This window comes from Ranitomeya variabilis, chromosome 5 (genome assembly GCF_051348905.1).
Source record: "Ranitomeya variabilis isolate aRanVar5 chromosome 5, aRanVar5.hap1, whole genome shotgun sequence".
NCBI classification, from domain to species: Eukaryota; Metazoa; Chordata; class Amphibia; order Anura; family Dendrobatidae; genus Ranitomeya; species Ranitomeya variabilis.
In genome coordinates this window covers 521134375-521206463 of record NC_135236.1, presented here as the reverse complement: position 1 = coordinate 521206463, position 72089 = coordinate 521134375, and positions in this window count along the sequence as shown.

The following is a 72089-nucleotide window of genomic DNA, read 5'->3' as shown; positions in this document are numbered from 1 at the left end:
AGATTATGTGGTGCATGTGCCCTTCTTATTTCTTTAATGTCCTTAGTGACCAAGTTAATAAGGGAATAAACAATATAAAAAGGGAATAAGAGATGTTGCGTGGGAGCACTATTAACTATTGTATATATGATCTATCAAAAGGGAGCATATGTAGGCTATTTTCTGACCTATAGAGAAAAGGGAAGTGATGACAGACGCCAAACCTTAGTACCACCCAATACTCTATATAATAGCGGCAAGTACTGAACAGGAGAGAGACTTTTTTACCCTCACATTGAGGAATCTTTCACATAGGGAGGTTGTATCTGCCACTGCAGAAGACCTCCATTAGCCTGGACAACTTCCCCTGATGAACCCCCTGAAGAGGGGAGGAAACGCATTGGGAAGGGAAGACATACCATCCAGGGAGGCTCATCTATCATGGGCACCACAAAGTAGGCTCATACTTGGGTACTGCCCTTGTGAGGGCGGGAGTTTTTTGCAGAGGGCACGACAGGGAAAGTAGGCCCCAAATTCTCCCCCCCCCCTGTCCTCCTTCTCTCTGTATTTTGGTCTCACATATCCTGACGCTATATGAACCCATGGAGAACCAGGAGACAACAATTGGGTGAGATTGTGCCATTTTATTAAGCGCACTGGTAATCACGAGCACTTTATTTTTTGACTGCTAATGGTTTTATGTATACATATTAAATGTTAAGTTTTAACTAGTTTAGGAGCTGGCTATGCTGTATTGCGTACTTATATTGGTCAGATTAATCCAGAGCAGATTGTTCGGGTTTTTGATTTGCTGAGTATATGTTAATATCTTCAGCAACAGCAGCTAGAGCAGGCACATAAGCTCCACTAAAGATATCAGAGACTGCAATTACTCGAGAACAATGAAGCACACTAAAAACTACAACATCCAGAAACAGAAGTTGTCAGCTGTCTTTGGATAGTACATCATGTTCTTTGTTCACTAGTTATTTCAGAAACATTAACACCTACCCCACATACACCTTGAACACCAAGGCTAATCCCCATTCCACCACAACCTTGCTTTGTCCAGTCATGTTGCTGAGATAGTGTGCGAAAAAAACGCAAAAAATACTGAACGTGTGCACATGGCCTTAGGTGTCAAGATTATCCTGCTGTACGAGATAGATCCCAAGCCTTATCTGCCTTTGCTGTCTCCCATCCAGGTCCAGCTGCTCAGAATAGACTTCATTCCCAGCGTCTTGCTCCTGGTATGTGCTTGGTTACTGCTGACTCTCCAGCCAAACCTTTAATAACCAGTGTTGCGCAGGTGCAGTCTTGTACTCTGGAGCCTAAGTTCAGAAATCACCTTACAGAGCATGTCCGTGATGTGGAAGCTCCTGATTGGCCTGTGGGCGATGTCATGGTCAGCTAGGCATTAGTGTTTGTGGGTGGAGCCTAATGTTTAAAAGGCTCTCAGAGGCACATGCCGGTGCGCTAGTATCATTTTATGTACAGCTATGTGAGTGGAGTCTCTACCATTCTGTCTGCATGTGTTGAGTGTCTATCTAGCTTGGGGCTGAACACACAGGCAGGCAGCTAGCATCAGTGGGGGAAATTAGCCATTGGCTTAGCATCTGGTGCCTACATGTATGCGGTTAGCACACTAGAGTTCCAGAGCAAGCATAACCCTAATCAGGGTATTAAGCTCAGAGCATCTGTTCCGTTTCTATGTGTAAGTGACACAACTCAGTTGCAGAGCATCTCTTTCGTTTCTGTGTGCGAGTGACACAGCTCAATTGCAGAGCATCTGTTTTGTTTCTGTGCGAATGACACAGCTCAGTTGCAGAGCATCTCTTTGGTTTCTGTGTGTGATTGACTCAGCTCAGTTGCAGAGGATCTGTTTAGTTTCTGTGTGTGAATGACACAGTGCAGTTGCAGAGCATCTGTTTCATTTCTGTGTGCAAATGACACAGCTCAGTTGCTGAGCATTTGTTTCATTACTGTGTGCGAGTTCTGTCCATGTGCTTGTCCTGTGACATTTAACAGGGCATAGCACTTAGTACTCTTTAGTACAGTTCCTCTCTGTGGAGTAACATAGCTTGGAACTCAGCTTCCTGTTCACACTGAGTGGCGTTTAACTCAGTGTGTACAAGCAATCGCACGCTGTGTGTTCCGTCATTGTTCACACTATCAGCAGTTTAACATCTCTGCACGGTGGACCCCGGGTTGCGATTGCACCTTATTATTATATTTATTTAGTACAGTCTTCCAACCCTAACAGTACACTAGCACCAGGGTCTGGCTAGCAATTGCGGGTGAGCAGCATTTCCAGCGGTATATCCAGCAGCTGGAGAGCAGGTGCTTCTCTCTTGAGGGGGCGGCTTCAGCTGTTGATTTTGCTGCCGAGGCAGAGCAGTCAGCTAGCAAAGGAGCCTCATTGCTATGTGCTACAGCATCTGTTTCACCTGTACCATGTTTTTCGCTGCCTGATAAATTTTCCGGGGACAGTAAGGTCTGCGAGGTTTTGTAAATCAGTGCTCAATTCATCTGGAGTTACTGATTGCACAATTCCCAATGAGCGAACCAAGTTGGGATTTGTAATTTCCCTTTTGTCAGGCAGAGTGCTGGGGTGGGCTATCCCATTATGAGAACGCAATGACTATCTGATTTTAAGTGCCTTTCATTTTTGGGGGGCCCTGAAAGAGGTCTTTTTGGGATCACAAGTAAGCCAGGATACCGCACTCCAACTGCTGGCTTTAAATCGGGGTTCGTCCCTGGTTAGTCAATTTGCCATCAGTTTTCATACTTTAGCTGACGAGTTGGAGTGGCCTGATAAGGTCCTCCTGATACCTATCTTTTGGAGGGGTTTAGCTGATCATGTCAGGGATGCTTTGGCCACTAGGGAGATTCCCACTACTCTGGAAGAATTAATATCCATCTCCACCCGCATAGATCTTCGGCATGCAGAGCGGGGTTTGGAGCGATCTCAGAGTAGATCTGGGAATCGGTTGGCTCCAAACTTCGCCAGTTCCAAGAATTCCTCAACTCATGTTGTTGACCCCAAGGAGCCTATGGATGTTTCACGAGCGGAATCTATTGATCGTTCAGAACATCTACAACCGACTTGTTTTGCCTGCAGGCAAGCTGGTCATTTTGCCAATAAATGTCCCAAGCGTCAGATGGAGCCACAGCATCTAGTGGCTTTTTGGAGAGTCTCGCTAGTTTATGTGGATGTGTCTCCTTAATTAGCCTTTGGGATTTCTTTGTCGTTTGGGTTGACTACTCTCAATGCTGTGGCATATGTGGACTACGGGGCTGAGGGAAATTTCATGTCAGCTATCTTCACCCAACGGCATGCAATACCATTAGTGAGACTCCCTAAGCCGATGTCCATTCGAGTAGCTAATGGGTCTGTTTTACCAACCCCGATTTCCCATCAGACAACCTCTTACTATTACTCTCACTATGTCTACAAAACATCTGGAGATAGACTCTTTTCTGGTTCTCTCTGAGGGTATGGATGAGGTACTTCTGGGTATGCCTTGGCTGCGCCTCCATTCTCCCCAGATTGATTGGGCAAAAGGGAGCATACAGAAATGGGGCAATTTCTGTGAGAGTCTGTGTCTTAAGGTCCAGGTGCCCCTGGGTGAGATCTATGTACCATCTAATCTTCAGTCAGAGGGTCTTTCTGGGGCACACATTTTTTAACAGGGTGGTCCATCTAATACTAAAAGGACCACAGAGTGGTCGGAGCGTAGGAGAGCTTTGGCCAATGAGCAAGAGCACATCCATGCCTTCCAGCTTGTGGCGACTTCCAAGCGTGGCAAACATCACTGGGGGAGATGTTAATGGGGGTAATGTTAGGCGTCGGTATTCTCCCGCTGCACTGGATAGATCCCAAGCCTTATCTGCCTCTGTGGTCTCCCAATCAGATCCAGCAGCTCAGATTGCTGCTCAGCATAGACGTCACTCCCAGCGTCTTGCTCAGGCTCCTGGTGTGTGCTTGGTTACTGCTGGCTCTCCAGCCAAACCTTTGGTAACCAGTGTTGTGCAGGTGCAGTCTTATGCTCTGGAGCCTAAGTCCAGAAATCACCTTTCTGAGCCTGTCCGTGATGTGGCAGCTCCTAATTGGCCTGCAGGCGATTTCACGGCAGGCTGGGCGAATGTTTGGGGTGGAGCCTAATGTTTAAAAGGCTCTCAGAGGCGCACGCTAGTGCTCTAGTATCACTTTATGTACGGCTATGTGAGTGGAGTCTCTACCACTCTGTGTGCAAGTGTTGAGTGTCTGTCTAGCTTGAGAATGTACATGTAGGCAGGCAGCTAGCATCAGTTGGGGCAATTAGCCATTGGCTTAGCATCTGGTTCCTACATGTGTGCGGTTAGCACACTAGAGTTCCAGAGCAAGTATAACCCTAGTCAGGGTATTAATCTCAGGGAATCTATTCCATTTCTGTGTGCGAATGACAAAGCTCAGTTGCAGAGCATCTCTTTAGATTCTGAGTACGAGTGACACAGCTCAGTTGCAGAGCATCTGTTTCATTTCTGTGTGTGAATGACGCAGCTCAGCTGCTGAGCATCTGTTTCGTTTCTGTGTGCAAGTCCAGTACATGTGCTTGTCCTGTGACGTTTAACAGGGCATAGCACTCAGTACTCTTTAGTACTGTTCTTCTCTGTGGAGCAACAGAGCTTGGAATTCAGCTTAATGTTCACATTGAGTGGCGTTTAACTCAGTGTGTACAAGCAATCGCTCACTGTGTGTTCCGTCATTGTTCACACAAGCAGCAGTTTAACATCTCTGCATGGTGGACCCCAGGTTGTGATTGCACTTTATTATTATATTTATTTAGTGCAATCCGTCAACCCTAACAATGTGGATGAGGCCAATATAATCTAGAAGATTGTCCATGACTAGTGTTGAGCATTCCGATACTGCAAGTATCGGGTATCGGCCGATACTTGCTGTATCGGAATTTCCGATACCGAGATCCGATACTTTTGTGGTATCGGGTATCGGGTATCGCAACAACATTAATGTAATAATGTGTAAAAAAGAGAATTAAAATAAAAAATATCGCTATACTCACTGTCCGACGCAGCCGGGACCTCAGCGAGGGAACCGGCAGCGTTGTTTGTTTAAATTTCGCGCTTTTACTTGGTTACGTGAAGTCCCGGCTTGTGATTGGTCAGGGCGGCCATGTTGCCGGGACGCGGACCAATCACAGCAAGCCGTGACGAAATTACGTCACGGCTTGCTGTGATTGGTCCGCGTCCCGGCAACATGGCCGCCATTAACCAATCACAAGCCGTGACGTCACGGGAGGCTGGACATGCGCGTATTTTGAAAAGCGCGCGTGTCCAGCCTCCAGTGACGTCCCGGCAACATGGCCGCCATTAACCAATCACAAGCCGGGACGTCACGGGAGGCTGGACATGCGCGTATTTTGAAAAGCGCGCGTGTCCAGCCTCCAGTGACGTCCCGGCAACATGGCCGCCATTAACCAATCACAAGCCGGGACGTCACGGGAGGCTGGACATGCGCGTATTTTGAAAAGCACGCGTGTCCAGCCTCCAGTGACGTCCCGGCAACATGGCCGCCATTAACCAATCACAAGCCGGGACGTCACTGGAGGCTGGACACGCGCGCTTTTTAAAATACGCGCGTGTCCAGCCTCCCGTGACGTCACGGCTTGTGATTGGTTAATGGCGGCCATGCTGCCGGGACGCGGACCAATCACAGCAAGCCGTGACGGCTTGCTGTGATTGGTCCGCGTCCCGGCAACATGGCCGCCCTGACCAATAACAAGCCGGGACCTCACGTAACCAAGTAAAAGCGCGAATTTTAAACAAACAACGCTGCCGGTTCCCTCGCTGAGGTCCCGGCTGCGTCGGACAGGTGAGTATAGCAATATTTTTTATTTTAATTCTTTCTTTTACACATTAATATGGTTCCCAGGGCCTGAAGGAGAGTTTCCTCTCCTTCAGACCCTGGGAACCATCAGGAATACCGTCCGATACCTGAGTCCCATTGACTTGTATTGGTATCGGGTATCGGTATCGGATTGGATCCGATACTTTGCCGGTATCGGCCGATACTTTCCGATACCGATACTTTCAAGTATCGGACGGTATCGCTCAACACTATCCATGACCTTAGAACACCCTCTTTCCTACAGTTTCTGCTAGTGAGGTGCAGATTTGCTGGAGAAATATGGCAGACACGTTGTTAGATGAACTGATCAGGAAAAGGGGCATGACTAAGGTGGGAAAGTGATCATACAACAGGATCAATAACAGGGCGGCTAAGGGAGGTATGAGATCCAGGATCCAGCCTACAAAGATTATTCATTTACCCAACACCAATTACCAGAGATCGTTTGACGCTCGTCACAAAATAGGTGTAAGAGATGCGCGTCTCAAGCCAAAGATGCACATAATCTAGATAGGCTCAAAATAATTTCAAATTCAGATCTCGGCTGCTATATCACGTTTGTAAAAAAAATAAATAAATAAATACATGTTAATGTGCAAAAGCTCTGCACACAGAAGAATTTCAACGCCACTAAAAGAAAAGGTTGGATATAGCAGGCTGTATCACGTTTAGCAACAGAAAAAAAAATATTGTGTGTGTGGTCTGCAGACAGCTTCATATCACTGCCATAAAATGACAACATGGGATACAGTGGGCTGTATCACGTTTTGCAACAGAGTAAATTATACATTTTTTTTAATGTGTGTTAGGTCTGTAGACAGCTACATATCACCGCCATAAAATAACAACGTGGGATATGGCGGTCTGTATCATGTTTTGCAACAGGAAAAATTATATTTTTTTTAACCCCTTACCAACATTGGGCGTACATTTTTGCCGATGTCGGTATCCCTCCCCCTGTTGTGGTCTCCGGCGGTGAGCCCACATCTTTCCTGGGACATGTCAGCTGTTTTGAACAGCTGACATGTGCCCACAATAGCCGCAGATGGAATCGTGATCCACCCGCAGCTATTAACTAGATAAATGTCAGCATTTGACAGCAGCATTTAAATGACGCTTCCGGCAATCGCGCTGGAAATACGCACACTGGTGACCTGCGTCACTTGATCACGGGTCACCGATGTGTCAGCATTATAACCCGAGGTCTCCTGGAGACCTCTATGGTTGTCAGTGCCAATTGCTGTGAGCGCCACCCAGTGGTCGGTGCTCACAGCAAGTCAGCAATTCTACTACATAGAGGTAATCTGACCATTGCCTCTATGTAGCAGAGCCGATCAGGCTATGGCAGCTTCTAGTCACCTATGGAGACTATTTAAGCATGTCAAAAGTAAGAAGAAATGTTTTTAAAAATAATTTAACAAATTTAAAAATATAAAAGTTCAAATCACCCCCCTTTCACCCCATTTAAAATAAAACCATAAAAATAAAATTAAACCTACACATATTTGATATCGCCGAGTTCAGAATCGACCTGATCTATCAATAAAAAAAGGATTAACCTGATAGTTAAACGGCATAGTGAGAAAAAAAGTAAAAATGCAAAAATTAAGTTATTTTGGTTGCCACGACATTGCATTAAAATGCAATAACGAGTGATTAAAAGGACGCATCTGCACCAAAATGGTATAATTAAAAACATCAGCTCAATTTTTTTTTAGAAAAGTTTGGAATTTTTGTTCACCACTTAGATAAAAAATCATTTAGGCATGTTTGGTGTCTTTGAACTCAGAATGACATGGAGAATCATAAAGGCAGGTCAGTTTTAGCATTTAGTGAACCTAGTAAAAAAGCCAAACAAAAAACAACTGTAGGATTGCACTTTTTTTGCAACTTCACCGTACTTGGAATTTTTTTCCCCTTTTCTAGTACATGAATGGTAAAACCAATGGTGTCATTCAAAAGTACAACTCGTCCTGCAAAAACAAAACCTTCACATAGCCATATTGACAGATAAATAGAAAAGTTATGGCTCTGGGAAGAAGGGGAGAGGAAAATGAAAGCGCAAAACTGAAAAAGCTCCAGGGGTTAAAGGGTTAATGTGCATTAGGTCTGCAGATAGCTTCATATCACCACCACAAAATTACAACGTGGGCTACAGTGGGCTGTATCACATTTAGCAACAGAAAAATGTATATATTTTTTATTCGTGAGGTCTGTAGACAGCTTAGGCTACGTTCACATTTGCATTGTTGGGCGCAGCGTTGTCGACGGATACTGACGCATGAGTCATGTGCCCCTATCTTTAACATGGGGGGCACATGGACATGCGCCAGTATGCGTTGTCAAGCATTGTCTGACGCATGCGTCATTTGGGCGCAACAGTCTGGGCGCAGCCGATGCTACATGATGCAGTTTTTTCGGAGTCAAATTTCAGGTAAACATTGAACGCATGCGTCACAAAACGCTGCGTTGTGTATGTGCTTTGCGTTGCGTCGACGATGCTGCATCCAACAACGCAAATGTGAACGTAGCCTTAATATCACCACCAGAAAATGACAATGTGGGATAGGTCAGGCTGTATAACATTTAGCAACAGAAAAAATAATAATCATTTTTTGTTTTTTGTTGTGCGTTGCGTCTGTAGACAGCTTCATATCACTCCATAAAATTACAAAGTGGGCTACAGCAGGCTGCATGACATTTAGCAGCAGAAAAATATATATATATTTTTTTTTAATGTGCATGAGCTATGCACAATGTTGAATTTCAAGACCACTAAATAACAAGGTAAAATATGGCATTGTGAATCACGCTAGCAACTGGCCACAAAAAATATTTCTTCATGCACAACAGCTCAAATCACAGAACAATGTTACCACAGCAGTAAATGACAAGGTGGGATACAGCAGGCTGTTTCACATTTAGCTAGTGAAAAAATAAGATTTATAATGCTATACTCATGCATGGAGCACAATAGAAGCAGTGCACAACACACTTGCACGACATGTTCCCTGCTGGCTTTGTCTGTGGACCTCAGTAATGGCAAAAAAACCAAATGCTGGAAGGTCAATTTCACAGCCACACTGGACACTAGCTAGCTAAACTATCAACCACCACAACAGTGCCAGCATCAGGAGCAGCCTCTCTGCACTGTTACAGTGTCAAAATGGTGCTAAAACAACATGTCCGCTATTTATATGGAGAGGGAAATGTAATTTCAACAGCCAATGAAACAAGCAGCTGTGTCTGGACATTGTGGGTGTTTCCTGTGCCCTGATTGGCTAGCCACAATGTGCACACATAAAGTTAAAACAAAACAATGACTGTTTGCAAGAACACCGCATCTCTGAGCTTTGCAAACCCCCTCCCCTCATCAAACACGTGCCAAACACTCATGATACACCACCATTATCATTAGAAAGTGCTGAAAATACTTTTGTGCAATGCAAATATTTGCCCTGATTTTTACTGAACGTTATCGATTTTTTCCGATTTTATAAAATTTTGCTTGTGTTTCTGATCACGGAACCGAATGTGCCATATTCATGCAGAATTTATGTTTGGCGATCGATTTCCGAAAAGATTCGCTCATTACTAGTCATAACTTAAGTAGTGTTGAGCGATACCGTCCGATACTTGAAAGTATCGGTATCGGAAAGTATCGGCCGATACCGGCAAAGTATCGGATCCAATCCGATACCGATACCCGATTCCAATACAAGTCAATGGGACTCATGTATCGGACGGTATTCCTGATGGTTCCCAGGGTCTGAAGGAGAGGAAACTCTCCTTCAGGCCCTGGGAACCATATTAATGTGTAAAAGAAAGAATTAAAATAAAAAATATTGCTATACTCACCTCTCCGACGCAGCCTGCACCTTACCGAGGGAAGCGGCAGCGTTCTTTATTTAAAATTCGCGCTTTTCTTTCCTTTACAAGAAGTCCAGGCTTGTGATTGGTTGCGTGCCGCCCATGTGGCCGGGACGCAACCAATCACAGCAAGCCGTGACGTAATTTCAGGTCCTTCAGGATTTTAAAATTACGTTCCGGCGTTGTGATTGGTTGCGTCGCAGTCACATGGGCGACGCAACCAATCACAGCAAGCCGTGACGTAATTTCAGGTCCTTAAGGATTTTAAAATTACGTCCCGGCTTTGTGATTGGTTGCGTCGCAGTCACATGGGAGACGCAACCAATCACAAGCCGTGACGTCACGGGAGGCTGGACACGCGCGCATTTTAAAATGGGCGCGTGTCCAGCCTCCCGTGACGTCACGGCTTGTGATTGGTTGCGCCGCGGTCAACCAATCACAAGCCGGGAGGCTGGACACACGCGCATTTTAAAATTTTAAAATGCACGCGTGTCCAGCCTCCCGGCTTGTGATTGGTTGACCGCGGCGCAACCAATCACAAGCCGGGACGTCACGGGAGGCTGGACACGCGCCCATTTTAAAATGCGCGCGTGTCCAGCCTCCCGTGACGTCATGGCTTGTGATTGGTTGCGTCTCCCATGTGACTGCGACGCAACGATTCACAAAGCCGGGACGTAATTTTAAAATCCTTAAGGACCTGAAATTACGTCACGGCTTGCTGTGATTGGTTGCGTCGCCCATGTGACTGCGACGCATCCAATCACAACGCCGGAACGTAATTTTAAAATCCTGAAGGACCTGAAATTACGTCACGGCTTGCTGTGATTGGTTGCGTCCCGGCCACATGGGCGGCATGCAACCAATAACAAGCCTGGACTTCTTGTAAAGGAAAGAAAAGCGCGAATTTTAAATAAAGAACGCTGCCGCTTCCCTCGGTAAGGTGCAGGCTGCGTCGGAGAGGTGAGTATAGCAATATTTTTTATTTTAATTCTTTCTTTTACACATTTTTACATTAATGTTGTTTCGATACCGATACCCGATACTACAAAAATATCGGATCTCGGTATCGGAATTCCGATACAGCAAGTATCGGCCGATACCCGATACTTGCAGTATCGGAATGCTCAACACTAGTCATAAGCAGTAGTGTTTCTATGATGGTAAGAATAAGCTCATAGAAATGTATTGAATTTATATATGTGAGTTGGCATGACTTAGCAAGTTTTCATTGAAGTTCATTGATCTAACTTTATATCGGTAAAGCTGTCTGACACTAGTCTGGCAGGAATCTAAGGATGAACCAGACCACCTGTTTGCGTCTTCTTTTGTTTCTCCATTGCAACAATATCTTCCTACACCATGTGGCCCGATCCTTCTCATAGCAGACAATCGGTTTGCCATGACATTGGCTTGGTTAGCAGAGTGTATTACTTTTGAGTTGATATGACAGCTGCCTTTAAAAAAATCTTATTTTAATTGACATTAACAAAACATTCAATAGAAACTTGATACTGGCAGCCATTTTCTTCAGAATGATATAGTGTAAGATTAGTGGGTGTCAGTATCTCTAAAAGTACTATTGCAATACCGTTTTAGCTAACACTCCATCATTTTAAAAGGGTTATATAGCATCTGTCTTAAAGTTACTGTTTTCTGATTTCACATAAATAGCACATATCTTTAAATGAAAGAGGAGAACATCAAAGATTTTGAAAGGTTTACAATTCAGTTATGTGACTAAATGGCATCACTAGTGTTGAGCGATACCTTCCGATATCCAAAAGTATCGGTATCGGATTGGATCGGACGATATTCGAAAAATATCGGATATCGCCGAAACCGATACCCGATACCAATGCAAGTCAATGTGACCAAAATATCGGAATTAAAATAAACCCTTTCTTTCCTTGTAGGTTCATTCTACATGAAGGAAAACAACTAAGAATAATGTAGGATGTATTGGGGGAGGTGGAGGAGACATTAAAGGCATAAAGGTTTAGCCCAATCAAATGGAATAGCAGGAATTAATTTTTTTTTTTAAAGACGTTCGGAGTTACAAAGATATTGACTATGTTAAGATTTTTTATATTTTGTCAGATATTGATGTTTCACTAATTCCATGCTCTTCACCTTCTTTTTTACTTCTCCAATACTTTCTTCTTCATCATCCTCAGCATCAGCATCTTTTACATCAACTTCTTCTTCACCTTATTCATATTCTTCTTCATCTTCTACCTATTATTCTTTTTTGTTACATTCTTCATATTCTTTTTATTAAACTATTAATCTTCTTCATATTCTACTTCTTCATCATATTCTTATTTGTGACAGGCATTCCTGTAGTTGTTATCTATAAAAGTTTGAAGATTACACCTTCCGTTCTGCCTGTCACAAAAGAGTTACAACAGGATATGTCCGCGTTCAGTTTGGCCTGCAGCAGCAGGCTTTTTCCAGGGGCACCACGAGGAGGAACGGACTCACCCCCATACACTGCTTAGTCTTCTTCTGCTTATAATTTAGATAATATCTTTTGCTCTGATGTTTAGTCTTATGCTTAATGTTCTTCTGCTCTTTGTTCTGCAGCTTCTTGTTCTTCTGCTTCTCGGTCTTCAGGGTCGTCGTCTCCAGGGTCGTCATCTCCAGGGTCGTCGTCATCTTCGGGGTGGTCTTCAGGGTCGTCGTCTCCAGGGTCGTCGTCTCAGGAGCCGTCGTCTCTGGGATCGTAGTCATCTTAGGGGTGGTCTTCAGGGTCATCGTCTTTAGCGTCTTGAACTTGGAAATATAGCAGAAGGTACAAGAAGGCTGAGGAAATGCCAAGAACCAGCTGATGGTACTGGAACTCGGATGGCTACCCGAAAGTCCAAGAGCCAATGGAACTACCGAGGACCAGCTGACGATACTGGAACCCGGTTACAAAGCAGGAGTTTCCCGTTCCAGAAAGCACTACCAAGAACCACCTGACGTTGGTGGAACTAGGATACCCAGTCCATTTCCAATGATATGACCACTACAGATGGCATTGGTCTGGGTAGAGCTCAGTGGAAGGGAAAGAGTTGTATATGAGATTTTCTACCAGCATCCCCATGGTGTAGTCAGAGACAGCTAGACTGTTTAGGAAATAGTGATTGGAGCTCCAAATGGAGGTACTATGGCTGAATATGGCATGAGGAAGATAGCAGGGGTGTTGTATGTTGGCTATATATCTTATGTGTAGTTAAATTTTCAGTTTCAACTGGAGGGTTGCTTTAACTCATGCATCTGGGTACTACTAATCTTCTTGTATTAGGTGTAATAAAACTAAAATAATCATTTGTAAAGAAATATCTGGGTATATTTGTAAAGTCTAGACTAAATAACAGTATGCAATTCCAATCAGTTGCTTTTAAGGTTAACAGAATATTGTCTTGGATAAAAAGTTTCATGGACTCGTGAGACAATAATAGATTACCATTTTTACAAAGCAATTACTAACTCCATTACTAACCTATGGGCTTGATGTCAGCTGACATTACAAAGCTGACGTCATCCCAAAAACAATTACCCCATATGCCAGCACACAAGGGCAAGCGGAAAAAGTGAGGCTATGCTCCAGAATTGGCATATTTTATGGATGCGCCATTTCTGGCGTGGCTGAGGACTAATGCTATTAGTCTGAGAGGGTGTAGTGAGCTGGCCGGCTGTGACTGTTCTGTTATCATTGACATAGAATCTGTGACAGACACTGCCCCCGTGTGGCCAGAAGTGATACCTATGCCGAATGTGATTACAGAGAAACAAACTGTATTGGCTAAACTTCCCCCTGTTGTGTCATGTGAACAGGAAGGGGAGGAAAAGAGAGAGCCCGGGAAACTTTTGGGTGCATAGAGAAGTCTGTGTGTGCTGGCGTCCTCCTGTAGATGCGATATAAAAGATTGCCTGGATGACCTCTCCCTCTTGGAAGCTGACATCCAGATTGTTCCCAGCTCCCACACTGCGGAGCACTCAGCGGTGACATATTCACAGATTCTGGAGCCTATGAACTGTAAGCGGGTCCTCTGTTGAGAGGCCGAACATTCCACCCTTACCTGCTGAACCCCAAGGACTACAGTCTGGACCTGAGAGACAGAGTTTGTTTAATCCCTGTTTTTCTCTTCGGCCGGAGCGTCTCCCTGCAGTGACAGACAGGCCTGCGACGTGGGAAGATAACCTCTTGGAGCATAGGAACTGGTAACGTGTGGATAGGGACAGTGAGGGATAGTTTGTTATTACACGTTATTTCTGTGAATAAGCATACTTTGTACTGTCTATTATTGTGTTCTGCTGTGTTAAGAAAATGTATAACAGTAAAGATACGTTTGTTAAGATGGAATCTGAGTGTGGAGGTTTTGCTGGGCCAGATCATGGATATGCATGCGCGGCCTTGCCCTCGGACACTTCATATGGCGTAGTCGGCAGGATCTGTGCCCAGCAAGATTCCCACCCAGGCCCCGTGTACAGTCAGAAACTGCCGCCGGTGTCCATTGTAAACCAGGTCAGGAAGTTTGGCGGGCGAAACTACCCCGTACCAGAGTGGGTGGAACAAGTGCGGATACTGGGAGAAATGTATATTATTGACCCTAAGACCTTGGCAGAAATGGTGGTACTGACGCTAGAGGGGGAGGCATGGACGACAGTCAGACTGGAGACGGTCAAGGGGCAGCGTGCGTTGGAGGATTTGGTGCAGGTGCTGGAAAAGACCTATGGACCTACCACGTACCAGGGAACACTGCGATACCTGTTCTTCAGACGGACACAGCTTGAATGGGAGGACATTCCCCAATATGCAAATGCCCTTCAGGTACTCCTTGAACAAGTCTGTGCAAAAGGGGAACAACTGGCTACTATAGCTCCTCGTGACCTGGTACTGAGAGACCAATTCGTTATAGGGCTGAGAGACCAGTATCTTAACCGTACGCTACAGGACTTGATTCGGATGACGCCGACTCTCACCTTCGCTGAAGTCAAGCAGGAAGCCATAGAACGTTCTAGGGGACCCGTCATGGATGTGGGGACTCAAAGCGCTGCGTGCAGATCCATATTAGACAGTAAACAGCCCAACAGTGACACCGAGGAGCTGAAACAGATGGTAGAAGATTTACAGCAACAGGTGTCACAATTAACACTAGAACGACAGAGAGACCAGTGGATACGACCTAGCCGTCCCGCGGGACCGTGTTGGTCATGTGGTGACCCTCGCCACAGGGCGAATCGTTGTCCTCAACGAACAAACCATCAGTTACCATGACGAACAGAATATAAGCTACATCCACAAGCAGAGCCACCATGCCAGGTCTCACCACAATGGCCGCCGTTAAAACTAGACACCCCTGCAGCTGAGGTTCGAGCAGCAGGGGGGGACAGAGAATGGGGTGTAGAAAAACAGAGCCAGCAGCTGAATACTCTTGCCTCAAGTAGTCCTACACTTGAAGTTATTCTGGAGGGAGTTGCAGTGCAAGGATTGATGGACACTGGGTCGCAAGTGACCACGATCTCTGAACAGTTTTATGAAAAGTACCTCAAACCAAGAACCGCTTGTGATCCAGATACCACCATTAAGATAATTGCGGCTAATAACCTACCCATTCCAGTAACCGGAGTCGCCTGGATGGATACGAAGGCCTGCGGACAAGACCTAGGGAAACGAGGAATCGTCATTGTCAAGGAAGGCTTCGGCTCCGAGACCCCAGTAATAATCGGAATGAATATCTTGAAAGACCTGGATCTTATGCTGTCGACAAGAAAAGGGCCCAAGTACTGGCAGAAAGTTACCAAACAAACCGACTCGTCTGGCGTTCCAGCGCGTAATCCGGACCGTTGGACTTCAACAGATGGCAAAGGAACAACTACCTCTAGCAGCCATTAAAGTGCCCCGCTGTACCCGGATTACTTTGCCCGCTGAAAAAGAGACAGTCATTTCCCTACCTCTTAACACCAACCAACAGCTTGAAGGAGTTGAAGTGTTAATCGAGCCGAGGGCTCCAAGTGGGAGTAAGCTAAACCCACTAGTCGCCCGCACCCTAGCCATCGTGAGGAACGGAAGAGTCCCTGTCAGGCTGAACAACACCACAGACGTAGGTGTAGCCCTTGAAGCTGGCACGCAACTTGCCAGAGTATATGCTCTACCCACAGAAGTGAACCCCATGGGACCCTTACAATTCACCCCGTCTACAGAAGATGGCTGGACGGTAACTGTCTCAGCCATAAATGCTCAAGCAGATGATGAAGACATTGGGCGAAAACTACTAGAAAAAGTGCAACTGGACCCGTCCCAGTACACCAAACAGGAAGTGTCTCAAATGGAGAAACTACTGCGAGAACACCAAGACTCCTTTGCAAAGCATGACACCGACTTCGGGTACACCACCAGTATCCAACATGGGATTCCCACGGGCGATACTGCCCCTATTCGCGAGAGGTACCGACAAATACCACCTCAACAATACCAGGAGGTGAAAAGCCTCTTAGAATCTATGCTACACGCCGGAGTGGTACGGGAGAGCCAGAGCCCATGGGCTGCACCCGTGGTGATAGTCAAAAAGAAAGAAGGATCCCTGAGATTTTGCGTAGACTACCGTCTGCTGAACGCTTGCACGATCCGGGACTCCTATCCACTCCCCCGGATCGAAGAGTCACTGACCGCCCTGAAAAAGGCCAAATATTTTTCGTCCCTAGACTTGGCCAGTGGATATTGGCAGGTCCCCATGAGTGAGAAGGACAGAGAAAAGACCACCTTCATCCTTCCCATGGGCCTGTACGAGTTTGACCGGATGCCATTCGGCTTGAGTAACGCACCAGGGACCTTTCAGAGACTGATGGAACGCTGTCTGGGAGATTTCAACTTCGAATTCATGCTGATATACCTTGATGACATCGTGGTATACTCCGCCACCTTTGAGGATCATCTTCACAAGCTTGGCAAAGTGTTCCAGCGCTTGAAGAGACACGGCTTGAAGTTGAAGCCCAGCAAGTGCCGTGTATTCCAGCAGGAGATCGATTACCTGGGACACCGGATCTCGGCCGAAGGTGTCCAACCCTCTCCAGAGAAGATAGCAGCTGTCCGAGAGTGGCCACAACCAACTACCATCAAAGAAGTCCAGGCTTTCCTGGGGCTAGCGGGCTATTACCGCCGATTTGTCAAGGACTTTGCCCGGCTTGCGGAACCACTGCATGAGACCCTCCGAGGGACCGCGAACAGTCCCAGAGGACGACGCATCAGCTGGGGGCCCGACCAAGAAAAATCCTTCCGGGCGCTTCAAGCTGCTCTGACATCACCCCCTATTCTGGCATTTGCAGACTACACCTTGCCGTTCCAGTTATACACCGATGCCAGCCTTCAAGGTCTCGGGGCGGTCCTCTCCCAAGTCCAAGATAACAAGGAACGCGTAATAGCCTATGCCAGTAGATCCCTCCGTGACACCGAAAAGAACCCCGTCAACTACAGCTCTTTCCGCCTGGAACTCCTGGCCCTGACCTGGGCTATGACAGAGAAATTTGCTGGCTACCTGACAGGGGCGGAGGTGCTGGTCGTGACAGACAACAATCCTCTTGCCCACCTAGAAAATGCCAAACTAGGGGTAATGGAACAGCGCTGGATGGCAAGGCTCTCTAGATTCCAATACAAAATTAAATACAGAGCGGGGACGGAGAATCAGAATGCTGACAGCCTTTCCAGAGTGACATCAGTGGGGGACCGGGATGAAGAGTTGGAGGAAGATGAACTGCCCGACTTTACCCGGCTAGCTAAACAAATAGAAGATAGCCGCCAGTATGCTGTAGGTGGGATCGAAGCCATAGTGGGGTCCCCCCTGTCCCAACAAGAATGGGCCAAGCTTCAAGATCGAGACCCTGAACACGTCTTACTGAAACAGTACGTGAAGACACAAGAGAAACCACCCTCCGAAGTAAGAGCCCGACTATCAACCAGGGCCTCTGCCCTACTTGCCCAATGGGATCGGCTGATCATGAAGGATGGAGTCTTGTATCACAGGGCCCTTTTATCCCATATGCTGGAAGAATGTTTTCAGATTGTCGTCCCGGTGCAGCTAGCCCATGAGATGGTGGCTGAAGCCCACAGAAGGAACGGCCACTTTGGCATAGACAAGACCCTCCGGTGGACCCAGCAATTCATTTTTTGCCCAGGACTCCGTAAGCTGGTTGAAAACGTCTGCTTAAGATGTCGTACATGTGAACTCCACAAGTCTACTGAGCAGCGTGCACCCGTCCAGACTATTAGCACATCCAGGCCCCTCGAATTGTTGATGGTGGACTATCTGTTGATTGGAACGGCGAATAGTGGCTACCAGTACTGTCTGGTGATGGTGGACCACTTCACGAAATTCGCCGTCGCTGTTGCTACCAAAGATCAGACTGCCGAATCAGCTGCACAGGCCATCTGTCAACACTTCGTTCGGGTCTACGGGTGTCCGGAGCGGCTGCACTCTGATCAGGAGGCGTGTTTCGAAGGGCGAGTCATTGAAGAACTTCAGCAGATGTATGGAATCAAGAAGTCCAGGACCACCCCGTATCATCCACAAGGGAATGGCGCATGTGAACGTTTCAACCGGACCCTCTTACAACTGATCCGAACCTTAGCAGAAGACAAAAAACCCGACTGGCCTCGATTCCTCCCAGAACTGCTGTGGGCCTATAACAATCAAGTCCATTCTGTCACCGGATACACGCCTTACACCCTCCTTTTTGGCCGCCCAGGCATCCATGAGCTACACCTGTCTAACTCTGATGAAGACACCTGTGGTACCTATCCTTCCTGGCTACAAGCAAACCGTCAAAGGATGGAGACTGTCTACCGGCTGGTGGAACAGCAGATTCAGGACCAGGTCCACGCTGATCCACTTCCAGTACAAGAAGACCTACTGAATGTGGGTCAACTAGTTCTAGTTCGTATAAAGAAACCGCAAGCAAAACTCTGGCCCAAGTGGGAGACCGAAGTCTATTGAATAATTGGACACCCGTACCCTGGTGGCCCCGTCTACCAAGTACAAGGCGAAGACAGCGGCAGCCTCCGCACCCTGCACCGTAACATGTTGCGCCCCTGTCGTTCTCAGCCTGACTCCCCTCCTATAATGCCTAGAGAGACGGATATCACTAATACTGTGGGAGACACCGATACCGGGGATGTAGAGGTGGAAGACATCCCTACCCCTGCTCGCCTGACTGACGCGTCTGAACCCCTTACCTCCTCGACTGACTTACCGACTGGGGCGGAGAGTGGGGTGACTGATCGGGGAGAGAGACTAGCACCCGTTAGGCGGACAGCGAGGACCACCGCAGGAGTGCCCCCGGGACAGTCCTACAGAGACCAATATGTGTGGCCCTCTTCACAGCCGGGTCCTACAACCTCCACAGCCATCGCCGCCCTGGAGTCAGTCGTTGACAGGGACTGCCAACCATTGAGTGGGGGGGCGTGTAGTGAGCTGGCCGGCTGTGACTGTTCTGTTATCATTGACATAGAATCTGTGACAGACACTGCCCCCGTGTGGCCAGAAGTGATACCTATGCCGAATGTGATTACAGAGAAACAAACTGTATTGGCTAAACTTCCCCCTGTTGTGTCATGTGAACAGGAAGTGGAGGAAAAGAGAGAGCCCGGGAAACTTTTGGGTGCAGAGAGAAGTCTGTGTGTGCTGGCGTCCTCCTGTAGATGCGATATAAAAGATTGCCTGGATGACCTCTCCCTCTTGGAAGCTGACATCCAGATTGTTCCCAGCTCCCACACTGCGGAGCACTCAGCGGTGACATATTCACAGATTCTGGAGCCTATGAACTGTAAGCGGGTCCTCTGTTGAGAGGCCGAAGATTCCACCCTTACCTACTGAACCCCAAGGACTACAGTCTCGACCTGAGAGACAGAGTTTGTTTAATCCCTGTTTTTCTCTTCGGCCGGAGCATCTCTCTGCAGTGACAGACAGGCCTGCGACGTGGGAAGATAACCTCTTGGAACAAAGGAACTGGTAACGTGTGGATAGGGACAGTGAGGGATAGTTTGTTATTACACGTTATTTCTGTGAATAAGCATACTTTGTACTGTCTATTATTGTGTTCTGCTGTGTTAAGAAAATGTATAACAGTAAAGATACGTTTGTTAAGATGGAATCTGAGTGTGGAGGTTTTGCTGGGCCAGATCATGGATATGCATGGGCGGCCTTGCCCTCGGACACTTCAAGGGGACCAATATCCATGACTACTTCTCAAACAATTATGATCAGCCCCCAGCTGTCTGTTTAGCCTTTGCTGGCTAATAAAAATAGAGGGATAGAGGGGATCCCAAGTCATTTTAATAACTAGGAAAGGCTACAAAGAGAGTGTGATGATCCTGTTCAGTAACAATTCTTTAATTGCTTTGTATTACATGCCTATCAGGTTGCATTAACCCCAATATTGTTCAGCTAACATTTCCAAATCTTTATTGACTAATCTAAAGATCTCAATATTTGGATTATCAGTTGGGGATTAATTTAAGTGAAGTAAAGGGTCCTTCCCCCATTATCTTTGGTTATCTCTATTCAAATTCCTTAGTGTTTTTGGAGCAAGGAAATCATCTGCATCATGTTATTTTATCCAAAGATTTTTGTCTTGTAATTTAAGGTGATGCATCCCCCACACAGCCAAAAGCATTATATTTCTTTGTGGGGTCAAATTATAGTTCTGTAGAAAGGATGTCAGTTTGAGTTTCAGTGAGAACAGGTTGATAATCTATTTTTTCCTATATATTGTGTGGTTATTATTGGGTCATTTGATTCCTGTTCCTCAGTTGATACTAATTGGGGAAAAGACTTTAAATTAATAAATATTACAAACTTTCACCTTTATTTCTTCCCTTTCTTCTAAAGCCTCTTAATCTCCTTCTAAACTTTCTATATTTTCCTCTATTTCTCTAACTGTTGTAGAGTGATCACGGTCCACATCCAAACCTTTTAACTCTGATGATAAAATTACAGTTTCACTGGCACTGGTTGTAGTTTTATTCTGGAAAATATAAGCTCAATTTTCTTTTAGTTCTTAGATATCTTTCACAAATTTCTGATGTTTTCTATGCCTAATAGTTTGCTGACATATCTCAATGACTCCAGCACAATGTGTTCTCTCTTTAAAATTGTGGATATGTTTAAGTTTCAATGCCTGCTCTTCAGGATAATTAAACTTCCTCTCCTTCACAGTGACAGTGGCATGTAAATATTTGGGCACCCCTGGTCCAAAGTACTGTTATTGTGAACAGTTAAGCAAATTGAAAATGAAAAGATTTCCAAAAAGGCCTAAAGTTAAAGCTGACATTTCCTTTGTATTTTAGGCTATATATATATATCCTGGTATGTGCTGCTCCCATCTTGCGCCCCCATCCTGTCATATGCTTCTCCCATCCGGCGCCCCCTTCCTGTCATGTGCAGCCCCCATCCTGCGCCCTCATCCTGTTTTGCGTGCCTCCATCTTGTCATGTGCTACTCTCTTCCTGTGCCCTCATCCTGCCATGCGCTCCCATCCTGCGCCCTCATCCTGTCATGTGCTCCCATCCTGCGCCCCAATCCTGTCATGTGCTCCCATCCTGCGACTCAATCTCGTCATGCAGTTCTCTCATCCTGTGCTCCCATCCTGTCATGTAGTGCTCCCATCCTGCGCTCCAATCCTGTCATGTGCTGCTCCCACCCTCCTTCCCCATTCTGTCATGTGCTGCTCCCATCTTGCGCCTCCATTCTGTAATGTGCTGCTGCCATCCTGCGCCCCCATTCTGTCATGTGCTGCTCCCATCCTGCACCCCAATTCAGTCATGTGCTGCTCCCATCCTGCGCCCCCATTCTGTCATGTGCTGCTGCCATCCTGTGCCCCCATTATGTCATGTGCTGCTTCTATCCTGCGCCCCCATTCTGTAAAGGCTTTGGACAGAGTGACGCTCCCAGTGTTATATTATAGATATATAGTCATTTTTTACATTTTAAAAATTACAAAAAGGAAAATGGGCTGATGCAAAAGCTTTGGTACCCAAGCATCAGAAAATGTGGAATATGTGTTGGATGTTAGGGTGAGTGTTTCACATTACTCAATATGGCGAACAATGAAGATTAGTTGTCTGTGCGTCATCCATAAAGGAAGCTTTTCCTAAAGCTCGTGTGCAAAAAAGCCTAAAATGTGCCAGGGCACATGCTAAAAATATGAAGATTACTGGGGCTCCATACTCTGTAGTGATGAGACCAACATAAATGTTTTTGGAACTGATGACTTCAAACTTTATGATGTAGCAAACGTGAGGAGTACAAAGAAAAATGCATGGTGCCTGTAGTGAAACATGGTAGTGGCTGTTTTGTTATGTGGGGCTGCATGAGTGATCCAGGTGTCAGGAGTTACAGTTCATTGATGGTATCATAAATTCACAGATGTACTCCTCTATATTGAAAGAGAAGATGCTACCATTGCTCTTGGTAGATATGCACTTTTCCAACATGACAATGAACCAAAGCACACATTTAAGGTCACTGTTGCATTTCTGAAGAAGAACAGGATGGAGATGATTCAGTGACCTATGACGTCTCCTGATCTGAAACCATTTTAGTACCTATTTGAAATTCTGAATAGACAAGTTGAGCATCTATGAAACTCAGTCTTGTCAAAATTTTGAAAATTGTAGCAATTGAGATCTATTGATTGTCAGGTCAATGGGATTGCAGTTATCCCTAATGGTTGGATCTCCTTTTCTTTAAAATTAATTTGCTTCATTGTCAATGAGACTGCCAGAAAAAGTCAGGAAATGTTTTTGGCTTTCTCTGGATATCGCAATGACAATTAATGGAGTGGAAGTTGGGCTTGCAGACCTCTGCTCCATGCAAGAAAAAATGGCAGAGCTCAGTTCTCAGAATTCTATGGACCAATCTCAGGATCCCAGTGGTTGGACCCCAGGGATCAGCACATTATTTCCTATAGCCTTAACCCTTTAACCAAAATTAATAAAAAGTAGCAGAAAATTGAAAAATCTAGAGTGAGAAAAGTGGGTTGTAAATATTTACAGTAGATTTTCACCCTAGTTTTATTACAATGATGCTATTATACTTATTGTAAGTGCATTTCTGCACCGTTTGATGCTGAGACACATGGCTTGTCGAGACACTTTGCCCAGCCCTGTTTTTCTCCTAGAGCTTAAATATGTTTCAATGAAGATGGATAGCTCTCCTACATTTGTCTGAATACAGTTTTCATTTAAGTCTATTACTCTGTATTTTCATGAGCTAATTCTCCATACTATGTTATCCAAAGTTTTCCAAAAAAGCTCCACTGGATCTATGTCATTTGTCTGTTTGCTTCTGAACAATTCACCTAATACTTTTTAGGTGATTTATAACGTGGAAAATCTTGCAGAGCATAAGTGTAATGTGTTCTGTAATTAGGGGAAACTGCCATTATACAATTCTCTTACTCACGTCTTGAACATTTCTAAGGAGACTTTTGAGTTTAATGCAAACAACTTTTGTTTTATATTAATTTCTCCCTATAACTTATGTTCTTAAAACATTTAGTTGTCTTGACATGATGAGCGACAAGATCTCATTGAAAGTGAATTTTATATGAAGTAGATAGTATGACACATTTGGAAATTTGCATTGTCAACACGGTCATATTGGCTGCTTCCCTATACACAGGCAATTTAATTGTATATTTTGAAAGCAATTTGTTGACCATGTAAGGAACTGAGAAAAGTATTTCATGTTTATGTAGGGGTATTCACTCTTAGTATGCCACTTTATATTGAGAAGCTGTGTTCCTAGAAAAACAAGCATTAAGTGATATCTTGGCAAAGGACATTGGAAAAAAATGTACTCACTTGGGTTCTTTTCTAGTTAGGTCAACTGAGTAAATATATATTTTTGTGACAAAACAAAAAGAGATGTAAAAAGATATGTATTCTGCAATTATCAAAAGATAAATGTTTATTGTCCAGTTTAAAAAAAAAATCAGTGCTAAGCATAAATTATTACATCCACTTTGAAAAGTAAGATTTGAGTCAATATCTCACTCAATACAAGAACAATTTCTAAAATTTTGACAAGACTGAGTTTCATTAAACATTTTTTAACCCATAATATGAAAGTAAGGTCAATATTATACCTTTCATTACAAACATTAAAAGGTATATTATTAAAATAGTGGCGGCAGTGTCCTTATGTGGGGCTGCATGAGTGTTCCTAGTGTCAGAGAGCTACATTTCTTTTATGGTAATGTGAATGCACAGATGTACGGCTCTATATTGTAAGAGAAGAAGCTGCCATCACTCTTTGCCCTTAGTAGGCATGCACTTTTCCAAAATGACAATGATCTAAAACACATACAGTTGCTTCTCACAAAATTAGAATCTCATCAAAAAGTTAATTTATTTCAGTTTTTCAATGCAAAATGTGAAACTCATATATTATATAGAGTCATTACAAACAGAGTAATTTATTTCAAGTGTTTATTTATGTTAATGTTGATGAGTATGGCTTACAGCCAATGAACATTCAAAAATCATATCAGTAAATTAGAATAATTTACAAAAAAACACCCACAAAGGTTTCCTAAGTGTTTAAAAAGGTCCATTAGTCTGTTTCAGTAGGCTCCACAATCATGGGGAAGACTGCTGATTTGACAGATGTCCAGAAGGCAGTCATTGGCACACTCCACAAGGAGAGTAAGCCACAAAAGGTCATTGCTAAAGAAGCTGACTGTTCACAGAGTGCTGTATCCAAGCATATTAATGGAAAGTTGAGTGGAAGGAAAAAATGTGGTAGAAAAAGGTGCACAAGCAACAAGGATAACAGCAGCCTTGAAAGAATTGTTAATAAGAAAAGGCCATTCAAAAATTTGGAGGAGATTCACAATGTGTGGACTGCTGCTGGAGTCATTGCTTCAAGAGCCACCACACACAGACGAATCCAGGACATGGGCTACAAGTATCTCATTCCTTGTGTCAAGCCACTTATGACCAATAGACAATGCCAGAAGTGTCTTACCTGTTCCAAGGAGAAAAACAACTGGACTGTTCCTCAGTGGTACAAGGTGTTGTTTTCAGATAAAAGTCAATTTTGCATTTCATTTGAAAATCATGGTCCCAGAGTCTGGAGGAAGAGTGGAGAGGAAACCAATCCAAACTTCTTGAGTTTACGTGTGAAGTTTCCACAATCAGTGATGGTTTGGGGAGCCATGTCATCTGCTGGTGTAGGTCCACTGTGTTTTATCAAGATCAAAATAATTGCAGCTGTCTAACTTGATATTTTAGATCACTTTGTGCTCCCCTCTACGACAAGCTTTATGGAGATGGAAATGTCATTCTCCAGCAGGACTTGGCGCCTGTCCACACTGGGAAAAGTACAATACCTCGTTTAAAAACAACGGTATCACTGTGCTTGATTGGCCAGCAAACTCGCCTAAACTTAACCCCATGAAGAATCTGTAAAGTATTGTCAAGAGGAAGATGAGAGACACCAGACCCAACAATGCAGATGAGCTGAAGGCAGCTATCAAAGCAACGTGGTTTTCCAAAACACCTCAGTATTGCCACAGGCTGATCATCTCCATGCCACGCCGTATTGATGCAATAATTGATGCAAAAGGAGCCCCAGCCAAGTTTTGAATGCATTTACTGAACATACATTTCAGTGGGCCAACATTTTGGATTTTAAAATAATTTTTCAAGCTGGTGTTATAAAGTATTTTAATTTACTGTGATAATGACTGTTGGGTTTTCATTGGCAGTAAGCCATAATCATCAACATTAAAGTGAACCTGTCACTAAGTTTGGCCTATACGAATTATGCCACCACCTTTCAGGGCTTATCCACAGCATTCTATAATGCTATAGATAAGCCCCCAATCTGACCTGCAAGAGAAGAAAATAAGTTTCATTATACTCACCTGCAGGGTGGTCCGATCTGATGGGTGCACTGCCACCTTACTGATTGCTTCATGGCTCCCTGGCATCATGCTCCTGTGCAGGTGTACTTCTCTACCCTGTCAGAGCAAAGTACTGCAGTGCACAAGTATGGGGAAAGGTCAGCGAGGCCCAGAGCCTGTGCACTGCAGTACTTTGCTCTGACCCCAACAGGGCAGAGAAGTATATACCTGTGCAGGAGCACGATGCCTGGAAGCCATGAAGCAAGTAGGAGGGCGGTAGTGTAAATACCAGATATATTCGAAGCCTTGGGTCTGATCCAGACTTTAGTCTGATTCAGGCATCTTTCAAATTCAATATTTCAAATTACAGATTTCTAATTACATTACTCTGAATTAGACTTGAATTCTAGAATGCATTCGGCCACTCATCACTGCTACAATATTATCATCATCATCATCATCATCATCATCATCATCATCACCATCCGTACCATCTAATTTGAGCTGTTCTCCTCTTCCCACAGTTATGCACTGACTGTCCCCAACTCTCCCTGGTCCCTGAATGTCTCTGTAAATTGCTTTGATTTTCTATGGTATGCACTGACTGTCCCCAGCTCTCCCTGGTTCCTGAATGTCTCTGTGAATTGCATTGATTTTCTATGGTATGCACTGACTGTCCCTAGCTCTCCCTGGTTCCTGAATGTCTCTGTAAATTGCATTGATTTTTATTGGTATGCACTGACTGTCCCAGCTCTCCCTGGTTCCTGAATGTCTCTAAATTGTATTGATTTTCTAAGGTATGCTGTGCTTACCCCATCACTCTGTGTCCATAATATATTTCACTGCTCCTTTGTTTGCAGGCATATCTGAGTGGTCAGTGTAACCCCTCCCCCCACTTTTATGACCTTTGCTTAACTGTGAACATGTGTTCTGGCCCCACTCACCCACATTCTCTCACAGCTGAGCAGAGTTAATTCCAGATTCATTTGAAACCATGGGTCTGATCCCGACTTTAGTCTGATTCAGGCATTGTTCAAATTCCATCTTTCAAATTACAGATTTCTAATTACATTACTCTGAATTAGACTTGAATTGGACTGGAATTTCAGTGGAAGGTAATGGAATATCAAACCACTACAATGTTTCAGTTTCTTTTCTCTTTCACACTTATACTAATCTATTTTTCACTACCTCCTGTAATCTCCCACCTGGTAAAGAACTAGTAATTTCACCCTCCATCCTCCCCAGCCATCTGACCTCCTCCTTACAGCTGTTCCTCCACATACAATCCTGTTTCTCCAGGCACAAACGGCCGCATCATGTCCTATCCTGCTCCCACCTTCTAACTCTCTCTCTGCTACTCCTCATTGCTGGTGACGTATCCCCAAATCCTGGCCCTCTTCAACACATCCCCACACTCATTTATAACCTTCTGCCATAATCTTCTACATGTTTTCCCAACTATGATAACCTCATACCCATTCATCCAGCCCCAACTCCCCCGTCCTCCTACCTGGAGCACTATGGAATGCATGCTCTGTCTGCAACAAACTGCCATTTATCCATGACCTCTTCATCACCAACAAACTCTCCTTCCTCGGCATCACTGAAACCAGGCTCAACCCCTCTGACTCAGCATCTCCAGCTGCACTTTCTTATGGCGGATTCCACCTCTCCAACACCCCTCACCCCAGCACCAAACATGGTGGAGGAGTTGGCTTGCTCCGGTCCAACACCTGCTCCTTTACTCCAATCCCGTTACCACCCTCCGCTACTCTTCCCTCGTTTGAGGTGCACTCCATCTGCATCTATTCCCCTTCCAACCTCCAGCTGGCTGTCATCTACCGCCCCCCAGAACTAGCCATCTCCACCCTTCTTGACCACTTCACCACCTGGCTACTTCATTTCCTCTCTGGTGACATCCCCACTATCATCAATCATCAATATCCCCATTGATACTTCCACCTCAGCTGCCTCTAAACTTTTATCGCTCACTGCTTCCTTCGGCCTCACTCAATGGTCCTCTGTGGCCACTCACAAAGATGGTCACACACTAGACCTTATCTTTACCTGCTTCTGCTCCCTTTCTAATCTACTAACTCACCCCTCCCCCTGTCTTACCACAACCTACTCACATCCTCTTCCCTCTCCTCTCTTAGTGTGCAACCTCCACTCCACATACTCACTCACCCTCCCAGAAATCTCAAACACCTCAATTTACAGTCTCTCTCTGAGTCTCTTCTACCTCTTATAGACATAGCTTCCCTTCACGACACAGATGCTGCTGCCTCTTTTTTATAACACCACAATAACAGCAACACTTGATTAGGCCGCCCCCTCATGCATAGCAAAACTTGTACAATCAACAGGAAGCCCTGGCTGACCAGCCTGACCAAAGAACTGAGACGGGCTTTCAGGGTCGCTGAGCAGAGATGGAAGCGATCCCGCTCTGCCGACCACTTCATTGCATACAAGCAGTCCCTCGCCAGCATCAAGTCCATACTCCCTGTCTCAAAACAAACTTACTTCTCATCTCTCATATCCTCCCTGTCTAACAACCCTAAACAGCTTTTCAACACTTTTAATTCACTACTCCATCCCCCAACACCTCCTCCCTCCCCTCTCATTTCTGCTTCTTATTTCTTTAAACAAAAGATCAATACGATCAGAGAAAGCTTTGGCCCACAGCACCCAATGTCCCTCTTAGCTGCTCAACCCTGTTCCTCCAAAATGAGCTTCTCCACCTTGACAGAAGATCAGCTCTCCACCCTCCTGTTTTTGCAGACCCTCCGCTCTCGCACAGTAGCGCCACCCCCATTGTCCCTGCAGTGATCATGTGACCAGATTAGCTCAGGCCCTGTGTCCACTGCATGCTTCATTCCTCCCTCTCCCTGCACTCTCACTAGCGCCCTCTTAGGCTGCCTCTCTATGACACCAGGCAGCGTCATTACATTATAACCAACCATAAGCATTAAAGGAGATTCTGCACTTTTTCTTTCCTTTCTCCCCTCTGATATGGATCCGCTCCAAGCTCTGTCCGATCAGGTAGCTATCCTGACCAAAATGATGCAGAATCTGTCAGTGGATCAAAGAGCTTTGGTTGCTTCTCACTGACAGGTGCAAAGGGAGTTGGCGGATACAGTTAGTGCAGTTCGGGGTGCCTCCTCTCCGTCTGGCAGTATGGATGGGGCTGTTCGGATGTTTCCCTTTCTTCTCCTGAACCCACTGCAAAATTACCGGATACCTTTTCTGGGGATAAAAGTAAATTATGGGTCTTTAGGGAGAGTTGCAAGTTATAGTTTTCCCTGCGTCCTAGGTCTTCAGGGGACGAGAGTCAAAGGGTGGGGATAGTGATATCTTTGTTATGTGAGGGCCTGCAGTCCTGGGCTTTTTCCCTACCCCCTACCTCCCCTGAAAGATTGTCTGTGGATTGGTTCTTCGAGGCCTTGGGTCTCATTTATGATGAACCCGATCGAGTGAGATTGGCTGAGGACATGATTATGGGTCTCACTCAGGGGAAGCTCTTTGCCAAGTGGTACTGTTCTGAGTACAGGCAGTGGGCACAAGAAGTGTCTTGGAATGACTCGGTGCTCAGAGTGCTATTTCGAAGGGGACTGTCAGAGCATTTAAAGGATGTGCTAGCCCTGCATCCACCACCTGATTCTCTGGAAGAAGCTATGACACAGGCTATCCGTATGGACCTTAGGCTGCAAGAGAGGGGAGTGGTCCATCGTGAGGCTGAGTTGTTACCTATAAAGCCTGAAGCCTTATCATCATTTGAGCCATTGGAGGTGGGGACTGTCTCCACGAAGGAAAGGGAGAGGAGATGCAGAACAGAGAAAAATCTCTGTTTTTATTGTGGATCTCTGGGCCATTGGAGAAGAGACTGCCCCTCCTGTCCTCCAATTTCCAAGGTCTCACTAAATTCCTAGGTCTGGGTAGCTGCCGAGGAGGCTGCCCAGACTCCCAGGTACTGTCTTCCTCAATCTTCAAATTATTATTGAAAGTGGAACTTGGTGTGAACAATTGTTTTTTCCCCTCTTCTGCTTTTGTGAATTGTGGGTCTACTGTGAATCTGATTGACTCTAAGTTGGTGGCCCATTGTGAGATAGGGACAGTCAGACTTGGGAAACCCATGAAGGTCGTGGCTATTGACTCTACACTTTTCACCAAGGATGGGATCCTCTCCATTACTAAGGAATTCATCTTTAAGGTAGGCCCTGTTCATATGGAGCATATAGCCTGTTTTGTTCTGGACATCCTCCCTTCCGGGTTGGTCTTGGGTTCCCTTGGTTGCAATGACATAATCCAGTCAATGATTGGGAGGCCCGGGAGATTGTTAAATTGGGGTCTAAATGTAAAAATAACTGTCTAATTTCTGTATCTGTGTTGTCCGTCGGTATGGAGGGTATTCCAGAGTAACTGAAGGACTTTGAGGATGTGTTTTCTGAAAGTCAGGCTGAGGGGTTGCCACTAGTGTTGAGCATTCCGATACCGCAAGTATCGGGTATCGGCCGATACTTGCGGGTATCGGAATTCCGATACCGAGATCCGATACTTTTGTGGTATCGGGTATCGGTATCGAAACAACATTAATGTGTAAAATAAAGAATTAAAATAAAAAATATTGCTATACTCACCTCTCCGACGCAGCCTGGACCTCACCGAGGGAACCGGCAGCGTTCTTTGCTTAAAATGCACGCGTTTCCTGCCTCCCGTGACGTCACGGCTTGTGATTGGTCGCGTGCCGCCCATGTGGCCGCGACGCGACCAATCACAGCAAGCCGTGACGTAATTTTCAGGTCCTGAATGCCTAATTCTAGGCATTCAGGATTTTAAAATTACATTACGGCTTGTGATTGGTCGCGTCGCGGTCACATGGGCGACGCAACCAATCACAAGCCGTGATGTCACGGGAGGCAGGAAACGCGCGCATTTTAAAATTACGTCACGGCTTGTGATTGGTTGCGTGCCGCCCATGTGACCGCGACGCGACCAATCACAGCAAGCCGTGACGTAATTTCAGGTCCTGAATGCCTAATTCTGCATTCAGGACCTGAAAATTACGTCACGGCTTGCTGTGATTGGTCGCGTCGTGGTCACATGGGCGGCACGTGACCAATCACAAGCCGTGACGTCCCGGGAGGCAGGAAACGCGCGCATTTTAAGCAAAGAACGCTGCCGGTTCCCTCGGTGAGGTCCAGGCTGCGTCGGAGAGGTGAGTATAGCAATATTTTTTATTTTAATTCTTTATTTTACACATTAATATGGATCCCAGGGCCTGAAGGAGAGTTTCCTCTCCTTCAGACCCTGGGAACCATCAGGGATACCGACCGATACTTGAGTCCCATTGACTTGTATTGGTATCGGGTATCGGTATCGGATTAGATCCGATACTTTGGCGGTATCGGCCGATACTTTCCGATACCGATACTTTCAAGTATCGGACGGTATCGCTCAACACTAGTTGCCACTGCACCACCCTTTTGATTGTGCCATCGATCTTATTCCTGAGGCTAAGTTCCCTAAGGCCCGGTTGTTCAACGTTTCTAGTCCTGAGCGGTCCACCATGAAGGAGTACATATCTGAAAGTCTCTGCAAGGGACACATTTGCCCTTCTGTGTCTCCTGTTGCTGCAGGATTCTTTTTTGCAAAAAAAAAACACGGTGGCCTCTGCCGATGCCTTAACTTTCGGGAACTTAATAAGATTACCGTGAGAAACACATATCCCCTTCCACTCATACCCGATTTGTGTAATCAATTGTATGGGGTCAAATAGTTTTCTAAGCTGGATTTGTGGGGGAAATATTACTTGATTTTAGTATGGGAGGAGTAGAAGTGGAAGACTGTGTTCCTCACTTCTGAAGTTTATTCAAAAATTTAGTTATGCCCTTTGGTTTGACCAGTGCTCCTGCTGTCTTCCAAAATGACATCAATTTTCTGTTCTCTGATTTTATTGGGCAGTTTGTGGTTATCTACTTAGATGACATTTTGGTTTATTCTTCTGACAAGCAGGCCCATGTTGGTCATCTTCTGGCAGTTCTCCTGAGACTCAGGGAGAATCTGCTTTTTGATAAGTTGGAAAAATGCTAATTTTTTTGTCCAGGAACTGTCTTTCTTATGGTTCATTGTCTCCAGGGAGGGGTTTCACATGGATCCCAAGAAGGTTCAGACCATTGTAGATTGGGTTCAGCCTCTTGACCTGAAAGGTCTGCAACGCTTTTTGGGATTCACCAATAACTAACGGAAGTTTATTAAGGGGTTTTCAAAGGTAGTCAAGCCCCTCACCGATTTGACACAGAAGGGGGCTGATGTTAAGAACTGGCCTGCTTCAGCGGTAGCAGCGTTTTTATTGTTAAAAAAAGTTTCATAACTTCCCCGGTTCTGGTACAGCCAGATCCATCTGAGCCCTTTATAGTAGAGGTTGATGCCTCAGAGGTGGGGGTGGTGTTGTCCCAGGGGCCCGCCTCAGTGACCAATCTGAGATCGTGCACCTTCTTCTCCAAGAAGTTCTCCCCAGCAGAGGGAAATTATGACGTTGGCAATCGGGAACTTCTTGCGGTCAAGTTGGCTTTTGAGGAATGGAGACATTTTTTGGAGGCAGTGTCTCATCCATTACTGTGGTTACTGATCACAAAAACCTGACATACATTGAATTGGCTAAGAGGTTGACCCCTAGGCAGGCTATATGATCTCTGTTTTTCTCCCAGTTCCAGTTTTCAATCACTTTTCGTCCTGATCCAAAAATGTGAGGGCTGATGCCTTGTCCCAAAGCCTGGATCTGGTTTCTCCTCCCGAACATCCATCCTCCATTCTTCAAACTGGTGGCTGATGTGTCGTCTGGATTGGAACGGGATATTCGCAAGGCCCAATCTCATACCTGCCCCTTCAAAACCGGTTGATAAGCTGTTTGTCCAAATTCAGTTTTGTCTGTTTTCTTCAGGAGTTTCATGACAAAGCATTGGGTGGACATCCTGGGATCTCGACTACTTGTGGGGCCATTGCGAGGGTTTTCTGGTGGCCCTTGCTTTCATCTAATGTGAAGAAGTTTGTGTCTGCATGTGAAGTTTGTGCCTGCGCTTAGAGCTCTCATAATCGGTTGGCTGAGGTATTGGTGCCTTTGCCAATTGCTGATAGACCATGGACACATTTGTACATCAATTTTATCACCAATCGTTCCTCTTCTAAGGCTAGTACTGTCATAGGAGTAGTGGTGGACAGGTTTTCTAATCAAGCACACTTTATACCCTTGGTGGCTTTACCTTCTGCAAAAACCCTGTCTAGGTTGTTTGTGCTACATGTGGTTCGTTTGCATGGTGTGCCCTTGAGTGTGGTGTCTAATCGTGGAGTGCAGTTTGTGTCCAGGTTTTGGAGGGTGTTTTGCAAAAAATTGGGTATCGCATTGTCTTTTTCATCCACATTCCCTCCGGAGACCAATGGTCAGACGGAATGGACCAACCAGTCATTTGAAAAAATTTTGCGCTGTTTTTCCACTTCCAGACAGGAGGATTGGTGTGATGCCTTGCCTCTCGCGGAGTTCGCTTTTAATAACTGTGTTAATCACTCCACAGGCATCTCCCCTTTCTTCTGTAATTACGGGTTCAATCCACACTTTGGGGAGTTCTCTCGTTTGGACTCAGGGTGCCCTGGGGCTGCTTAAGAGGTAGCTTAAGGTTCCTTCGGCGAAATTGGGACCTAAGTTTATTGGCCCCTATGAAATCCTGGAAGTGGTCAACCCTGTGGCATTTCATTTACACCTCCCATCGTCCTTTAAGATCTCCAATGTGTTCCATAGGTCCCTGCTTAAACCACTGGGGACCGTCGATGAGGGGTCATTTGGTTCCTGCACCACCCATGTTGGACGATGGTCAGGAGGAGTACGAGGTGTAGCGCATTGTGGATTCTCGGATGGTCTGTCGTACTCTCATGTATCTGGTGCACTGGAAAGGGTATAGTCCTGAGGATCGTTCTTGGGTTCCTGTATGATCAGTTCATGCAGACCATCTGGTGTGGTCTTTTCATGCTCAGTTTGCTGAGAAACATGGAGGTCCAATGGCCCCCATTGAGAGGGGGGTACTGTCATGACCCTGGATGGGCTGGTCCTGGCTCCATCCTGGTCAGGTCTGGGTTAAATTAGTCCACATCTCTTTGGTTCTGGGGTGGCTATTTAATGCTGGTGGTTCCTATGTTCTGAGTTGGTTATACTTCCGTCTACTCGGTTTGAGATACCTGACCCAGGTTACTCATCTGTAATCGCTGTGCCTCTGTGCATGTGTGCCTTACTTTGTATGACCCAGTTTTTCCCCTGACTACTGCCCTTGTTTTCTACTTGGTACTTCTCTGTCTGTCCTGGCTTTCCGACCCCTTGGTTTGTCTCTGACAAACCTGCTGTTTTGCCCCTTAGTACCTCACTCCGGTCTGGCTCCTGACCCTCGGCAGGTCCTTTGACTACGTCTCTGTCTTACTACTCTGTGTTCTGCGTTTTTGCGGACCCTCCGCTCTCGCATGGTAGCTCCGCCCCATCATCCCTGCAGTGATCACGTGACCAGCCTAGCTCAGGTCCTGAGTGCACTGCGTGCCTCATTCCTCCGTCTCCCTACACTCTCGCTAGCGCCCCCTTAGGCTGCCTCTCTACGACACCAGACAGCGTCATTACACTGGTGCAACGAAAAACTAACAATCTTTTTCAGGGATATTACAAATAGATTCTATTCTATAATAATACCGCTTTTAGCTGCAATTATTGTAGAGTTAGCTGCTGGGATAGGGATAGTGTATTAGAGGCATTTAGGCAGGGTTCATTGTATTACAGTCCTTGGTGCTGCTATATTAAACCAACAGTTCTTTTCAGAGCTAATTATAATAGATTATATTCCATAATAATACTGCTCTTTGATGTAATTAGTGTAGTTAGCTGCAGGAGTACGGATAGTGTATTAGAGACATTTAGGCAAGGTTCATTGTATTACAGTTCTTGATGCTGCAACATGCAGCCAAAAGTCCATTCAGGGCCAATTTAAAGAGATTCTAATCTCTAATAATAATCCTCTTAGCTGAGTACATAATTTAAAATGTGCAAGGCATACAGTAAGGCACAGGGAAGTGGACGTGGTGATGATGGGGAACGCAGAGACCAAGGTGGGGCCTGCTCTTCTACGATACCTAGCATTAGGGTTGAGCGACTTTTCATTTTTTGAGATCGAGTCGGGTTTCATGAAATCCGACTTTCTCAAAAGTCGGGTCGAGTGAAATCGGCCGATCTTATTGAAAAGTCAGGGTCGGGTATCGGCCAAAACACAAAACCCAATGCAAGTCAATGGGGAAGCATACTTTTTTAATATTTGCTTCAGCGCGATATATGTGAAAAGCCGGTAATTCAATTGCCGGCTTTTCATTTCTCCTGTTGTGAACTGTATTTCTTGGCTCCCTCTTGTGATCAATAGCGGTATGACACTTGGATTGTCTTTCTCCAGGTTGGTACCCACCTGGTTCGTTAGGCCTTGGGTGTTCCTATTTAGACTTCCTGGAAACTCAGTCTAGTGCCTGGAATCGATGTAGTCAGTCTATGTCTGTTTGCTCCTGACTCCTGGTCTCCTGCTTTTTGCAAGATAAGCTAAGTCCTGCTTTCTTATTTTTGTTTATTTGCATTGCTGCTATTTTGTTCCAGCCTGTTACAATGTGATTCCTGATTTTTGCTGGAAGCTCTAGGGGGCTGATATTCTCCCCCCACACCGTTAGTCGGTGCGGGGGTTCTTGGATATTCAGCGGGTTGCTTTTGCCCTTGCCCGTCCCGAAGAGGCCATGGACACACATTTCCATGGATTTCATTTCAGATCTTCCGGTGTCCCAAGGAATGTCTGTCATCTGGGTGGTGTGTGATCGCTTTTCCAAGATGGTCCATTTGGTGCCCTTGCCTAAGTTGCCTTCCTCTTCCGATCTGGTTCCTTTGTTCTTTCAGAATGTGGTTCGTTTGCATGGCATTCCTGAGAATATCGTGTCTGACAGAGGATCCCAGTTTGTGTCCAGGTTCTGGCGATCTTTTTGTGCTAGGATGGGCATTGATTTGTCGTTCTCATCTGCCTTTCATCCTCAGACTAATGGCCAAACTGAGCGAACTAATCAGACGCTGGAGGCTTATTTGAGATGTTTTGTTTCTGCGGATCAGGACGATTGGGTGACCTTCTTGCCATTGGCTGAGTTTGCCCTCAATAATCGGGCTAGTTCCGCTACTTTGATTTCGCCATTTTTCTGCAACTCTGGTTTTCATCCTTGTTTTTCCTCGGGTCATGTTGAATCTTCTGACTGCCCTGGGGTGGATTCCATGGTGGATAGGTTGCAGCGGATTTGGAATCATGTGGTGGACAACTTGAAATTGTCACAGGAGAAGGCTCAGCGTTTTGCCAACCGCCGCCGCGGTGTGGGTCCCCGACTTCGTGTTGGGGATTTGGTTTGGTTGTCTTCTCGGTATGTCCCTCTGAAGGTTTCCTCTCCTAAGTTTAAGCCTCGCTTTATTGGTCCTTATAAAATTTTGGAAGTCCTTAATCCGGTGTCTTTTCGTTTGGATCTTCCGGTGTCGTTTGCCATTCACAATGTGTTCCATAGGTCTTTGTTGCGGCGGTACGTTGTGCCTGTGGTTCCTGCTGTTGACCCTCCTGCTCCGGTCTTGGTTGAGGGCGAGTTGGAGTACGTGGTGGAGAAGATCTTGGATTCTCGTCTCTCTAGACGGAGGCTTCAGTATCTGGTCAAGTGGAAGGGCTATGGTCAGGAGGATAATTCCTGGGTGGTCACCTCTGATGTTCATGCGGCCGATTTGGTTCATGCCTTTCACGCTGCTCATCCTGATCGCCCTGGTGGTCTTGGTGAGGGTTCGGTGACCCCTCCTTAAAGGGGAGGTACTGTTGTGAACTGTATTTCTTGGCTCCCTCTTGTGATCAATAGCGGTATGACACTTGGATTGTCTTTCTCCAGGTTGGTACCCACCTGGTTCGTTAGGCCTTGGGTGTTCCTATTTAGACTTCCTGGAAACTCAGTCTAGTGCCTGGAATCGATGTAGTCAGTCTATGTCTGTTTGCTCCTGACTCCTGGTCTCCTGCTTTTTGCAAGATAAGCTAAGTCCTGCTTTCTTATTTTTGTTTATTCGCATTGCTGCTATTTTGTTCCAGCCTGTTACAATGTGATTCCTGATTTTTGCTGGAAGCTCTAGGGGGCTGATATTCTCCCCCCACACCGTTAGTCAGTGCGGGGGTTCTTGGATATTCAGCGTGGATATTTTTGTAGGGTTTTTGCTGACCGCATAAGTTCTCTTCCTATTTTCTGCTATTAATTAGTGGGCCTCTCTTTGCTAAATCTAGTTCATACTTACGTTTGTCTTTTCTTCTTACCTCACCGTTATTATTTGTGGGGGGCTTGTATCATAACTTTGGGGTTCTTTCTCTTGAGGCAAGCGAGGTCTTATTTTCTCTGAAAGGGTTAGTTAGTTCTCTGGCTGGTGCGAGACGTCTAGAATCAACGTAGGTACGTTCCCTGGCTACTTCTAGTTGTTGCGCTACGATCAGATATACGGTCAGCCAAGTTACCACCTCCCTATGAGCTGGTTTTTGTGTTGGCGGACTTAACTGGAACTTCTGAGATCCTCTACCACTAGGATCATAACATTCTCCTGACTAAACCCGACATGATATGAGACATGGTTTACATACAGTAAACCATGTCATATCCCCCCTTTTTTTGCATATTCCACACTACTAATGTTAGTAGTGTGTATGTGCAAAATTTCGGCGCTGTAGCTATTAAATGTAAGGGTTAAATCGCTGAAAAAATTGGCGTGGGCTCCCGCGCAATTTTCTCCGCCAGAGTGGTAAAGCCAGTGACTGAGGGCAGATATTAATAGCCTAGAGAGGGTCCATGGTTATTGGCCCCCCCTGGCTACAAACATCTGCCCCCAGCCACCCTAGAAAAGGCACTTCTGGAAGATGCGCCTATTCTGGCACTTGGCCACTCTCTTCCCACTCCCATGTAGCGGTGGGATATGGGGTAATGAAGGGTTAATGCCACCTTGCTATTGTAAGGTGACATTAAGCCAGATTAATAATGGAGAGGTGTCAATTATGACACCTCTCCATTATTAATCCAATTGTATGAAAGGGTTAAAAACACACACACACATGATTAAAAAGTATTTTAATGAAATAAACACACAGGTTGTTTTAATATTTTATTGCTCTCTCAATCCACCTGAAGACCCTCGCTCGGCAAAATAATAAACAAACATTATACATACCCTCCGATGAACTGTCAAGTCCCACGAGGTAAATCCATCTGAAGGGGGTAAAATATTTTACAGGCAGGAGCTCTGCTATAATGCAGCTGTGCTCGTGCCTGTAAACCCCGGAGAATGAAGGAAATGTAGGTCAATGACCTATAGTTACCTTCAGTTGCGGTGATGCGCCCCCTGGTGGATGTCCTCATATGACCTGGAGAGTGGGAAAAAGTTCCCAGGCTGTAGTTCATGAGGGCATCCAGCAGGTGTGCTGAGTACGTCGATACCCCACATGTTGGGGTAAACCAATGTTTGGGCACATGGCAGAGCTCGGAAGGGAAGGAGCACCATTTGACTTTTCAATGCAAGATTTGCTGGAATTGAGATCGGAACCCATGTCCCGATTGGAGAGCCCCTGACGAGCCTAAACAGTGGAAACCCCCACAAGTGACACCATTTTGGAAAGTAGACCCCCTAAGGAACTTATCTAGATGTGTGGTGAGCACTTTGAACCTCCAAGTGCTTCACAGAAGTTTACAATGTAGAGCCGTAAAAAAAATGTCATATTAATTTTCACAAAAAATGATCTTTTCGCCCCAAATTTTTTATTTTCCCAAGGGTAACAGGATAAATTGGACCACAAAAGTTGTTTTGCAATTTGTCCTGAGTACGCTGATACTTCATATATGGGGATAAACCACTGTTTGAGGGCATGGCAGAGCTCGGAAGGGAAGGAGCGCCGTTTGACTTTTCAATGCAAAATTGGCTGGAATTGAGATCGGAACCCATGTCGCGTTTGGAGAGCCCCTGTCGTGCCTAAACAGTAGAAACCCCCAACAAATGACCCCATTTTGGAAAGAAGACCCCCTAAGGAACTTATCTAGATGTGTGGTGAGCACTTTTAACCCCCAATTGTTTCACTAAAGTTTAGAATGTAGCACCGTGAAAATTAAAAAATCATTTTTTCTTTCCACACAATGATGATTTAGCCCGCAATTTTTTTTCCCAAGGGTAACAGGAGAAATTGGACCACAAAAGTTATTGTCCAATTTGTCCTGAGTATGCTGATACCTCATACATGGGGGGAAACCACTGTTTGGGCGCACGGCAGAGCTCAGAAGGGAAGGAGCGCCGTTTGAAATGCAGACTTAGATGGATTGGTCTGCAGGCGTCATGTTGCATTTGCAGAGTCCCTGATGTACCTAAACAGTAGAAACCCCCCACAAGTGACCCCATATTGGAAACTAGACCCCCCTAGGAAGTTATCTAGATATGTTGTGAGAACTTTGAACCAACAAGTGTTTCACTACAGTTTATAACGCAGAACCGTGAAAATAAAAAATATTTTTTTTTCCACGAAAATTATATTTTAGCCCCCACATTTTTTTTCCCAAGGGTAACAGGAGAAATTGGACCACAAAAGTTGTTGTCCAATTTGTGCTGAGTACGCTGATACCCCATATATGGGGGGAACCATTGTTTGGGCGCACGGCAGAGCTCGGAATGGAAGGAGCGCCGTTTGAAATGCAGACTTAGATGGATTGGTCTGCAGGCGTCATGTTGCATTTGCTGAGTCCCTGATGTACCAAAACAGTGAAAACCCCCACAAGTGACCCCATATTGGAAACTAGACCCCCCAAGGAACTTATCTAGATGTGTTGTGAGAACTTTGAACCAGCAAGTGTTTCACTACAGTTTATAACGCAGAGCCGTGAAAATAAAAAATATTTTTTTCCACGAAAATGATATTTTAGCCCCCACATTTTTTTTTCCCAAGGGTAACAGGAGAAATTGGACCACAAAAGTTGTTGTCCAAAATGTGCTGAGTACGCTGATACACCATATATGGGGGGAACCATTGTTTGGGCGCACGGCAGAGCTCGGAAGGGAAGGAGTGCCGTTTGAAATGCAGACTTAGATGGATTGGTCTGCAGGTGTCATGTTGCATTTGCAGAGTCCCTGATGTACCTAAACAGTAGAAACCCCCCACAAGTGACCCCATATTGGAAACTAGACCCCCCAAGGAACTTATCTAGATGTGTTGTGAAAACTTTGAACCAGCAAGTGTTTCACTACAGTTTATAACGCAGAGCCGTGAAAATAACAAATATTTTTTTTCCACGAAAATGATATTTTAGCCCCCACATTTTTTTTTCCCAAGGGTAACAGGAGAAATTGGACCACAAAAGTTGTTGTACAATTTGTGCTGAGTATGCTGATACCCCGTATATGGGGGGGAACCACTGTTTGGCGCACGGCAGAGCTCGGAAGGGAAGGAGCACTGTTTTACTTGTTCAAAGCAGAATTGGCTGGAATTGAGATCAGACGCCAATTCGCGTTTGGAGAGCCCCTGAAGTGCCTAAACAGTGGAATCCCCCAAATTCTAACTGAAACCCCAACCCTAACCCTAGCCCTAACCCCAACCCTAACCCCAACCCTAACCCTAGCCCTAACCCTAGCCCTAACCCTAACCCTAACCCTAATGGGAAAATGGAAATAAATACATTTTTTTTTATTTTATTATTTTTCCCTAACTAAGGGGGTGATGAAGGGGGTTTGATTTACTTTTATAGCATTTTTTTGGCGGATTTTTATGATTGGCAGCCGTCACACACTAAAAGATGCTTTTTATTGGAAAAAATAGTTTTTGCATCACCACATTTTGAGAGCTATAATTTTTCCATATTTTGGTCCACAGAGTCATGTGAGATCTTGTTTTTTGCGGGACGAGTTGACGTTTTTATTGGTAACATTTTTGGGCACATGACATTTTTTGATCGCTTTTTATTCCGATTTTTGGGAGGCGGAATGAACACAAACCAGCAATTCCTGAAATTCTTTTAGGGGGGGCGTTTATAGCGTTCCACGTGTGGTAAAATTGATAAAGCAGCTTTATTCTTCAGTTCAGTACGATTACAGCGATACCTCATTTATATAATTTTTTTATGTTTTGGCGCTTTTACACAATAAAAACTATTTTATATAAAAAAATAATTGTTTTTGAATCGCTTTATTCTGATTGAGAGCTATAACTTTTTTATTTCTCTGCTGATTATGCTGTATGGTGGCTTTTTTTTGCGGGACAAGATGACGTTTTCAGCGGTACCATGGTTATTTATATGCGTCTTTTTGATCGCATGTTATTCCACTTTTTGTTCGCCTGTATGATAATAAAGCGTTGTTTTTTGCCTTGTTTTTTTTTTTTTTTGCGGTTTTCACTGAAGGGGTTAACTAGTGGGATAGTTTTATAGAGCGGGTCGTTACGGACGCGGCGATACCAAATATGTGTACTTTTATTGTTTTTTTAATTTACATAAATAAATGGATTTACTGGGAAATGTTTTTTTTTTTCTTTATTTGGGGATTTTTTTTTTTTAACTTTCTACTATTGTCCCAGGGTGGGACATCACTGTATTACATCAGATCGTCGATCTGACAGTGTGCATAGCACTCTGTCAGATCAACGATCTGACAGGCTAGTGTAGGGAGGCTTTCCGGTGCCTGCTCTCAGCAGCTCTTGCAGGCGCCGGCAAGCCAGGTCATTTTATGACCCGGAAGGAGTCCCGCAGCCATCTTGGATCCGGGGACTCCTTCCGGATCACTGGAGCAACACGATCTCATCGCGTTGCTCCGGTGGGAGAGCGCAGGGAGCCCACGTCCCTGCGCGATCCCCTTCTATGCCGCTGTCACTACTGACAGCGGCATCAGAGGGGTTAAATGCCCGCAATCGGCGCTAGTGCCGATCGTGGCCATTGCTGCGGGGTGTCAGCTGTCATATACAGCTGACACCCGCACCCGATCACCGCGGCGCTCAGCGTGAGACCGCGGTGATCGGTGCGCCGTACTAGTACTGCGGCTGGCACAAATGCAGTGCCGGCAGCGCAGTACTAGTATGGCGCATGTCGCGAAGGGGTTAAATTGAATAGCTACAGCGCCGAAATTTTGCACATACACACTACTAACATTAGTAGTGTGGAATATGCAAAAAAAAGGGAGATATGACATGGTTTACTGTATGTAAACCATGTCTCATATCATGTCGGGTTTAGGCAGGAGAAATGAAAAGCCGGCAATTGAATTACCGGCTTTTCACATATATCGCGCTGAAGTAAATATAAATATATATATATATATATATATATATATATATATATATATATATATATATATATACACTCACTGGCCACTTTATTAGGTACACCTGTCCAACTTCTTGTTAACACTTAATTTCTAATCAGCCAATCACATGGCAGCAACTCAGTGCATTTAGGCATGTAGACATGGTCAAGACAATCTCCTGCAGTTCAAACCGAGCATCAGTATGGGGAAGAAAGGTGATTTGAGTGCCTTTGAATGTGGCATGGTTGTTGGTGCCAGAAGGGCTGGTCTGAGTATTTCAGAAACTGCTGATCTACTGGGATTTTCACGCACAACCATCTCTAGGGTTTACAGAGAATGGTCCGAAAAAGAAAAAAAATCCAGTGAGCGGCAGTTCTGTGGGCGGAAATGCCTTGTTGATGCCAGAGGTCAGAGGAGAATGGGCAGACTGGTTCGAGCTGATAGAAAGGCAACAGTGACTCAAATCGCCACCCGTTACAACCAAGGTAGGCCTAAGAGCATCTTTGAACGCACAGTGCGTCGAACTTTGAGGCAGATGGGCTACAGCAGCAGAAGACCACACCGGGTACCACTCCTTTCAGCTAAGAACAGGAAACTGAGGCTACAATTTGTACAAGCTCATCGAAACTGGACAGTAGAAGATTGGAAAAACGTTGCTTGGTCTGATGAGTCTCGATTTCTGCTGCGACATTCGGATGGTAGGGTCAGAATTTGGCGTAAACAACATGAAAGCATGGATCCATCCTGCCTTGTATGGAGCATCTTTGGGATGTGCAGCCGACAAATCTGCGGCAACTGTGTGATGCCATCATGTCAATATGGACCAAAATCTCTGAGGAATGCTTCCAGCACCTTGTTGAATCTATGCCACGAAGAATTGAGGCAGTTCTGAAGGCAAAAGGGGGTCCAACCCGTTACTAGCATGGTGTACCTAATAAAGTGGCCGGTGAGTGTATATGTCTCAATGACATATATATATATATAAAAAACGAAACCCGACTTTGGAGCTAAGATCGCCGACGGCCGACCCGATCCCACAGTGAGATCGGGTCGGGTTTCACGAAACCCGACTTTCCCAAAAGTCGGCGACTTTTGAAATTGGCCGATCTGTTTCGCTCAACCCTACCTAGCATTCTGCTCCACTTTGCAGGGGGGCACGGGACATGCCAAAACAGTGTTAGCAAGTTGTGGGTTGGATGGCAGATAATGCTTTAAGTATATTACCCTGCTCCATCCTGTCATCCACACGGTCCAGTCTCACTAGCTAAATGGATGGACCACATAATCCTCACCCTGATCTTCCTTTCTCCCACCATGGCAAGCATAGGACACACAGAGGATCTCTTTACCTTTCTATTTATGAATTCTCTGCCCTCTCACTGTGCATATTTCAAAGTGGACATGAGGAGATTGTATGCAGTGATACTCATATATTTGAGCAGCCACAGTGAGGAATGACAATTACTGTCTCAAGATGTGGATGATGATGAGACATAGTTTCCAGCAAGTCATGTTAAGTTAACAAGTCAGGAGAAGGATCAGAGTGAGGAAGTGGAAGATGAGGTGGTGGATGATGATGTTGCTGACCCAACTTGGCAAAGTGGCGTGCAAAGCCAGCAAAGCAGCACAGATTGGCAGGGATCCACAGCACTGCAACAGACAGGAAGAGGCAGTGTGGTGGCCAGAGGGAGAAGGTGGTCAACTGCTCCCCAGATCACCATCACGTGACCAGATTCCAGGCCAAGGATTAGGTGTTTCCCAGTATGACACTTTTTACTGAAAGTGATGAAGTTAAGAAAATGTTGATTTGCAACCTGTGCCATACCTAGCTCAACAAAGGCCAGATCACTACCAGCTTGACCACTACCAGCATGCTCAGACATGTGTCATCCAAGCACCCGACTAACTGAGCCAATCGCCTAGGATCAAAATTAGTGTCTGCATGTGACACCACTGCCTCTTCCTCTGTGCTGCATGGATGCCTCCCACCCTGAACCTATTGTTGCACATTCGGAAGCGCCAGCATAAACCATGTCCACTTCCTTGTCCCACTGCAGTGTTCAGCTGTCCCTAGCCCAGTACTTGGAATGCAAGCAAAATATCCAGTCACCCACCCACATGCCCAAACACTAAATGGAATTGCCCTGGAAATATTGCAATTTAGGCTTGTAGACACTGAGGCTTTCTACAACCTCATTGCGATGACTATCTCTTGGTACTCAGTTCCAAGCCGCCACTATTTTTCCCGGTGTGCCGTCACTGTCTTACACAAGCACGAGTCCCATAAAATCACCCGTGCCCTGACCAACGAAATTTCTGGAAAGGTCTACTTAACTACCTACATGTGGATAGTGCTTTTGGCCAGGGATGCTACATTTCCTTACATTACATCTTAGCATCCATGTCAGTTGCAAGGTGGAAACACTGAAGCACTGCCTCTGTGAAGCAGCAACAGGCTCTGTTTAAACTCATATCTTTAGGTGACAAACAGCACACTGCGGCAGAGTTGTTGAAAGGTCTAACAGACCAGACAGATCTATGCTCTCACCACTGAACCTATAACCAGGCATGGTCATGTGTGATAATGGCCATAGCCTTGCGTCGGCTCCGATGCTTGGCAAGCTCGCACGTGTAATGTGCCTGGCCAATGTGCTCAACTTAGTGGTTCATCACTTTCTGAAAACCAACCCAGATTTGTCTGAGCTACTTGTAAAGGTACGATGTTGACTGATTGTTGAGCCTTCTCGACCCACGCTGCAAGGAGAACTTTCCATCTCTCCCTCCTGAGGCAGACAGGGCTACTAAAATTGTGCAATATACAAAAAAAAGTTGCACTCTATCGTGCTAAAGCATGTCAATGTGAAATATATGAAATATGAATAGCAATACTGCTTTTGAATACCAGGAAAAAATGAGACGCTTAGCACACACCGTATTTTTCAGATTATAAGACGCTCTGGATTATAAGACACACTCAAAATTTTGAGGAGAAAAATAGGAATTTTTTTTTAAATAAAATGGTGACGCTTCTTATAATCCATGCGTCTTCTTGCTTACCGGGGGTTGTGGCTGCGGTGAAGTGGGGTCCCAGGGTCTCTGCTGGAGGAAGCAGGAGTGGGGTGATGCTGCAGGCTGCTGGTGTCCGATGCTGCTGCTGGTGTCCGGTGCTGCTGCTGGTGCCCGGCGGTGCTGCGGGGCTGTCCGGAGCTGCTGCGGGGGGCTCTGCCGACATTTTATGAAAGGCCAGAGCCCCCTGCGCAGTTCGATACTTTCCTGTGCAGTGGACTCCAGGAAAATGGTTGCTTGGGGGTGGCGCATGCGGAGATCTCAACACCAAAATCTTGGGAGATGAGATCTCGGTGCAGAGATCTCATTTCCCAAGATCTTGGTGCCGAGATCTCCATCTGTGCATGTGCTGCCCCCCGTCAGCCATTTTCTTGGAGTCCACTGCATAGGAAAGCATGGAACTGTGAAGGGTACTCTGGTCTTTCACAAAATGTCGGGTTGGGTGAAGACATTTATCGTCAAACTACTGTGGTTTCTCTTTTTAAATCATAATGACAACCCAAAACATCCAAATGACCCTGATCAAAAGTTCACATACCCCATTTCTTAATAGCGTGTATTGTCCTCATAACATCAATGACAGCTTGAAGTCTTTTGTGGTAGTTGTGGATGAGGTTCTTTATTTTCTCAAATGGTAAAGCTGCCCACTCTACTTGGCAAAAAGCCTCCAGTTCCTGTAAATTCCTGGGCTGTCTAGCATGAACTGCGCCCTTGAGATCTCCCCAGAGTGGCTCAATGATTTTGAGGTCAGGAGACTGAGATGGCCACTCCAGAACCTTCACTTTGCTCTGCTGTAGCCAATGGCAGGTCAACTTGGCCTTGTGTTTTGAATCGTTGTCATGTTGGAACGTCTAAGTACATCCAGTGCGCAGCGTCCGGGCTGATGAGTGCAAATTTGCCACCAGTATTTGCAGATAACGTGCTGCATTCATCTTTCCTTCAACTTTGACCATGTTTCATGTGGCTGTGTAGCTCGCACATCCCCAAAACATCAGCGATCCACCTCAGTGCTTTACAGTAGGAATGGTGTTCCTTTCATCATAGGCCTTGTCGACCTCTCTCCAAATGTAATGTTTATGGTTTTGGCCAAAAAGTACAATTTTGGTCTCATCACTCCAAATTACCTTGCTCCAGAAGTTTTGAGGCTTGTCTCTGCTGTTTCGCGTCTTGTAGGCGAGATACTTTGTGGCATTTGTGCAGTAATGGCTTTCTTCTGGCGACTCGACCATGCAACTCAATTTTCTTCAAGTGCCTCCTTATTGTGCATCTTGAAATACTTCTAGTTTTCAGAGAGTCCTGTATTTCAGCTGATGTTATTTGTGGGTTTTTCTTTGCATCCCAGACATTTTGTCTGGCACTTGTGAATGACATTTCAGTTGGCACCCTGACCGTGGTTTTGTTTTTACAGAGCCCCTGATTTTCCATTTGTTGATCACAGTTTGTACGCTGCTGACTGGCATTATCAATTCCTTGGATATCTTTTTGTATCCCTTTCTTGTTTTCTACAGTTCAAATACCTTTTTCCGTAGATCCGTTGACAATTCTTTTGCTTGCCAGATGACTCATACTCCAGAAATGTCAGTGGCTGGATGAAAGATGCAAGAGTCTGTCTGGATCCCAGAAACTCACTCAGCTTTTATGCACACGCTGATTAAAAGCAAAAAAGTGTGAGGATGTTACCTTTAGTAGCCATTCAAACTTATTTGTGCCAACTTCTTTGCATGTTATCAGGCCAAAATCACCAGGGTATGTAAACATTTGATGATGGTCATTTGGATGATTTGGGTTGTCATTATGATTTAAAAAGAGAAACCACAGTAATTTGATAATAAATGGCTTCACCCAACCACTAACCATGAGTGGAGAAAAAGGTTTGGTGTTATCATTTATATTCTCTGAAAAAAGGCCAAGAAAGCAAAAATTCTACCATGGTATGGAAACTTTTGAGCACAAGTGTAGTTATTTCCTCATAGTGAATTCTCATGTGAGTCCAATCTTATTACTTCAATTGAACACCAATTAACCTTCATATCAAAACCTTCTGCCTAACATTTTAGGTTGATCTTGTGCCAATGAAACAATTCTAAACCTTCAAGGCTGTACTTTTTGGCATCAAGATGTTAGCAGAAGATCCTTTAAGTCCCATAAGCTGTTTTTCCTGAACATCTCACAGATGCTCAATTAGTTTGAGACCTTGGGATATTTGTAAGCTAAGATAACACCTTGAACTCTTCATCATCTTCCTTAAACCACACCTGAACAAATTTTATAATGTGGCAGGTCTATAGGATTAGAGTTTGTAATTGGATTGAACACTGTCTCAAAGACCGCACTGTAGTTGAAAGTGGAGTACCCCAAGGTTCAGTTCTGTGTGTGCTATTATTCAACTTGCTTATTTATGACGTAGAAGACAGGAATAATAGTATTGTTTCTATTTTTGCAGATGACACCAAACTGTGTTGCATAGTGCAGTCTATGCAAGATGTTCATAAGTTACAGACTGACTTGGACAAACAGTGTTTGGGCATTCACTTGGAAGATGAGGTTCAATATGGAGAATTGTAAATATATGCATATGGAAATTAATATATATGGGCATCACATATTCTAGGGGTATGAAAACTAGGAGAGTCACTTGTATAGCAGAATCTGAGTGTGCTTGTATACAGTGAGTACAGAAAGTATTCAGACCCCTATAAATTTTGCACACTTTGTTTCATTGCAGCCATTTGGTAAATTCAAAAAAGTTAATTTGTTTACTCATTAAAGTACACTCTGCACTCCATCTTGACTGAAAAAAACAGAAATGTAGAAATTTTTGCAAATTTATTAAAAAAGAAAAACTGACATCTCATGGTTATAAGTATTCAGACCCTTTGCTCAGTATTGAGTAGAAGCACCCTTTTCAGCTAGTACAGCATGAGTCATCTTGGGAATGATTCAACATGTTTTACACACCTGGATTTGGGGATTCACTGCCATTCTTCCTTGCAGAACCTCTCCAGTTCCATCAGGTTGGATGATGAACGTTGGTGGACAGTCATTTTCAGGTCTCTCCAGAGATGCTCAATTGGGTTTATGTCAGGGTTTTGGCTGGGCCAGTCAAGAATGGTCACAGTGTTGCTCTAAAGCCACTCCTTTGTTATTTAGCTGTGTGCTTAGGGTCATTGTCTTGTTGGAAGGTAAACCTTTGGCCAAGTCTGAGGTCCAGAGCACTCTGTAAGAGGTTTTCATCCAGGATATCTCTGTACTTGGCTGCATTCATGTTTCCTTCAATGCAACCAGTCGTCCTTTCCCTGCAACGGAAAAACACCCCTATAGCACGATGCTGCCACTACTATGTTTCACTGTTGGGATTGTATTGGTCAGGTGATGAGCAGTGACTGGTTTTCTCCACACATACTGCTTAGAATTATCACCAAAAAGGTCTATCTTCATCTCAACAAACCAGAGAATCTAATTTCTCATAGTCTGGGAGTCCTTCATGTGTTTTTTTTTAACAAACTCTATGTGGGCTTTCATATGTCTTGCACTGAGGAGAGACTTCCGTCGTGCCACTCTGCCATAAAGGCCCAACTGGTGGAGGGCTGCAGTGATAGTTGACTTTGTGGAACTTTCTCCCAGCTCCCTACTGCATCTCTGGGGCTCAGCCACAGTGACCTTAGGGTGGTTCTTTACCTCTCTCACCAAGGCTCTTCTCCAACGATTGCTCAGTTTGGCTGTACGGCCAGGTCTAGGAAGACTTCTGGTGGTCCCAAACTTCTTCCATTTAAGGATTATAGAGACCACTGTGCTCTTAGGGACCTTGAGTACTGCAGAAATTATTTTGTAATCTTGGCCAGATCTGTGCCTTGCCACAACTCTGTCTCTGAGCTCCTTGACCAGTTCCTTTGACCTCATGATTCTCATTTGTTCTGACATGCACTGTGAGCTGTGAGGTCCTATATAGACAGGTGTGTGCGCCTTTCCAAATCAAGTCCCATCAGTTTAATTAAACACAGCTGGACTCAAATGAAGGAGTAGAACCATCTCAAGGAGGATCACAAGGAAATGGACAGCATGTGACTTAAATACGAGTGTCTGAGCAAAGGGTCTGAATACTTATGACCATGTGATATTTGCTTTTCTTTTTTAATAAATTTGCAAAAATGTCTAAATTTTTGAGTTTTTTTTCAGTGAAGATGGGGTGCAGAGTGTACATTAATGAGAAAAAAATGAACTTTATTGAATTTACCAAATGGCTGCAATGAAGCAAAGAGTGAAAAATTTAAAGGAGTCTAAATACTTTCCGTACTCACTGGATATCACAAACTAAATAACAGCATGCAATGTAAATCAGTGACTTTTACAGTCAGCAGGATATTGTCATATATTAAACCAGGTATGAACCTGTGGGATAGTGACGTCAGTGCCACCATGTCTGGCATATGCAGTTCACTTCTTGACATTGATTCATAGAAAACATGCAGTGGAGTTAGAAGAGGTAGAAAAAGAGCCACAAAACTGGTAAAGGGAACAGTGGATTTTGATTATGGGTTATTTAGTCTCGAGAAGAAATTTTGAAAAAGGGAACAAGATTTATTTGTACAAGTTCATACAGTAAATTTCCCATACAAAAAGAATGTTCAAAAGCTGTTTCACGTAAAACCCCCACAAAACTCCCTCAAAAGACAAGAGGGCACTCCATCCATCTAGAAAAAGGTTAAAACTCCAGAGGAGACAGGCCTTCTTTAAGATAAGAACTACTAATTTTTTGAATAGTTATTAAGTTTTAGTCACAGCGAGAGCCGTTGATTTAAAAAAAAGGCTTAGATGCTTTGTGTAGAAGAAAATAAATATTTATTTAAATATATAAAGTTCTTTTCAAATTGTTTAGTGGATCAACATATGGGATCAGCAGAGAAAGCTCAACTCTTTTGGAGAGGACCTCACACAGTATATATACACTGCTCAAAAAAATAAAGGAAGCACTAAAATCCCACGTCCTAGATATCACTGAATGAAATAATCCAGTTGCAAATCTTTATTCATTACATAGTGGAATGCCTTGAGAAGAATAAAACATAAAAATGATCAATGTAAATCAAAATTAATATCCCATGGAGGTCTGCATTTGGAATGATACTCAAAAACTGTTGCTCTCTCTCTCCACCACTGTGCTGTCTTCTTCCCTCATGAGTCGGGATCAGCCAAATGATTCACTGCGCCTGCGCGAAATTCACGCAGGCACAGTAAATCAGACCGCCACTATCTTTGTGCAGCCAGATAGCAGCGGTCACATTAAAACTGTACATGCACTCCTCCTGTACAAAGATGGCGGCGGTCAGTGAATCATTCCGCTGATTCCGGCAGTGTGTTTGTGACGGTGTTCCGCTGGTGGTACCGCGCAAGAGGCTGCGTACGGCATATACAGTGTGTGTGTGTGTCGTGCGTATGGCGTATGCAGTGTGTGGTGCACACGGCATACACAGTGTGTGTTTGTGTGTGTGTGGTGCATACGACGTATACAGTGTGTGTGTGTGGTGTTCCGTTGGTGGTACTGTGCAAGAGGCTGGTACCACCAGCAGTTTCCATATTGAGACACCCATCACCTGAGTGTCCCAATATGGAGATCGGTGAACTTCCGCCCCTTGGAAGTCTGGGATCCGGACACATCTGGATGGAACAGGATGTGAAGACATTGCAAGGTAAGTATATATTAAGATATATACACACACTGTATACAAATCTTAAAAGAAGAAAACACATTCTGCTCATATCAAATCTCACTGAAGCCAGTCTGAATGCAGATCTATGTGCTTATAGGTGTTAAGTACACACTGAATTTTATTATATCAGTTTTCTAGTACATTGCAGAGTAAATACAACTACAACAGTGTCCTGATACTTATCACGTCCACAGAAATTGAACAATCATTAATTCTTACGGGACATGAGTCTTGTACCGGGAAGATGTAGGACATAAGCCAGGATGTCTGAGAGTCTGAGTTACATCATGCCTTTAGAAAAATACTTTTGATCTATGAATAACTGTATTGTTGTAATGTGCACAGAACATAATACAAAGATGTTTAAAAAATTGTTATTAAAATATTCTTCACTTTCAACACCATCTGAAAACTAAATAGCACACTGACATTTTTTATTTTAATTACAGCACTGTTGTTATACAGCTTAAGTAATAATTGCTTAAAAACAAAAGCTTAAAGAGAATCCATAAGCAGATTTTTGCTATGTAATCTGAAGACAGCAGGCTGTATGGGTTAAAACACGGATTTCAGCTATGCCTCTCTTATCAAACTCTGAGTTCTGTAATTTTTGTTTTCGCACAAGAAACTTATAATTGTGAGCCCAAGTCCGATTAGTTTCCCATCTTGAGCTTGAGCTTTATGTTTGAGCATGTCTAGATACATTCAACAAAAAAAATTATGGTCAACATACATGCAGTCTTTAAAGAAATAAATAAAAAAGAATATAGTATATGATATGGACAGGATTGAAGGGGCTTTTCCATAATACTTGGCTGCACAATCTTTGGCAATACTAACGGACTCAAAACTTTTCTGAGCTTCTTGCACCAGTCTGCTGGTAGTTTCTTCCACACTTTCACTGCAAATTCCCTCAAGCTCTTGAAGATTTGCTGGGTTCCATTTTCTAATATTAGGTTTCAGCTCTACCCAAATGTTTTTAATTGGATTGAGATACAGAGTCACTAGTATTGCAAAAAAGAGAAGTCAACTCACTTGCCATAGTTCGTGTGTGGAGCTCGGGTGTCGTCCAGCCCAGACGTAGAAACTGCAGAAACCAAGAAGAAAGTCCAGCTCCAGGTAAAACCAATGCATTTATTTGAAAAATAGATTTTTAAAAAATACATCCTTGTCACAACAAGTATGTATTTTTAAAAAATCTATTTTTTAAATAAACACATTTGTTTTACCTAGAGCTGGACTTTCCTCTTGGTTTATACAGAGTCACTGTCGACCAGTCAAAAACAGTCCATTTTTTCTTTAACCACTCTTACATGTGGTTGGATGTGTTCTTTGGGTCATCATCCTTCTGTAGAACTCAAACTTACTTTTTTATTCTTTGAAGCACATTTTGCTCTAAAATGCTCTGCAAATTCTCTGATTTCATTGATTATGTAACGCATTCAAGACCTACAGCAAATCATCCCCACAACATTATACATACAGTATATCCTCAACCATGTTTGACTTTTGGTAGGGTGCACTCGTTTTTATAAGTTTCATTTCATCATCTATGAAGATAACAATAGTATATATTGTCTGAAGCTCAGTTTTGTTTCGTTTGTCCATTATTTTTTTTTTCTAAAAGGATTATAGTTTCTGCAAAGTTTGGTCACTTTTTTGTATGCTGTCCCCTAATAAGTGTTTTTAACAACTTATGGTAAATGCCACTGTCAACCTCTGAAAGTGGCATTTAAGTATTGCAATCCCAGTAAGGAAATCACTCCAATACCCATCAACCCACCCATGATAAAGTTGCAGAGATGCCAATGTGTTTCTGTGGCATCTGGGGGTCTGTGGAAGACCCTCTCCACTCCATCTTGGTAGTAAAGGAGATAGTTATTTTTACTTTATACTGCCATCAGGGCTGAGCTCAGGAATTTCAGAGCCCTATACTGGCAAAATTATGGGGCCCCCTGAGACTCCACCCAGGCTCCATCCCAGCTCTGCCTCCATCCCTAGAACCTTCTACAGTCCCACTCTTGGAAAAAAAACACTTCTGCACCACGTCCTCACCAATCACACATTAACAGATCCCATCGAACACATATCACATACATAGCCATCAGCTTTTGTTTTGGCCCAAAGATTTTGTAAGCTGCCACCACTACAAGGTAGACTTTTTTTGCTGGGCCCTATACTACTCTAACCTATTAAACATTTCTTAAAATATCCAATACTCTCTTTAGGTATATATTTTCTTTAAGGAATGGGTCACACACATTTTTTAAAAAGACTAATAATACCACATACAAGGGACAAACACCGACACACCATAGCCAGAGCACATATTACCACGAGATAGTGACCGAGTAATACCATGTACAAGGGAGAAATGTGATCACACTGTGGTCAGACTACATATTACCACCACAAAGTGACCAAATAATACCACATACCAGGAACAAATAGCACCACATCGTTACCAGACCACATATTACTATCACATAGTTACTGAATACTACAATACTGATCATTAATAAAAAATAAATACTAGACAAAGATAGCATAAGTAAACACAAAATGCAGTTTTTAATATAAATTCTTTATTAAGGGAAAAATAAATTCAAACCTACAGGGCCCTGTGTGAAAAAGTGATTGTTTCCTAAATCTAATAACTAGTGTTGAGCATTCCGATACTGCAAATATCAGGTATCGGCCGATATTTGCTGTATCGGAATTCCGATACCGAGTTCCAATATTTTTGTGATATCGGAAAACGGAATCGGAAGTGTGCGGTGCGTATGGTTCCCAGGGTCTGGAGGAGAGGAGACTCTCCTTCAGGCCCTGGGATCCATATTCATGTAAAAAACAAATAATAAAAATAAAAAATATTGATATACTCACCCCTCCGGCGGACCCTGGCTCTTAGCGGTGCCTCCGTTCCTAAGAATGCAGGGAGTGAAGGACCTTCGATGACGTCGCGGCTTGTGATTGGTCGCATGAGCGGTCACATGAGCGGTCACGCGACCAATCACAAGCCGCAACGTCATCGAAGGTCCTTCACTCTGCATTCTTAGGAACGGAGGCAGGCGCTTGGACCGGTGATAGCCGGGGCCGTCGGAGGGGTGAGTATATCAATATTTTTTATTTTTATTCTTTATTTTATACATGAATATGGATCCCAGGGCCTGAAGGAGAGTTTCCTCTCCTTCAGACCCTGGGAACCATTCCGATATTTTGTGTCCCATTGATATGCATTGGTATCGGGTATCGGTATCGGCGATATCCGATAATTTTTGGATATCGGCCGATCCAATCCGATACCGAAACCTTTGCATATCGGAAGGTATTGCTCTACTAATAACCGATTGTGCCACCTTTAGCAACAATATTTGCAATCAAGCATATGGGATTACTGTCAATGAGCCTTTTAAAACACCCTGGAGGAATTTTCGCCAACTCATCTTTGCAGAATTGTTTTATTTCAGGCACATTGGAGGGTTTCCGAGCATGAACCGCCATTTTAAGGTCATGCCACAGTATCCAATTGGATTAAGGTCAGGACTTTGACTAGGCCACTCCAAAGTCTTAATTTTGTTATTCTTAAGCAATTCTGAGGTGGTCTTGCTGGTGCATTTTGGATCATTCTCCTGCTGCATTACCCAACTGCTTCTCAGCTTGAGGTCACAAACAGATGGCCGGATATTCTTCTTCAGGATTTTTTGGTAGACAGATTTCATGGTTCCATTTACACAGGAAGTTGTTCAGGTTCTGAAGCAAAACAGTACCAGACCATCTGAAACTGCACCTCGCCACCCCACCTGACATCACTATTCCGTGAGATGGATCATATAATGCAGTCTCCCCATTAATGATCTCTGACCGCTCCTTCACTGTATCTTTTGCCTTCTCCTCTTCCTCTCCTCGTCCCCTTACTATCGAGGTTCTACAAGGCTCAGCCCTAAGCCCCCTCCTCTTCTCTCTATACACGGCCCCTATTGGACAAACAATTAGCAGATTTGGGTTCCAGTATCATCTCTATGCTGGTGACACCCAATTATACACTTCTTCCCCCGACATCACCCCTAACCTAATTCAAAATACCAAGGATTGTCTGTCTGCTGTCTCTAAAATAATGTCCTCCCTCTATCTGAAACCAAATCTCTCCAAAACGGAACTTCTTGTGTTTCTCCCATCTACTAACCTCACTCTACCCAACATCGAAATTACCCTGGAGGGTTCAACCATAACTCCCAAGCAGCATGCCCGCTGTCTTGGGGTCATATTTGACACCGAACTTTCCTTTACTCTCTATATCCGATCACTCACTTGCTCTTGTCACCTGCATCTTAAAAGCATCTCCAGAATCCGACCTTTTCTCACCGTTGAAACTGCTAAGACTCTTACTGTCACTCTTATTCATTCTCGTCTGGACTACTCCAACTCTCTTCTAATCGGTCTCCCTCTTGTCAAACTTTCTCCGCCCCAATCCATCTTGAATGCTGCAGCCAGAGTCATATTTCTAAAAGTCCATAAAAAGAAAACACATACGTCCGCACTGATGATATCTGAATGCCCCCAACACAGAGTCTTTGAGCTCACAACCCAGCAACTTTTGAGAGGTAGGCAACGGCTAAGCAACTCCTCCACACCTGTGCTGTGGGGTGCAACTTCCAGAAAATATGCACAAAATCCAATAAAATAAGTAGAAGAAAAAATGGAAGCGCACTTACCCTGGTGGGATACACATCACTTTATTTGGACATTCTCAAAAGTCATATTTCTGTCCAGCCGCTTCACCGATGCCTCCATCTTGTGCCAGACATTACACTGGCTACCCATTCGCTACAGGGTCCAGTATAAACTCATCTCTCTCACCCACAAAGCTCTACACAATCCTGCACCGCCTTATATCTCCTCTATCATTTCTATCTATCGCCCTACACGTGCCCTCCGTTCTACAAATGACTTAAGACTAACATCCCCTGTAATCCGAACCTTACACCTCCGTCTCCAAGACTTCTCTCGTGCTGTGCCAGCTCTCTGGAATGCACTTCCCCAGACGATCAGACTGATACCTAGCCCCGACCTATTCAAGCGCGCTCTGAAAACCCATCTCTTCAAACAAGCCTACCACATCAACTACTCAGTAAACTAACTTTGCCCTGTTCCCTCCTTCCAAATATTACTCTAAATCTGCACCCTACTATTCATCTGTCTTCGCACCCTCCTTTCACATGATAACTGCACTTGATACTTGACTATTGCACTTAAACACACGGGCTGATGACAGGATCATGCAGCTTTGTATGAAAATCCCTCAAAAACCTGGAGCTCGCACTGGCTTCACTGATTGGTCGGGCCCGGCCAACCGCAAACAATTAGCGACAGACACATTCCGGCCGTGAATTGGCGTGGGATTTGAACCACGCTTCACTAATTTGTCACGCCCGGCTGGATGTTATGTGTTCATTGCATTATGAAATTCTGAAATCTTCATAAATAAACTACATAAATATTCTAGAATACCTGATGCTTTAGAATCGGGCCACCATCTAGTATATGTATAAAAAACAATAATATATATTTGTTGATGTCCTAATCATACCAGGTCATTTTACCATCCACTGAACCTTGTATTAAGATCTTCCCAACATGGCCAATTTCCATTTTAGCATTTTCATTTTTTCTTCCCCTTGTTCCAAGAGCCATAACTTTTTTATTTTTCTTTTCACATACCTATGCTTCTTTTTATATAGTGTATGTAAACTTCTAGTTTCAACTGTATGTATATATGAGAGTTTGTGTTTTGTAGGACAAGTTGTACTTTTAAATAACACCATTTTACCACATAGTGTACTGGAAGATCAGAAAAAAAATTCCAAATGTGGTAATACATAAAAAAGGCAATTTTCACATTGTTTTTTGGAAATTGTTTTACAGCATACATTTTGTGGTAAAATTGACCTGCCAGTATAATTTTCCTCATTAGTACAATTACTGCAATATTAATTTGTCCAAATTTTCATAGATCCATACCGGGTAAATTATTGTAATTGGCAATATTGTTGTGCACTAATATACCAAACAGCAAACACTGGATTGAAAGTGGTTGTTTCATCGGTATTGCTGCACCTGTGTTTCTGCCATCATTAACCCCTTTATCCCATATGATGTACTATCCCATCAAGGTGACCTGGGACTTAATTCCCAGTGACGGGATAGTATGTCATAGTGGATCGGCAGTGCTCATGGGGGGAGCACGGCCGATCGCGGCCAGGTGTCAGCTGATTATCGCAGCTGACATCCGGCACTTTGTGCCTAGAGCGGTCATGGACCGCACCTGGCACATTAACCCCCGGCACACTGCGATCAAAGATGATCGCAGCGTTCCGGCGGTATAGGGAAGCATCGCGCAGGGAGGGGGCTCCCTGCATGTTTCCCTGAGACCCTCGGAGCAACGCAATGTGATCGCGTTTCTCCAAGGGTCTCCTACCTCCTCCTCCATGCAGGCCCAGATCCAAAATGGCCGCGGGGGCCTTCTGGGTCCTGCAGGGAGGTGGCTTTCAAGCGCCTGCTCAGAGCAGGCTCCGGGAAGCCTCCCTGCACTGCCTGTCAGATCGCTGATCTGACACAGTGCATTGCAAAGTGTAAGATCAGTGATCTGATAATATATAGTGATGCCCCCCCCGCAGGCAATGTAAAAAGAGTAAAAAAAAATATTTAGATGTGTAAAAAAAAATAAAAATTCCTAAATAAAGAAAAAATAATATTGTTCCAATAAATACATTTCTTTATCTAAATAAAAACATGCACTAAAAGTACACATGTTTAGTATCGCCGCGTCCGTAATGACTCGACCTATAAAACTGTCCCACTAGTTAACCCCTTCAGTGGACACCGTAAAAAAAGAGGCAAAAAACGACGCTTTATTATCATACCCCTGAACAAAAAGTGGAATTAGGCAACGTTCACATTTGCGGCCAGCGCCGCAGCGTCGGGCGCCGCAGCGGCGCCGCATGCGTCATGCGCCCCTATATTTAACATGGGGGCGCATGGACATGCGGCGCACTTGCGTTTTGCGCCGCATGCGTCGCTGCGGAGCCCGCGTCGGGGCGCAGAGGACGCAGCAAGTTGCATTTTTGCTGCGTCCAAATTCAATGAAAAAAACGACGCATGCGGCGCAAAACGCAGCGTTGTGCATGCGTTTTGCTGCGTTTTTGTTTGCGTTGTGCGCTGCGGCGCCGACGCTGCGGCGCACAACGCAAATGTGAACGTAGCCTAACACGCAATAAAAAAGACGGATATAAATAACCATGGTACCGCTGAAAACATCATCTTGTCCCGCAAAAAATGAGCTGCCATGCTGCATCATCAACGAAAAAATAGAAAAGTATAGTCTTCATAATAAAGTGATGCAAAAATAATTATTTTTTCTATAAAATAGTTTATATCGTATAAAAGTGCCAAAACATAAAAAAATGATGTAACTGAGGTATCGCTGTAATCGTACTGACCCGAACAATAAAACTGCTTTATCCATTTTACCAAACGTGGAATGGTATAAACGGCCCCCCAAAAGAAATTCATGAATAGCTGGTTTTTGTTCATTCTACCTCACAAAAATCAGAATAAAAAGCAATTAAAAAATGAAAATGTCACGTGCCTGAAAGTGGTACCAGTAAAAACGTCAACTCGTCCCGCAAAAATCAAGACCTAACCTGACTCTGTGGACCAAAATATGGAAAAATTATAGGTCTCAAAATGTGGAGACGAAAAAACTATTTTTGGCAATAAAAAGTGTCTTTTAGTGTGTGACGGCTGCAAATCATAAAAATCCACTAAAAAACCCGCTATAAAAGTAAATCAAACCCCCTTTCATCACCCCCTTAGTTAGGGAAAATAATAAAATTTAAAAAAATGTATTTATTTCCATTTTCCCATTAGGGTTAGGGTGGGGCTAAAGTTAGGGTTAGGGCTAAAGTTAGGGTTAGGGTTGAGGCAAAAGTTTGGGATGGGGCTAAAGTTAGGGTTAGAGTTGGGGCTAAAGTTCGGGTTGGGGCTAAAGTTAGGGTTAAGGTTGGGCTAAAGTTAGGGTTAGGGCTACAGTTAGGGTTGGAGTTAGGGTTAGGGTTGTGGCTAAAGCTAGGGTTAGGGTTGACGCTAAAGTTAGGGTTAGGGTTGGGGCTAAAGTTAGGGATAGGGCTACAGTTAGGGTTGGTGTTGGGGTTAGGGTTGGGGTTAGGGTTGGGGCTAAAGTTAGGGTTAGGGTTGGGGCTAAAGTTTGGGTTAGGGCTAAAGTTAGTGTTAGGGTTGGGGCTAAATTTAGGGTTGGTGCAAAAGTTAGGGTTAGGGCTAAAGTTAGTGTTGGGGCTAAAGTTAGGGTTTGGATTATATTTACGGTTGGGATTAGGGTTGGGATTAGGGTTAGGGGTGTGGCTATGGTGGGCATTAGGGTTAGGGGTGTGTTTGGGTTAGGGTTTCAGTTACAATTAGGGGGTTTCCACTGTTTAGGCACATCAGGGGCTCTCCAAACGCAACATGGCGTCCGATCTCAATTCCAGCCAATTCTGAGCTGAAAAAGTAAAACAGTGCTCCTTCCCTTCCAAACTCATGCGCCCAAACAGGGGTTAAACCCAACATATGGAGTATCAGCGTACTCAGGACAAATTGGACAACTACTTTTGTGGTCCAATATCTCCTGTTACCCTTGAGAAAATGAAAATTTGGGGGCTAAAATATCAATTTTGTGGGAGAAAAATGATTTTTTATTTTCATAGCTTTGCATTATAAACTTTAGTGAAACACTTGGGGGTTCAAAGTTCTCACAGCACATCTAGATAAGTTCCTTTGGGGGTGTAGTTTTTAAAATAATGTCACTTATGTTTTTTTTTACTGCTTAGCCATATCAGGGGCTCTGCAAACGGAACATGACCCCGGAAGTCCATTCCATCAAAGTCTGCATTCCAAATCACTCTTTCCCTTCTGAGCCATGCCATGTGCCCAAATGGTGGTCCCCCCACATATGGGGTGTGAGCATACTCAGGAAAAATTGCACAACTACTTTTGGGGTCCAATTTCTCTTGTTACTCTTTGGAAAATAAAAAATTGGGGGCGAAAAGATCATTTTTGTGAAAAAAATATGATTTTTTATTTTTACGGCTCTACATTATAAACTTCTGTGAAGCACTTGGTGGGTCAAAGTGCTCACCACACAACTAGATAAGTTCCCTAGGGGGTCTACTTTCCAAAATGGTGTCACTTGTGGGGGGTTTCCTTTGTTTATGCACATCAGGGGCTCTCCAAACGCGACATGGCGTTCAATCTGAATTCCTGCCAATGTTGCATTGAAAAGTCAAACAACACTCCTTCCCTTCCAAGCTCTGCCATGCGCCCAAACAGTGGTTTACCCCCACATATGGGGTATCAGCGTACTCAGGACAAATTGTGCAACAACTTTTCGGGTCCAATTTCTCCTCCTACCCTTGGGAAAGTAAAACAAATTAGAGCTGAAATAATTTTTTTGTTAAAAAAAATTAAATTTTCATTTTTTTTAAACATTACAAAAATTTCTGTGAAGCACCTGAACGGTTAATAAACTTCTTGAATGTGGTTTTGAGCACCTTGAGGGGTGTAGATTTTAGAATGTCACTTTTGAGTATTGTCTATCATATAGACCCCTCAAAGTGACTTCAAATGCAATGTGGTCCCTAAAAAAATGGTGTTGTAAAAATGAGAAATCGCTGGTCAACTTTTAACCCTTGTAACTCCCTAACAAAAAAAAATGTGGTTCCAAAATTATGCTGTTGTAAAGTAGATATGTGAGAAATGTTACTTATTATGTATTTTGTCTGACATATCTGTGTGAAAATGAAAATTCAAAGTTGGAAAATTGCAAAATTTTCAAAATTGTCACCAAATTTCCATTTTTTTTCCACAAATAAACACAAGTCATATCAATGAAATTAAACCACTGTCATGAAGTACAATATGTCATGATAAAACAGTGACAGAATCTCCAGGATCCGTTGAAGCATTCTAGAGTTATAACCTCATAAATGGACTGTGGTCAGAATTATAAAAATTGGCCCTGTCATTGACGTGCAAACCACCCTTGGGGGTAAACGGGTTAATCAAGAAGTTTACAACCCATGGCACAGTAGTTAATTTTTCTGGATGTGGACGGCAGAGAAAAATTAATGAAAGGTTGCAACGCAGGATAAGTAGCCCGAATCCAGAAGAAATTCAAGCTGTCCTGCAGACTCAGGGTTCCTCAGTGTCAGTGTGATCTACCTATCAACATTTAAATGAAACAAAATGCTCTGGCAGGTGACCCAGGAGGACCCCACAACTGAAACAGAGACACAAAAAACGTAAACTGCAGTTTGATAAAAAGTATGTGAGTAAGCCAGAATCCTTCTGAGAAAGCGTCTCATGGACAGATGAGACCAAGATAGAGCTTTTTTGATAAAGCACATCATTCTACTGCAGTGTTTACCGAAAATAGAATGAGGCCTACATAGAAGCAAACACAGTACCTACAAAAAAATATGTTGGAAGTTCAAAGATGTTTTGGGGTTGTTTTGATGCCTCTGGCACTGGGTGCATTTAGTGTGGGAAAGGCATCACAAAATCTGAAGATTACCAAAGGATTTTGGGTCATAATGTAGTGCCCAGTGTCATAAATCTGAGTTCGCGTCCTAGGTCACGGGTCTTCCAGCAGGACAATAACTCCAAACATACTTCAGGAAGCACCCAGAAAAGAATGGAAAAAAAAGTGCTGTTGAGTTCTGAAGTGGCCATAAATTAGCTCAGATCTAAATCCCATTGAGCACATGTGGAGAAATCTTAAAATTGCTGTTGGGAGAAGGCACCCTTCAAATATTGGAGACCTGGAGCAGTTTGTAAAAGAAGAGTGGTCCAAAATTCCAGTTGAGAGGTGTAAGAATTTTGTGAATGGTTGTATGAAGCAATTTATTGCACTTATTTATTCTAAAGGGCGTACAAGCAAATATTAAGTTGATGGTGCCAACAATTTTGCCCTGCCCATTTTGGGGGTTTTGTGTGAAATTCTGTCCAATTTGCCTATTTTTTTGTGTTGTTCCAATACACACAAAGGAAATAACCATGTGTATAACAAAGCATGTGTAATTGCAATAATTTTCTGGGAGGAATACTTTATTTTCTTGAACAATTTCAAGGGAGCCAACACTTTCGGCCATGACTATGTGTCCTTCACAGCCAGACTCTCTCATGTCATCACAGCCAGACTCTCGTATGTCCCCACAGCAAGCCACTCATATATGTCCCCCACAGCCAGACCCTCTTATTTCCCCACTGCCAGACCCTCTAATGTCTGCCTCAGCAAGCCCCTCTTATGTTCCCCACCGCCAGCTACTCATGTAATGTCCCCCATTCGCTGGCAGAATAATGGCAGAAAATAATAGTGGAAAAAAAAAGCTTATACTCACCCAATTCTGGCTCCCTGTACACTGTGGCTGTCGTCTCTTCTTCTTTCCTATACAACAGTGGGAGCTGGATGGCTCGATGACATAACTGCATCACGACATCAACGACTCCTGCATGCCGCCATCTCCAACAGGGCACAGGCCGGAGGTGGCTTGCGTTCTGATAGAGTTCCTGGCAGAGCAGGGAGCACGTTACAGGAAAAATTAAGAGACCACCACATCAAAACCCTGTGATGAGCAGCCCAATCTCCAGACCTGAAACCCATTGAAAACCTCTAGAATGTAATCAAGAGGATGATGAGTAGTCACAAGCCGTTAAACAAAGAACTGCTTAAATTTTTGTGCCAGAAGCAGTGTCAAAGACTGGTGGAAGGAAGGCCAAGATGAAAGTTGTGATTAAAAATCATTGTTATTCCACAAAATATGGATTTCTGAACTCTTCCTGAGTTAAAAAATTAGTATTGTTGTTTCTAAATGATTATGAACTTGTTTTCTTTGCACTATTTGATGTCTGACAGAATTGTTTTTTTAATTTTGACCATTTCTCCTTTTCAGAAAAAAAAAGTACAAAATTTATTGCTTGGAAATTCGGAGACATGTTGTCAGAAGTTTATAGACTAAAAGAATAATTTACATTTTACTCAAAAATATACCTATAAAGGGAAAAATCAGAAAAACTGAAAATTTTGCAGTGGTCTCTTAATTTTTGCCAGAGCTGTACATTAGGTGCCACATGTAGCCAGCATGTGTCTCAAATAGCCTCTTATGTACAGCATGTGCCCCACATAGCCTCTTATATACAGCATGTGTCCTACATAGCTCCTATGTACAATATGAGCCCCATAAAGCCTCTAATATACTGTATAAGCCCCGTATAGCCCCCATGAACAGTATGAGCCCCACATAGCCTCTTATATACAGCATGAGTCTCATATAGTCCCTTTATATACAGCATGAGCCTCATATAGCCTTTGATATACAGCATGAGCCCCAGAGGGTCTTTTATATACAGCATGGGCAGCTTTACATACATTATGAATCCTGCACAGCCCCTATATGCATATAAATATCCCATACACATGAAAAAAAAAACTTGCTCCTGTTCCCCCGGTGATTTGCCTCTATTCTCTCTAGTGCACTGACTCTCCGCAGTGCACAGCTGATGCAACGAAATGATGTCATTGTGACTGCAGGCTCACACACTGATTGGTGAAAGATGGAGCTAGCAGCAGCGTCCTCCACCAATATATTCACAGCAGTTTGTATCCACGGGATGCAAAGAGCGATGACCTAAGCAGCGGTGGCAGAGGATGGATGGCGGTCAGTGGGAGTGTGTGGTGCGGTCCTTGGGTCACTGGTTGGGCCCTTGGGCTGACTCAGTCTGGAACAGCCATGGAGTAAGATATGGCCCATGGGCTGCACTAACATACAAGTGACAAATACCACCACACAATGACCTACCACATAGTGACCGAATAATGCCATTTGAAAGGTACAAATACCACCAAACCATGTCAAGATAGCATATTACCACAACATAGTGACTAAGTAATATCACATACAAAAAATAAATACCACCATACTCTAGCCAGACTATATAATGCTGCTACATAATGACTGAATAACACCACATACCAGCCAAAAAATACCACCACACCATGACCAGACCACATAGTCACCAACTAATATCACAAATTAGGGAAAATATGGCCACACCATGACCATACCGCAGAACACCAGCACACAGTGACCAAATAATATCATAATACTAATCATTAACAAAAAAAAACCAACAGTACTAACATTAACTCTTTCATGCCAGAGCAAGTTTTCACCTTCCTTAACTGGCCAATTTTTCTGGATAGCGTCACTTTATGAGGTAATATCTCTGAAATGTTTCAACGTATCCCAGTAATTCTGAGATTGTTTCTTCTGACATAGTGTAATTCATGTTAGTGGTAAAATTAGGTGAATATTCTTTGTGCTTATTTGTGAAAATATCAGAATTTTGACAAAATGTTTGAAAATTTTGCAATTTTCAAACTTAATTTTTATGCCCTTAAACCAGTTATCTAATATATAAAGCTGAATGTGTGTATGTATGTGTGTATGTGTGTATGTATGTCCGGGATTGGCATCTGAACCGTCGCAGCTACAGCCACAAAATTTTGCACAGTCACACGTCTGGACCCCGAGAGCGTCATAGGCTATATTGTGAGGTGAAATTTTAACCCCGCGCTTTCCAATTCACCAAACAATTTTGCCCCTATCTACATAATGGGGAAAAAGTGAAAGGAAAAGTGTTGGAGGCGTCGCAGCTACAGGCACAAAATTTTGCACAGTCACACGTCTGGACCCCGAGAGCGTCAAAGCTATGTTGTGAGGTGAAATTTTAACCCCGCGCTTTCCAATTCACCAAACAATTTTGCCCCTATCTACATATTGGGGAAAAAGTGAATGGAAAAGTGTTGGAGGCGTCGCAGCTACAGGAACAGAATTTTGCACAGTCACACGTCTGGACCCTGAGAGCGTCAAAGCTATGTTGTGAGGTGAAATTTTAACCCCGCGCTTTCCAATTCACCAAACAATTTTGCCCCTATCTACATAATGGGGAAAAAATGAAAGGAAAAGTGTTGGAGGCAAATTAACAGCTGCCAGATGTGAACAAGGGGGACTTAAAGAATGAGAGCGATGGCGCCAAAGAGTATATACTGTACAGTTGCTAAGGTGGGGCCCCGACATGGGATAATCACCACACCACCACGGGGATATGAACACACACACAAAATGCGCCACACACTACCACGTGCTCGAACACATATACCACCCTCAGCGCACATTTCACCACACATACACCAACCTCGCCACATAAAAGTTGAAACACAAAAGTCGCCGCTCAAAACTCGCCACGCGCAAAACTCTCCACATGCAAAACTCTCCACACGTGCAAAACTCACCTCATGGAAAACTCGCCACACGCAAAACTTGCACACGCTGAAAAATTGCCACATGCACAAAAGTTGCAACACATGCAAAAGTTGCCTCACACAAAACTTGCACATACTCAAAAGGCACCACACATAAAACTCGCCACGCGCAAAACTCACCATGCGCAAAACTTGCTGCACACAACTTGCTACACTAACCTGTCACATGCAACTCGACACACTAAAAGTTGCTACACGCATGTCGCCACACAAAACTCATCTCACAAAAGTCGCGACATGCATGTCGCCACAGGCAACTCAACACACACAACTTGACACACGAAACTCGCCCTAAAACACACACAAGTCTGGTATTATCCTTCAAAAATAAAAATCTGATTAATAAGCTGACAAACTACAAGAGCAACAAATGTACCATATAGGAATCCGGCAGCTGTCAGTCACATGGCCAGTCTATTATGTGTATGTGTGAGCTAATATATACTGCCAGGGGGTGGGCTTACTGTTGGCTGGGGATTTATCAGGCTGCCAATTTAGCTTACAAATACTGAGGTAAAAATACGGACCAAATAACATGTGAACGAGGTCTAATACAGGAGGAGATGACATACAGGTATATACTATATACAGGAGGAGATGACACACAGGTATATACTATTTACAGGGGAGATGACACACATGTATATACTATATGCAGGAGGAGATGACACACAGATATATACTATATACAGGAGAGATGACACACAGGTATATACTATATAGAGGAGGAGATGACATACAGGTACATACTACATACAGCAGGAGATGACATACAGGTATATACTATATACAGAAGGAGATGACACACAGGTATATACTATATACAGGAGCAGATTACCTACAGGTATATAGTATATACAGGAGGAGATGACATACAGGTATATGCTATGTATAGGAGGAGATGACATACAGGTATATACTATATACAGGAGGAGATGACACACAAATATATACTATATATAGGTGAGATGACACACAGGTATATACTATATACAGGAGGAGATTACATACAGGTATATACTATATATAGGAGGAGATGACATACAGGTATATACTATATACAGGGGAGATGACACACAGCAGGTATATACTATATACAGGGGAGATGACATACAGGTATATACTATATACAGGAGATGACATACAGGTGTATACTATATATAAGGAAGATGACAAACATGTATATACTGAGGTGAAAATGAGAGGTGTGAGGTGAAAATGAAAAGGTGTGAGTGCAAAATGAGAGGAGTGAGGGAAAATAGTGGAGTGATCGGAAAATGACAGATGTGAGGTCGAAATGACAAGTGTTAGGGGGGAATGAGAGGAGTGAGGGGGAAAATAAGAGGAGTGAGGGGGAAAATGAGAGGTGTGAGGGAGAAAATGAGAGATGTGAGGGGGAAAATGAAAGATGTGATGGGGAAAATGAGAGGCGTGATGGGAAAATAAGAGAAGTGAGGTGCTATAACTAACCACAGATATTTACTATGCCCAGGCAACGCCGGCTCTTCAGCTAGCTTAGATTTACAATCTCCATGCTTTTCTCATGGTCAACTTTATGTGGCCTGTTCAAGAGTTGGAACAGCCAAAAATCTGTTTGTCTTTGCACCTAAAGGAAAAACTAAGAATGTCGTTTATCAAAAGGCTCTCGAATAAGTAGTAGAAGATTACTTCACATTACTTGGCCAATTTAGTTAAATCTGTATGGAATATCTCTGGTGTTGAAATATATGTTGTAAAATGCTTCTATTAGCTTAGTTTTTGCCTTTTAATAATTACATTTCTATCTATTTGTTTTGTGGTTTTTTTGTGCAGAATAAATTTTTGTTTACACATTCTAATTTGCTAACAGCAGTTATTACCCCGGGCGAAGCTGGGTAGTACAGCTAGTATCACATAAAATAGCTAGTAAATAACATTTACTACATGTCTGCTTTACATCTGCAGAATTTTTGAACATATTTTTTTGGTTAGGAATTTCGAAGGGATAAAATTTTCTAAGCAAGATCTAATTTTTCCAACAAAATTTACAAAACCATTTTTTTAGAGAACACATCACATTTGAAGTCACTTTGAAAGGCCTATGTGACCAAAAGTGACACCATTTTAAAAACTACACCCCTCAAAGTGCTTGAAACCGCATTCAAGAAGTTTATTAACCCTTCAGGAAGTTAGTGAGAACCTGACTGGGTTTTGCCCAGGTAACATCTAGTGAGAGAAGAGCGTTGCTTGGGAAGATCCAGGGGGGTCCCTGTCAGGGGTGGGATCCTGACAGAGGCCTAGCGAAAGGACAGATCGTTATGGAGCCGCGCCTGCACTTCATTGCGGCGGCATCTTAAGAAAGGACACGAAGCGAAGTATATTGTGGAGAAGTGAGAAGCGAGATCACAGCACAAAGGCGATAGAACCAGTAGAAGTCGTGCCCCGAGATCGGCAACATCCTACTGAGGCGCGTAGCCGGTGGCCGGAACGCCGAGGAAGTATTGGGCTCTACGCATTACTTCAAACCAACGGCAGGGCAGTTAATTTTAGGTTTGCTGCCTCACCTTAATCACCTAATGAAGACAACGGAGGCAATTGTGGGAGAGGGGTGTCTCTAGGGTCCCTATAAAATAACTCCAGGCCTACCCCATCATACGGGTGCATCCTATCCATATCATCTGGGGGACGGAGAGAAAGAACAGAAACATACACGACAGTTGTGAGGACTATCCTGTGGTGCTCAGCAGGGAAGTACTACAACACCAAGGTGCTAGTAGGTAGGCACTGATTTCCACCTGCAAAGGGAACTCTGGATGTGCCTTCGGACCGGCCGGTCTCAGCCAGCCCTGTTAGCAGTGCTCTGGATTGCGGATGCTGAAGCCTTCAGTAAAGAGGTAAAGAGACTGCAACCCTGTGTCCTCGTTATTTACTGCGATCTACACCATCACCTACACCTTTTATTGGGCACCCCTTAGCAGGACCGGGTCGGACCACCGTGACATCCTCAGAACCGAGAGACCCGGATCCAAGTACCCCGCTGTCCTGCGTCTGGGGGCCGCTCCAACCCCATTTTGGAAACTACTTCCCTGAAGGAATTTATCTACATGTGTGGTGAGCACCTTCAACCGACAGGGGTTTTTCAGAATTTTATAACTTTTAGCCATGAAAATGTAAAATTAAGATTAAGTCCTTCTCAGCCCTTATACACATGCATGTTGACAAACGGAAACATTTTTAATATTAACCTCTTCACCCCCGGAGTTTTTTCTGTTTTTTCGTTTTCGTTTTTCGCTCCCCTCCTTCCCAGAACCGTAACTTTTTTATTTTTCCGTCAATATGGCCATGTGAGGGCTTATTTTTTGTGGGACGAGATGTACTTTTGAACGATACCATTGGTTTTACCATGCCGTGTAACAGAAAAAGGGAAAAAAATTCCAAGTGTGATGAAATTGAAAAAAAACTGCAATCTCACACTTGTTTTTTGTTTGGCTTTTTTGCTAGGTTCACCAAATGCTAAAACTAACCTGCTATTATGATTTTCCAGGTCATTACGAGTTCATAGACACTTAACATGTCTAAGTTATTTTTTATCTAAGTGGTGAAAAAAAATCCAAAGTTTGCTGCTAAATAAAAAAAAATTGCGATACCCGTAGCGTCTCCAATTTTCGTGATCTGGGGTAAAGTGAGGGCTCATTTTTTGCGTGCCAAGCTGGCATTTTTAATGATACCATTTTGGTGTAGATACGTTCTTTTGATCTCCCGTTATTGCATTTTAATGCAATGTCGTGGTGACCAAAAAAACGTAATTTGGGCTTTTTGATTTTTTTTCTCGCTATGCCATTTAGCGGTCAGGTTAATCCTTTGTTTTTATTGATAGATCGGGCGATTCTGAACGCGGTGATGCCAAATATGTGTATATTTGATTTTTTTTATCTTGTTTTATTTTGATTGGGGGCGAAGGGGGGGTGATTTGAACTTTTATATATTTTTAATTTTTTTATATTTTTAAACACTTTTTTTTAAAATTTTGGCAAACTTCAATAGCCTCCATAGGAGGCTAGAAGCATGCACTACTCGATCGCCTCTGCTACATAGAGGTACACAGATCACCTCTATGTAGCAGAAATGCTGGGTTGCTTTGAACGCCGACCACAGGGTGGTGCTCAAAGCAATCGGCCATCAACAACCATAGAGGTCTCAAGGAGACCTCTGGTTGTTATGGCAATGCACCGCTGACCCCCAATCATGTGACGGGGGTCAGCGGTGCGAGCACTTCCGGCCGCGCGGCCGGGAGAGCTAGTTAAATGCTGCTGTCAGCGCTTGACAGCAGCATTTAACTAGTTAGTGGGCGCGGGCGGATCGCGATTCCACTCATTGCGTGCACATGTCAGCTGTACAAAACAGCCGGAGCCCACCTCAAAGCAGGAGATCTGCCAGCTGACGTACTATTCTGTCAGCTGGCAGAAAGGGGTTAAAGTTAGGACAGTCCCAATTACGGTCACTGTGGAGTGGTGGTATGACTTACGCACTTTTTTGAGCAAAAAACATGTTAACTAAGTACCGTATATTATTTTCAAGCATTATGCTAATTATTTATTTACTGCAGGGTATTTAATCATTGTTTCTTTGTTTTTTTTCTGCTCAGTGGCTAATGTGAACATGCACTTACATGCTGCATGCACACCAGTTCATATCCCAGTTCATACCTTTGGGGTTTTTGCTTAGACACACAGCAGGGCTAGGATGGGAAGGAGTACCATTTGGCTTTTGGAAGGCAAAATTGTCTGGAATAGATAGTGAACACCACGTTGTGTTTGCAGAGTCACTGATGTGCCTAAACAGTGGAAACCCCCCACAAGTCACCCCATTTTGGAAACTACACTCTTTGATGTCTGGTGAGCACTTTCAACTCGCAGGTACTTCACAGAATGTTATAACACTGAGCCGTGAAAATGAAAAAAAAATCTAATTTTTCCCACAAAAATTTTACTTTATCCCCAAATTTGTCATTTTCACAAGGATAACAGGAGAAAATGGACCATACAAGATATTGTGCAATTTTTCCTGAGTAAGCAGATACCCCATATGTGGTAAAAAAAAACAAAAAAAAAAAACACTGTTTGGGCGCACAGCCTGGCTCGGAAGGGAAGGAGCATCATTTTGACTGGAAAAGATTGCGGAGACCACGTCACATAAGTGACATCATTTGGAAACTATATCTGATAAATTCATTTAGGGGAGTGGTGAGCATTTTTAACCCTCTGGTGATTCACAGAATTGTATAATATTGGGCTGATTAAATTAGTAAATGAAAAATTTATTTTTTTTCCAATGAAATGTTGGTTTAGCCCCGAGTTTTTAATTGTCAAAAAGTGCAATAAAAAAAATGTGTAACAAATTGTACTATTTTGTTTCTCCTGAGTATGCAAGTACCTCATAAGTGGATGAAAATTACTTTTGAGGCAAAGTGAAAAGCTCATTGGGGAAGAAGTTTTATATTGCACTATGGAATTTGCTGTTATGGTTTGTGGGTGTCATGTCACATTGGGAGAGCATTTGTGGTCCCATAATAGCAGAAACCACCATAAGTGACCCCATTTTACAAACTACACCTCTCAATGAATTCATCTAGGGGTTCTGTGATCATATAGATACCACAGATTTGACTCTCAGAGAACAAATTTCTCTAGAATAGTTTGCAGACTCCATATACAGAGCCACTAAGTGCCAGAAAAGCAGACCTCCCCTCAAGTTACGCCATTTTGGAAATTTCGCCCCTCTGAGAGTTTATCTACAGATGTAGTGACGATTGTGACTCGATGTTTGTTTTCCAGAAACAAGAAACAACTGATGTTGGTGAGTAAAAATTGCAAATCTGCCATTGTAGTGCCCAGTTTGTTGTGTACAGCTCTTGCTTCTGGAGACAAGCACCCAGTAAATTAAGCAGGTGGGGACTTGTTTTTTTTTTTTTTTATTGAGTTGAAGTTTTAATTGGGAAGATTTTACATACATTTTTGGATCAAATTTATCCTGTGCTCTGCTCTTACATTGGGTTTCCATCTGACTCTCCAAATGGTGTGATTCAGATGAAACCCAAAGGATCCATTCACTATAATGAGGCGGCAGAGTTACTCTGGACTCTGCTTGGTCCAGAAGTGTACATTGTTTCAGGAGTGCACAAAACTGTGTCCAACCTCACTTTTATGCACTTTTAATAAGACAGGACACAGATAGATCATAGGCCAGAGTCCACAGTGGCTCCATCTGCATCATTATCAAGAATCTTCCATCATGGATTCCATCTGAATCATGTATTTAAGAGATTTACATGGAAACCCGGTGTAAACGCTCAGCGTAGATCCTTACTGTGCGCCGAGCCTTACTGTGATCTTTTGGAGGAAGAATGAACAAATCAACAGCATGTGAAGAATTGTATTTTTCTTTTTTTTTTTACATTGTTCCTTGTGCCATTTAAGTGATTAGATGACTCTATACTTTGAGATGGTGAAATTACAGCAATACAAGATTTGTATTGGGTTTTTATGCTTGGCTACTATCACACACTAAGAAATACTTTTTAAATAAAAAAGTTTTCTCATCGCCTTATTTTGAGAGCTACAATTTTTCTATATATCTGTCAACTCATTTACAAAATACATTTTGCCAAATCAGAGAAGCTGATTTTCTGGATTTGTTTTCTCATTTTGACTCTCATAGTTGTGGTCTACCTATGATGTTAATTACAGGTCTCTCTCATCTTTTTAAGTGGGAGAACATACGCAGTTGGGGCTGACCAAATACTTTTTTTCCCATTGCATATTATGGAGAGGGGCAGTAGGGGGACATTATGGAAAGGAGCAATATGATAATGAT